Here is a 70,838-nt window from a genome sequence, read left to right on the forward strand (position 1 = left end):
CAATGCAATCCCTATCAAATTACCAATGGCATTTTTTTATAGAACTAGAACAAAAAAATCTTAAAATTTGTATGGAGACACAAAAGACCCCGAATAGCCAAAGCAGTCCTGAGGGGAAAAAATGGAGCTGGAGGAATCAGGCTCCCTGACTTCAGACTATACTACTAAGCTACAGTAATCAAGACAATATGGTACTGGCATAAAAACAGAAATATAGATCAATGGGACAGGATAGAAAGCCCAGAGATAAACTCACGCACCCATGGTCAACTAATCTATGACAAAGGAGGCAAGGATATACAATGGAGAAAAGATAGTCTCTTCAATAAGTGGTGCTGGGAAAACTGGACAGCTAAATGTAAAAGAATGAAATTAGAATACTCCCTAACACCATAAACAAAAATAAACTCAAAATGCATTAGAGACCTAAATGTAAGACTGAACACTATAAAACTCTTAGAGGAAAACACAGAAAGAACACTCTTTTACATAAACCACAGCAAGATCTTTTTTGATCCACCTCCTAGAGTAATGGAAATAAAAACAAAAGTAAACAAAGGGGACCTAATGAAACTTAAAAGCTTTTGCAAAGCAAAGGAAACTACAATCAAGATGAAAAGAAAACCCTCAGAATGGAGAAAATATTTGCAAACAAATCAAAGGACAAAGGATTAATCTCCAAAATATATAAACAGCTCATGCAGCTCAACATTAAAAAAACAAACAACCCAATCAAAAACTGGGCAGAAGACCTAAATAGACATTTCTCCAAAGAAGACATACTGGTGGCCAAGAAGCACATGAAAAGCTGCTCAATGTCACTAATTATTAGAGAAATGCAAATCATAGCTACAATGAGGTGTCACACCAGTTAGAATGGGCATCATCAGAAAATCTACAAACAAATGCTGGAGAGGGTGTGGAGAAAAGGGAACCCTCTTGCACTGTTGGTGGGAATGTAAATTGATACAGCTACTATGGAGAACAGTATGGAGGTTCCTTAAAAAACTAAAAATAGAATTACCATATGACCCAGAAATCCCACCACTAGGCATATACCCAGAGAAAACCATAATTCAAAGAGACACATGCACCCCAATGTTCATTGCAACACTATTTACAATAGCCAGGACATGGAAGCAACCTAAATGCCCATTGACAGACGAATGGATAAAGAAGATGTGGTACATATATACAATGGAATATTACTCAGCCATAAAAAGGAACAAAATTGGGTCATTTGTAGAGACATGCATGGACCTAGAGACTGTCATACAGAGTGAAGTAAGTTAGAAAGAGAAAAACAAATATTGTATATTAACGCATATATGTGGCAACTAGAAAAATGGTACAGATGAACCGGTTTGCAGGGCAGAAATAGAGACACAGATGTAGAGAACAAACATATGGACACCAACGGGGTGGTGGTGGTGGTGGGATGAATTGGGAGATAGGGACTGATATATATACACTAATATGTATTAAATTGATAACTAATAAGAACCTGCTGTATAAAAAATAAAGAAAATAAAATTCAAAAAAATAAATAAAAGGACGTGGGTTCAATTCCCAGTATGGGTTTGGCCCTGGCACGTGGGTTCCAATTTGAGTTGCATGGTTTCCCTATCACTCCCAGCAGCATACAAACATGCTGTCATTCCTCCCATCTCAAAAACGGCCCACAGGAACTTTAAGCACTTTACATCCTCCACTATGTATTCTCCAAACTGCAAAACATCCCGAATTCAAATTCAGAGTCTTTATTTTACACATTGTAAAATAACCTGTATGTGGAAATCCTTTAAAAGTAAGTTCTTATAGAACAAACTCCTGATACATTCAACAGCAGCAAAGACTCACAGACCAAAGAGCTAAAGAAGGAAGACAACACAGAAGACCTGCTGTAAGATTTCATTTATATCAAGTTCAAAAGAGCAGACACAACTCACGTATAGTAACCAGAATTAGATCAGTGGCTGCTTCTGGAGTGGGGGAGCTGACAGGGAAAGGGTCCAAGAGAAATTTCTGGGGTGTTGGAAATGTTCTCTACCTTGACCTGGTTAGTGGTTACACGATTATATATATTTGTAAAAATTCATTGACCAATACTCTTAAGATCTGTGTCTTCTCTGCACTTCGCCACGTCTAAGTTACACCTCAACAACAAAAAAGATAAAGAAAAGTAAGTACCTGTAAACTTTTCCTTATAGATTCCATATTACGATATTGAGACGTTTCCATGACATAGTGAGACTGAGACAGGAGGGAAGGGGGCAGGACACAACCTTTAAAAGAATGACACAGGACTTCCCTGGTGGTCCAGTGGTTAAGACTCCATGCTCCCAATGCAGGGGTCCTGGGTTTGATCCCTGGTCAGGGAACTAGATCCTGCATGCATGCCACAGCTAAAGACCCAGCGCAGCCAAATAAATAAATAAGTATTTAAAAAAAAAAAAAAAAAAGAATGACACAGCCCCTCGAGGATACGACTAAAACTGTTTAGAACCTACTAGGCCCAAGATGGCAGAAGATTTGACTTCCCTAGACCTTGAGCCTCATTATACGTTTGTTGCAATACATCAGCATATGCTAAGTGACACACCCACAGGCACCATAACAGTTCTGAGGCTGACCATAAAAAGCCGAAGAGTGGGTGGTGGCCCAATTCCTGGAAATCCCCGCCCCCTCCCCAAAATATTTGGAATAATCTTCTCACTTGTTAGCCTATGAAATTATCCAGCCCATAAAAACTAACCACCCCCGCACCCCAGTGCCACTCTTGCCTTCTGAGATGGTCTGCATTCTGCCGATGGAATGTGTATCTCTCTAAATAAACTTACTTTCACTTTACTGTGGCTCGCTCTTGAATTTTCCTGAGTGAAACCAAGGACCCTCACTTGATGGCCCGTCCCTGGGACTCGCCTGGGACATGACCATCTTCTTGCACCCCCTTCTCCTGCAACAAGACTGGGGGATGAGACAGCCATGTTTTCTCCATGGTGGACCCCATGTCCACCTCCAGCTACTGCTCTGTATCTCTGCTCCCTAGTCGATCACCATCTTTTTGGAACTCTGTTTCCTCGGCCCCAGTTTATCACCTCTCCTGATATTCCTGCTCCATCTCTAGGATGATGGTCCTTTCCCCGATTCCTAAATGTGGGAGGCCCAGGGCCCAGTCCCTGCTCAACCTACTCCCTCAGGCTGGATGGTTTCAGCAAATTCCGGGGCTTTAAATGTCATCTATATATTAACGGCTTCAAAATTTAGCACACTTGTATAGTTATTGATAAAATGACAGGACATCTGAGGTTTGCTTAAAAGCTTAAAAAATAATACAGAAACTCCAGGAAAAAGTGTGCTTATATGTGGGAGAAGAAAATAGAAGAAATAAGGTAAGTAAAATGTGATGGCTCTCCACACTGGGTGGTGGGTATGTGGGAGTTCTTTATACCAGAAAACTTGTGTGCGTGTTTTTAAATTTTCATAGTGAAAAGTCAGTAAAAATTCTGTATCTACAAACCCTGGCTTCACCCTAGTGCGACCACTTACTTGGACCACTTGAGATGTCCAATGTGCATCTCAAAGTTAAGCAGTTCAAAGCTTGTCAATTTCCCGTCAAGTCTACTCCTCCCCATCTTGGTAAAAAGCATCACTCTTCACCCAGTGGGTCAGGCCCAAACCTTCAGGATAACTTTTAAGTCATTCCTGATTCATGCTTCCTCTCACATAACCCTCTTCCTGAGTCATCGTCATCTCTTGCCCAGGGAAGAGACAGCAGCTTCCTCATCTCCTGCTTCCACTGCTGCCCAGCTGCAGCCCATTCTCCTCATGGCGGCCAGTGCTGGTTTAACTTTTTTGTGCATAGATAAGAGTCACATAGTTCAAAAACATGAAAGTCTTAAGACGTTTTCCTCCACATCTACCTATAACCTTCACCCCCACAGGGAACCACTGTTACTACTTTTTGAGAATAACACTAGAGAAATCTTTATAAAACATACCTCACAACATGCTTGTCCTTGCTCACGGCCCTCCAAAGGCTTCCTGTTACACTTGTAAGTAAATTCAAAAGCTCTTACCATAGCCCACAAGACCCCATGTAACCTGGACCTCTCTACAGCTATATCCCTAAATAATTCTACCCCTTTTCCACTCTGCTCCAGTCACTCTGGTCATCTTGATAATCCTTGAACACCCAGGTCCATTCTCACTTCGGGATCTTTCCACTTACTGTTTTTTAGCATCTTCCTATGGTTCATTCCCTTACCATCTTTCAGGCTTCTGCTCAAATGTCACCTCAGAGCAGCCTTCCCTGACCACCTGTCACTCTCTGTGACCTCTGTCACTCTCACTTCCCTTATCCTGATTTTTCCAAGCATCTTTTACCTGACATCATCTGCCCCTACTAGAAGATCCATTCCTGAAGGGCAGGTGCTCTGTCCTGGCAGATGACTAGAGTTCCATAATTCGTTCAGTAGATACAAACGAATGAATGAAGTGAACGGAGAAGTGACTTGAGAAATGAATAGATCATTTGGCAAAGGGCTCTTAAAATTCCCTGTGCAGGTACCCTTTGACTCAGCAATTCTACTTCAAACGAGATATTCTATTGATAATACTATCATCTACATGCAGTCAGATGTACAGGATATTCATTGTGGCAAACGTTTGTAAGAGCAGAAGTTCAGAAACAACCTAAATGTTTATCAATAGGGTAATGGTTAGGTATGGTACATCCACACAACAGCACGCCATCCCATTTATATAAAAGGCAGCTCTCTGGGTGCTTGATTGCACCACTGACTCACCGCTAGGCAGGCTGCCCAATGCCAGGGAAAAAATGTGGGCTCGCCCTAGAGTGAGACAGGGTTGGGTTTGAATCCAGGCCCTGATGCCTCCTGGCCCTGGGTACTTCAGTAAGGCCCTTCTTCTCTCTCAGACTCATTTTCTGCATCTGTTAAATGAGGAGGGGAGAAGGTTACAGTGATGTATATAGTATACAGTGGGCCCATGGTCCAATGCCAAGCCCCTTCTTTTCCCTTAAGTCAAATCTCCACCTCTGAGGGTTGCCCAGAGGTGAAACTGGCATTTGTGAGGCTACTCTGGGGTTGAGAAATTCAGGTAAGAAAAACAGATTCGACCTAACAGATGAAGATGCTAAAGGGGATAATGTCAGACATAACACAAAGATGGCCTGTCATGTGTATCTATTCCAGACACCCACAATCTTCTGGAGAATCCATAAACAACAGGACTCTCAACTCAGTCTGTGTGATGGTTGTTTTCACCCAGCCTGTGACAGCCTGGAGAAATGGTTCCACCTGCCACCCGTGCTGAGAAAATGGCAGCAGGGATGAGGCCTGGACGGGATGGGGGCAGTTCAGACTCAGTCACTATCACTGTCATCGTAAACCACAAAATAATGACAACAGGGCTTCCCTGGTGGCACAGTGGTTGAGAGTCCGCCTGCTGATGCAGGGGACACGGGTTCGTGCCCCGGTCCGGGAAGATCCCACATGCAACGGAGCGGCTGGGCCCGTGAGCCATGACAGCTGAGCCTGTGCGTCCGGAGCCTGTGCTCTGCAACGGGAGAGGCCACAACAGTGAGAGGCCCGAGTACCGCAAAAAAAAAAATAAATAAAAAAAATAATGACAACACACAGTGCTACTATGCACCAGGCACTATTCTAGGCACTGTCACCCATTTAACTCTGCCAGTATCATCATTCAGTGCCCTCATCTCCATTGTAGAAACAGGACACAGACGCAGAAAGGTTAAGGAACTTGGCCAGGCTCAAGCTCTCAACCCCAATGCTTTGCTCTAACAGTAGCTCCAGAAGGAAACTGAGAAGCGGTGCTCTAGGAATGGAATATGGGAACCAGAGAGGAGACGGACTTTTCTTGTCTACCCCATGGACTGCTCGACTTTTGTCAGAATGTACATGTATTCCCTGTCCAAATATAATTTTGTTGTTTGGCCACGCCACGCGGCATGTGGGATCTTAGTTCCCCGACCAGGGACCACCTGTGTCCCCAAGCAATGGAAGCCGAATCTTAACCACTGGACCTCCGGGGAGGTACCCAAATGTAATTTTAAATGAAAAATGGTAAATTCCTCACTCACCTATATATCTATGAATATATGTATATGTATATATACCCTTCTCTCTTCTCTTGAAGCATCTATCGTTCCCATTGGCAACCACCCGCTTCAGCTAAGTCGCGGAGGCCTTTGGGCTAACAGCGCATGCGGTCTCTGCGGGCCTCACTCTCCGCCCGGTATTCATCTTAGGCGCGCACAGGGTTCCCACCGCAGGCGTTTGAATTGTCGACTCTTAGCACTGTATCCCTCCTCCACCGCAGCCCCCGAAGGGTTTATACGTGCTCTTCTTCCCACCAGTCCACGTCTCACATCTCTTCAGGATCTGACCTGCCCATGTCTGCTGCCTCACCTCCCACCCCAGTGGAACTCCATGAGTCCAAGCCAGTTTGGACCTTTCTCCCGGGGTTCCCTCGCCTGGAGTGTCCTTGCCTGCCCTTCAAGGTCCAATCGTATCCGCACCCTTTCCTAAGTGATTTGATTCCCAAGCCGTCTCCCTCCACAGACCGGGATCCCTTCTAGGGCCTACGCCAGTTCTGATTCATGCCTGTGTTCTCAGCACTCACTCAGCCCGGGACACTTAAAATTCTTTCCTGCCGTCCCACCCCACCGCGTCCTGCCAACACCACAGCTGAAGCGGTACTCGAACCCAAAGCCTCCGGCGTCCCTGCCCCGCCCCGCTTCCCCAGCTTCTCTGCAAGCCCACGTACGCCCCCTGCGATGAGCACGCGTACTGAAGCGGAGTCGCCGCGCACTCCCAACTGCCCTCTGCAACGCGCCGGCTTGCTGAAGCCAACCACCTACATCAACGCATGCTCAGCCCGGCGCTCACGCTCGATTCTCGCGCGCCCAGCCTGCAGCGCATGCGCAGGGCCGGCAGCCCGCGAGACGTGATCTCGGTTCGGCCCCGCGAGATCTTCTCGACTTCTTCCTCCCTCGGACCGGCCTACCTTCGGTGCCGCTTCCGGGATGCCCCCACCGGTTGTGGATTGACCGGTACTCGTTCTCTCCCGCCACGCTCCCGGGTTCCCAGACACCATTTACAGGCCGGTGGCTTGCAGTGGAACCTCCCCGTCCCCACCCCACCCCCATCTCGGAGAGCGCGCGCCCCCCCTTACGCCCCGGGAACCAATCAGCAGCCGCCTTAGGTAAGTGGCCCGCGTGCCTGCGCTAGGCTGGCGCCTCGGCGGGGGGCGGGGCACGGGGCGTGTTTCGGGGCCCGGCTCCTCCTTGACCGCTAACTGGTCGTTCGGACGCCTGGCGGTTGTGCGTAACTAAGTTAGGAGTCAAAGCAACGCGTTAAAAAGCGCGTTGCCGGGAGTGGGGTGGGCAGGAGACAGATAATATGTATATTGGAAAAATTTCAGTTCTGGGAGACCATTTATGATGAGGGCCTGTAAACTGGCGGTAAAGTACTGCGAAATCCCTCCAATAACGTGCAGAGCCCTGGGGACACTCGTAGAGGGCCTGCAAACGGATTTTTAAACAGTGGGGAGGTCCTCCAAATTCCTCTAAATACAGTGTAAATAGAAACTTAAGTTCTGGGGTTCCCTATAGGAGGCCTGTAAACAGGTGCCTAATTATGCTGAAGTCCCCTGAATAAAACAGGCTCAAGTTCCAGGGGAGACCCCATATGAGAGGCTGTACATATACATGTAATTGCTGGAGAGTCTTGTAGAAAAATAGTGTGAATAGACCCAGGTTCTGGGGTGGGAGTGCTCCATTAGACCATAAATACGGAGTTAGGAATTGGGAGTCTCCCCAAATAACTTGCAAATAGATTCTGGGTGATCCCCCAAAAGGAGCATGTTAAGAGATGCTTAAGTACTGAGGAAGCCCCCCAAAGAATTTGTAATAGGGGAATTTGTAATTTGTAGTTCTGGGAGGTCACCTTAAGAGTCCTGTAAATAAACACAAATAGACTGGCTTTATACTTTTGTGTGTGGGGGGGATCCCCAGAGGAGCCTGGAAACTATTGGGAGTCCCCAAAATGCTTGTAGGTGAACTCTTAAATTCTGGGGAGCTTGCCATAGGGGCTGTAGAATAAACTCAGGTACTGTGGAAGTTCCCAGAATAACATGCATGGGAAGAAGGTCCTCATGGGTTATGTAAACAGATGCTTTAGTGGTGGAGCAGAATCCCTGTTGAGGCAAGAAAACAGACAATTAAGTGCATGGGAGGCCTCCAGGATAAAGTGTAAACAGAACCTTAATTGCAAGGCGGGGAAGAGTCTCGATTTCTGAGGAGGCTGTCCTTCAGGAGACTGTAAACAGTCACTTAAGTGCTGAATCAGTTTGCATAAGCATCTGTAAACTGGCCTTGCCCTCCTTTGTCTCAGAAGGCAGTCTTCCACCTAGTTTGTGGCTAGGGGAGAGGTCACGTAGAGCAGTGCGAGAGGAGCTAGACAAGCCCCTACCTGGCTAGCAAAATTACTCCTGCATCCTGTAAACAGATACTTCCGTTCTGGGGAAAGAGTCTTACACAAGGACCTCTTAATGTCACTGTACTGGGGTGGGAGGTGGAGGGATTCATAGAATGATTTGAAGGCACTTCAGAGCTAAGCAAAGGTCAGCAAACTTTTTCTGTAAAGGTCCAGAGAATAATTACTTTAGACTCTGCAGCCCATAGTATCTCTGTCTCAGCTACTCACCTCTGCCATTGTATCAAGAAGGCAGCCATAGACAACTTGTAAAATTGATGGATGTGGCTGTATTCCAATAAAACTTTATTTCCGAAAACAGAAGGCAGACCAGATATGGACCCGTGAGCTATAGCAGTTGGCCTCGGAGTCCTGCAAACAGACATACTCAAGAGACTTCCCTGGAATGAAGTGTAAACAGCTGGGGAAACTCCCTAGGGGCCTATAAGCAGCTAGTTAAATGGTAGAGAGTGGGTTATATAGGTAACCATACATTTTATAATGTCTTAGATGTGAGACATATAATGACATATAATGACCCTGGTGAGGGACATATAATGTTCCTGGTGAGGCCTTGGAGGGTGAGGGATGGCAGACCGTCAGTAATGGAAGGTGAACACACTGAAAGTAGAGGGACACCCGGTGAAAACAGGTCCTTGAATACAGGTGCCCCACCCCCACATGTGCCAGTATTGGGTAATCAAAAGGGTAGTTGTCGGACTGGGGGTCATGTTACAGATTTGTATGGAAATGCTTTGCTGCACTTTGGGAAAGAGTATGTCCCATTTTTATGTGACCTTCCCCCATGTGTTAGTATTTATGTTGAGAAAAGTGATTAACAGTTGGGAATAGTTTTGGCTACAAGAGATAGAAGGGGATTTGTTTGTCACTGCATCCAGAGATAGGCAATTTAAGGTTAGTAGGGAGTCCCCGAACCTTGTGTTTTGTCTCTTATGCTTTCCTTCCATTAAGCTGCCTCACAGACCTTAATGGCTGCTTGAGCTCCAGCCTCCACACCCGCATTCCTTTCAGCTAGTAGGAGGAAGGGACAAAAGGCAGGTGCCAGTGTCTGTGAAGAAAAGTTTCTGAACGCTGCCAAAACACGCTTCTGGTGTCATACCGTTGGCCAGAAAGAGCTTAGTCACATGGCCGCAGCTAACTGCAGACTAGGCTGAGAAGTGTATTCTGGATAGCCAGGTGTCCAGCTCAGAACTGAGGGTTTTATTTCTTTGGAAGTAGTGAAGAATGGCTATTGAGATCCTGCTGGCAGTCACTGCCACAGCCACAGAGCTCTCTTGAAAGGAAGTGCCTTATAGTCCAGGGTAAGCCAGATAGAGTGGGGAGAGACTTCTTTCATCCTGGAATCAACCTCTTTCTACCCATAGGTGACCATGTCTGAGTCTGGGCACAGTCAGCCTGGGCTCTATGGGATAGACAGGCGGCGGCGGTGGAAGGAGCCCGGCCCTGGCGGCCCCCAGAATCTCTCTGGGCCTGGTGGTCGGGAGAGGGACTACACTGCACCTTGGGACAGAGAGAGACGGGTGAGTGTCTGGGCCCAAGGGCAGCATTCATGTGTCCACTCATTCCACCAATGTTTATTGAGCACCAGCTAGGCACTGGGCCCTCATCTAGATGCTGGGGATATAACTGTGGACAAAACGGACTGCGCTCAGAGTGATAAAGGGGCTGTCTTAGATGAAGCAGTCAGAGAAGGCTTCTCTGAACAGCTGACTTTTGAGCAGAGACCTGAAGGAGGCAAGGGGACAAGTCCTGACAGAATCTGAGTGAAGAGCATTCAAAACAGAAAGAACAGCAAATGCGAAGGCCCTGAGGCCTTATATCTGGTGTGTTCAAGGAGTAGCCAGGAGGCCAGCGTGGCTGCAGTGGATGAAGAAGGGGAAGTGATAGAAGATGAGATCAGAGAGGAAACTGGGGCCAGATCATGTGGGACCTGATAGGCCTTGGAAAGAACTTTGGATGTCACTGACTGGAATTGGCATGGGAGTTTGAGCTGAGAGGTGCCAGAAGCCCCTGTTTTCCAGAGTTGTGTCATAATAGCAGCCTTTTTTGTTTATTGAGCAGTGTGCAGTGTGCTGGTGCTCTGCAGAGTGCTTTCCATCCTTTGGGTCTTGCTGAGCTCCTGCAGCTGTCCCATGAAGTAGAGCCTATGATAGATGCAGTTTTCACTAATGAGGAAATGAGTCTTAGAGGGGAAGGGACCTACCCAAAGTCACAAGTCAATAAGCTTTGGGGCCAGGCCTTGAACCCGAATCCAAGTGAGCCTCAGGCGCAGCACCACTGTGTCTGCTGTAGAGTGTCCTGGACCGGGAATCGGGAGTCGGGAGCGTCGTTGTGGGCCCGGTCCAGCCTTGCTCCTCTCCTGTGTGTAGGTGACTCACTGCCACAGCCTGCCCCCCGGGTTCTTTCTCCAGGGCCCTGCCCGCCTCTAAGGGCTGTTTATTTGGGGGGGGGGAGTGGAAGAAGATAATGGTTGGGACAGTTTCTGAGCCATAAAACTGCAAAAATCATGAAGGAAATTTATTCACAGTGAGCTTGGCTCTTGCTTACTCCTTCCCTTGGGCCACAGCATAAGTGACAACACGCAGTCTCTCCTCCTTCCACACACATCTTTCTGGGGAATGTTACCATCCTCCTGCCCCTTCAGCTTCAGTCCCTGAACAAGCAGCTCCCAGATGTCTTGTCTTTGAGACCCTGGCAGCCTCCTAACTGGCCAATGGACTCCTCACGTCCTCCATGTCTCCTGCTGACCTCAGCGTCTTCCTGCCAATTCTCTTCCTCCCGCTACTAGTGACGGCCCATCAGGTCTCATCCTGGTCACCCCCACGCCCATCGGGCACCAGTGCTGTACATGGTGCCTCCTGACTGTATCTCCTATCCATCCTCATCTCTTCACCCTCACCTGTTCTTTGCAAAGCACGTTCATATCCTTTGGTTTGTCCTTCGTCATAGGCCAGTGAGTGAGCAGGATTCAAATAAGTATCCTCAATATGTAGGTGAAGAAACAGACCTACTGAAGGGTCAGGACTCTCCCAGGGTTACTCAGGGTATCACAGAAGGAACAGGATTCAAACTCAGGTCTTCCCCTTTCTTAGGCAGGTGGGGGTGAGACAGAAGAGGCATGAAGAGGGTAAGGCATGGGAATCAGTCCGCTGACTTGGCGAGCCCAAGTCTTAGGCAGGTGGGGCTGAGGAGCGGAGGTTGGGACAGCAGGGCTGTCAGGAGAGCAGCTCTAGATACTGTGCACCTGCCATGTGCCCAGTGCTCCGTGGACGGTTTGTGAGTCCTGTCTACTTTCAGCCTCTTAACAGTCCTGTGAGGAAGGAATTCCTATCCCCATTCGCCAGATGAGCAAACGGGCCTAAGTGAGGGTGGTTCCTTATCCGTGTTCACACAACCAACAAAAGCCAAGGCCAAGTTCAAATGCAGATGTCTCTCGCTCCAAAGCCCCAGCGCCTTCTGCCTGGGCTTGTCTAGCAAAGGCAGCTGAGTGGAGCGGCTGGCAGCGTGGTTCTGGAACCCGGCTGTCTGGCTTCAAGGCCTGGCTCCACTGCTTAATTGGCTGTGTGGCCTTGGGCAAGCCAGTTAACCTCTCTGGATCTCAGTTTTTTCATTTGAAAAATGGGGATAAAGGTATCTCTCACAGGGCTGTTGGTAGGATTGGAGGAGTTTATGTCTGAAGGCGTTTAGAATGATACTTGACACTTAGAGGGGTGTCCAGGGAGCTAGGGGAGTCACTCCTGAGTAACTGCCCTCCCTCACCACAGGATGGCAGCGAAGAGACAAGCACGGCGGTCATGCAGAAAACCCCCATCATCCTCTCAAAGCCTCCAGCAGAGCGGGTGAGTGGGGAAGACGCTTTGGAAGGGGAGGCTGGGAGCAGTTAGGGCAAGGATCTCTCCACTGACCGGAACCTTCTCACGCCCGTAGTCAAAGCAGCCACCGACTCCAACGGCCCCTGCCGCCCCGCCTGCCCCAGCCCCTCTTGAGAAGCCCATTGTCCTCATGAAGCCACGGGAGGAGGGGAAAGGGCCTGCGGCCACAGCGAATGCCTCCACCCCCGAGGGCACTGCCCCACCACCCCCTGCAGCCCCTGCGCCACCCAAGGGGGAGAAGGAGGGGCAGAGACCCACACAGCCTGTGTACCAGATCCAGAACCGGGGCATGGGGACTGCCGCGCCGGCAGCCATGGACCGTGAGTTGGGGCCGGGCGGGATCTGGTTGGGAGCCCGAACCCCCTCGCACAGACCGTCAGCACGTCCTTGTCTGCAGCTGTCGTGGGCCAGGCCAAACTGCTGCCCCCAGAGCGCATGAAGCACAGCATCAAGTTGGTGGATGACCAGATGAATTGGTGCGACAGTGCCATTGAGGTACTGGGGGGTCAGGGCTCTCTCCCTGCTCGACCTTCTCCGGGCCCCACACCCTCACCTCCTCCCCGCCCCCCAGCTCCTTGGCAGGCAGCACCAGACTAGACAGCTTTCGGGCAATGGCAGCAGTGAGAGAATGGATCAGAACGTTCTCACCTAGCCGGGCCGAATTTCAGTGGCTTACACTAGCTCAGCTGTGCTGGTTGCTAAAATGCTGAAATACTTTGATACTGGTTGGCGGAGAGGGACCCATTACCACCGCAGAGGCCCTGGGATCTCCTGCCCGCTCTCGCACGCAGCAGGGCAGCCTCCTGGGCCTGCTCCAGTCCTCCTCCTGATTGGTCAAGACCCATGCAGTACCAGTGTGAACTGGTTTGAATGTTAGCCCCCGGAGGTTCCGCCTCCATCCCAACAGCCCTCACTGTAGTCCACACCTCACACCTCTGGACCATCATATCTACTTCCAGTGTTCCAGTCTTCATTTCCCCCCGTCCTGTTTTTTCCCTCCCAGGCTTGTCACATTACTCAGATTCTCCCAGGTATGCTCCCTCTCCTTCTCCAACAGCTTGGATTTACTAACAACATACCAGGCCCATCTGTTACCACTCTCATGTTGATATCAACTGGGAAGCTTTAAAAAAAAAAAAGAGCCGCTGTCCAGGCCCTGCTATAGAGCACTTACCAACAAATCCCCAAACGTGGATCGTGTAACTGAGGAACTCATTTGTAGTTTTGTTTAATTTTAATTAATTTAAATTTAAGTAGCCACGTGTGGTCAGTGTCTACCATATTGAACTGGGCGAGCCCTCGATATTCTGCTTTAGTGGGTCTAGGGTTCAGCCCAGGATTAGAGGGGTTAGAGCTCTCCAGATGATTCTAGGGTGCAGCAGACACATTGAGGGCATGACTCTTTTCCTTGAGGAGTGTCTCTTATGCCCCCTGGTGGTGAAAATCAGCAGAGCTGGCAGCCCAGAGGTGAAGGTCTCAGGATTCTGTAGGACTCTTAAATCCCACAGACAGAGCCAGGACGGGCTGGTCTCCCCTTCCTGCTTACTGCTGCCTTTATCACGCTTTCCCATGTTTTCCCAACCTGCCTGAAGCCCAAAGCCTCCCAGGAGTCTGCTCCAGTGGCCCTCAGTTACCCAGTCCTGGCTTCTTCCACCCATCCTTTTGTTCCTATGCCTCTCCCCTTCTCCCCAAAGTCAGGCGCCCCTTTTCCTCTGTGTTCCAGCCACTCTGACTTCCTAGTACCTTCTTGACCAGGGAGGCTCTTTTCTGCGTTGGAGCTCTCACAAATGCTGTTCTTTGTGCCCAGAACGTTCCATATACCCCCCTTCCCCCGCCCTTTGCCCAGTTGAGGGGATTTGGAGCACAAACGTTTTTCTTTATATCTGAGAAGGTAGGTGGGCGAGCCATGGAAGTCTTTAGGGCCCCTTCCTCACTCCCACTCCATCAACCGACAGATTTTTGAGGGTCTCATTCATGCCTCTTCCCGCAGTACCTGTTGGATCAGACTGATGTCTTGGTGGTTGGTGTCCTGGGCCTCCAGGGGACAGGCAAGTCCATGGTTATGTCGTTGTTGTCAGCCAACACTCCTGAGGAGGACCAGAGGTGAGGGGGACGTTGGGTCTGCAAGGGAGGTGGCACCCACCTAGGTCAGGGGAGGGTGGGCCTGGATATTGCAAGTGGTGTTTGGTGTTCCCCTATCTTGACCTCAATGTCTCTGTCAGATGAGGATGATGACCAGTCTGGACCAAACTTCCGTGTAGCTCCAAGGACACCAATCCTGTACCTCCCTCCCTCCCTCCCTTCCTCGTTCCAGCAAATGGTACAGGACCAGCCAGGAGCTGGCATGGCGTATCCGTTAAGTCTTTGGATTTAGGTTCACCCCAGTCTCAGCCCTGCCACTCACCAGCTGGCTGGTCTTGGACAGGTCCCTTCACCTCCTGGTATCTCACTTTCTCATCTGTAAAGTGCATTTTTGGAGGATGAGACAAGATCGGGAAGGCAAAAGTTAACAAGAACTTGGCACAGAGCGAGTGCTCACAGGATGTGGCTGATGTGGCCTGGGAAACACTGGGACAGGAGACCTGGGTGAAGGGCGTGGGTTCTAGACCAGCCTCAGTCCTGCCTTGCTGAATAAGGACAGGGTATGATTGTGAAGGTAAAGGAGGGAGTCCTTTGGGGGAGGAGGGAGCTTGAGCACTAGAGCCCCAAACTGAGGGCAGGGAAGGAAAGAGGGAAAGGCAGGGATTGGGGAGTCAGGTAGGGAACACAGACAGTCTAATTAGGGAAGAATCAAGATGGGGGGTGAGCAGGGGTTGTGGCCACTTAGGGTTATCTTAAAGTGTAGGAGTTTGGTTTTTGTAAAGTCGGTGATGTCACCCTGGATACCATGGATGGGCCTCAGGGGTCCATGAACCCCCGAACGGTATATGCAGGATTCTACACACATTTACAGTCAGGCTTCTCTTCTAGGGAAAGTGTCCATAGTTCCCACCAGCTCTCAGAGGGGCCTGAGGGAAACCCGGAACAGGTTAAGAACCCCTGTGGTGAGAACGTACATCACCAGGCCCCAAGCTGCAGTGCCCCGCCTCCCAGGTCGGCTCCGTCCCCACTCTTCTCTGCTCACATGGCCTCAGCTCAACTGGGCTGCGCTGTGGCACAGCTGCAGCTCTCTAGGCTGCATCCTTTCCATCTCAGCTTCCACCCCCAACTAGCAGAACTTCCCTGTGGCCGTCGGCTCAGATACTTGAGCTAGAATCCTGTCGGCCTAATGGGTCCTTCTGAGGCAAGTCCGCCTGTGACATGGCAGACGTTGGTACCAACGCTTGTCATCAGGTCTCATAAGTTTTACCTCCTAATTATCTTGAGAATTCATCTGCTCCTCTCCTCCACGCCCATCTCCTGGTCCAGGCCACTGCCATCTCCCCTGGAGGAGGCCAGGAGCCTCCTAACTGGTCTCCCTGCTTCAGTTCAACAAATATTTATTGGGTGTTTACCACGGGCCAGGCCCTGTCCTGGGTGCTGGGGCTACAACAGTAAACAGAAGTGGCGAAAATCTCTGTCCCCGTGGGGCTTGCATTTTAATGGGGAACTAGTAAACAAGCACATTAGAAGATGATAATCAAACAGGAAGGGGTTATAGGGAGGTGGCTGGGGCCAGGTTACTGTATAAATCAGCTGGTCAAGGGGCCATTTGAGAACAAGCAGACGCTGAGGAGGGGGAGCAGGGAAAGCGCTCCAGTCAGGGCAAGAACTGGGAGCCTGGATGCCCCACACCCTCTCACCATGGGGTGGAGAGTATTCAGTGCTGTGTGTCCCATACCTGGCACATGGCAGGTACACTTGATAATTAATAGCTAGCAATTTTATATCGCCGTGTATCAGGCACTCTTTTAAGGGCTTTATGTATATTAACCTCACAGTCACTCTGAGAGATTGAGACTATTGTTGTCCCCGTTTTACAGACGAGGAAACCGAGAAGAAAGAGATTAAGGAACTTATTCAAAGCCACACAGCCAGGAAGAGGCAGAGCTGGGGTTTGAATCCCAGCAGTGCAGCAAAGTCCTTGCTCTTAAACACCTCAGTCTATTGATTTTGTTAAGACTTAACAGGTCTACCTATGGGTAGGAATGAAGTCATGTGATATAAAACACAGCCCCCTAGGCAGCAGGGGCCATGAATGGAAGGCTTTGCGGGCAGGCGGGGAATCACATCTCATGGTCTCACTCACAGGGCCACACTCTGGAGGCAGCAAAGGCCAAGAACCTGACCTCTAATGCCCCCACCTGCTCCTTTCCACAGGGCCTATGTCTTCCGGGCCCAGAGCGCCGAAATGAAGGAACGAGGGGGCAACCAGACCAGTGGCATTGACTTCTTTATTACCCAGGAGCGGATCGTTTTCCTGGACACGCAGGTGCTGACCCCCACTCACCCCACCCTGCTGCGTGCAGCGCTCAGCTTCATCCCCAAATGTGTTTAAGCCAGAACCTTGCTTGGATTCCATGGGGCTTCGGCCAAGCCACAGACATGCTAGTGCCTTTGGGCAAGTTGTGTCTCTTTTTGGCCCTTAGTCTCTTCTTGTCAGATTTCACCCCCTCTCCACTCCCATCCATCGTGTACACAGGAGCCTAAAGAATCTTATAGCATAGCAGTTGGAAGTGTGGGCCCTGGAGTCAGTCTACAGCCAGAGCTGGCCTTTAAGTAAGTTTTAACCCCCCCACCTCCATTTTTTCATCTGTAAATGGGGGTGATAGTTTTCTCAGCTTCATAGGAGGGTTGCAGGGAGTCAGTGGAACAGTCCAGGCAGAGTGCTAGGCACGGGATGGTGCGTGGCGAGCCTTCAGGCGCCTCACTGTCACAAGAGCTGGCCTGTCCTGCGTTACCCGGCAGCTTTCCTCAACTTCTCCAAGATCCCTGTTCCTTAGCTAGGCAGCCGGGGCCTGTGCAGCTCGCCTGTCAGACTCCGTGGACTCCCCTCTCTGATATAGACACCGGCCCCACCACACACACACATCCAGGCCTTGCCGTAGTCTCGCTCCTGAGCTCTGCGACCTTGGCCAAGTTGTTTAACGTTTCCACTTCTCGGTTTTCTTAAGTGGGAAAAACAACATTACCTCCCTCGTGGGGTTTCTGTGAGGTGTCAGTGAATTAACACAGGTAAAGTCCTGGCATGAAGTGGGTTCTCAGTACTCTTGGCTGTCAGCATCGTCACCATTAGAACATTCTCTCTCCCCTTGCTTTGTTGCTTGGCTATTGCCTTCTCCTCCCTGAAGATTCCGCAGGGGCATTGCCTCCTCCCGGAAGCCTCCCCCTCCTCTGAGCGCCCACCGGTGCCCATGTGCACCTCCCAGCGCAGCACGTGGCTTACCACAATCTGGTTCTTGCATTCTGTGCCCGCTCCTATCCGGTCTGCAGCTCCTCAGGGAGAGGCCTGGCCCACAGCTGATGCTCAATGAATGTTAGTGGAACAAAGTTCTGGCCACGGTACACATTGATGGGTGGAAAACCTTCCACAAATGTGGTGTGAGACCTGTGTGCCAGGCCCTGTGACAGGACCACCGAGACCTTGTGCCGAGCTGAACCAGCTGCGGGCTGGTCTGGGGCCCCCATGGGGCAGAGCAGAAGTTAGAACAAGACAGAATGGAAGGGACTTCCCTGGTGGTGCAGTGGTTAAGAATCCGCCTGCCAGTGCAGGGGACAGAGGTTCGAGCCCCAGTCCAGGAAGATCCCACATGCCGTGGAGCAACTAAGCCTGTGCGCCACAACTACTGAGCCTGTACTCTATAGCCCTCGAGCCACAACTACTGAGCCCATGTGCCACAACTACTGAACCTGTGCTCTAGAGCCCGCGAGCCACAACTACTGAAGCCTGTGCACCTAGAGCCCGTGCTTCACAAGGAAGCCACCACAACGAGAAGCCCGCGCACCACAAGGAAGAGTAGCCCCCGCTCGCCGCAACTAGAGAAAGCCCACGAGCAGCAATGAAGACCCAATGCAGCAAGCAAACAAGCAAGCAATAAATGAATGAATGAATGAAAAAAGACAGAATGGAACACTGCAGTGTTTGGGGTTTTAGAAAGTGAGCCATTGGATTGACGAAAGAGGAAAGAGGAAAGCCTCTTCTTTTTTTTTTTTTTTTTTTTTTGCGGTACGCGGGCCTCTCACTGCCATGGCCTCATGGCCTCTCCCATTGCAGAGCAACAGGCTCCGGACGCGCAGGCTCAGCGGCCATGGCTCAGGGGCCCAGCCGCTCCGCAGCATGTGGGATCTTCCCGGACCGGGGCACGAACCCGTGTCCCCTGCATCGGCAGGCGGACTCCCAACCACTGCGCCACCAGGGAAGCCCCACGCCTCTTTCTTAAAGTTAATTCCATCCAGGGCAGGAAGAAGTGGATAGATGATCCACTAATTTAGCCTCTTGTATTTTTAGTGGGATGTTCCTTTAAGAAAAGGTGATGAGCTCACAGATGACTCTTTTACACTCACTGATGCAGTTCTTTGTTTGTTTGTTTTGGCTGTGTTGGGTCTTAGTTGCTTCGTGCTGGGTTTCTCTAGTTGCAGCGAGCGGGGGCTACTCTTCATTGCGGTGCGTGGGCTTCTCATTGCGGTGGCTTCTCGTGGAGCACGGGCCCTAGGCGTGCAGGCTTCAGTAGTTGCAGCACTCAGGCTCAGTAGTTGTGGCACACGGGCTTAGTGGCTCCACGGTATGTGGGATCTTCCCAGACCAGGGCTCGAATCCATGTCCGCTGTACTGGCAGGCGGATTCTTAACAACTGTGCCACCAGGGAAGCCCTGATGCAGCCTTTTAAATCCTCACTAGTCTTCACATTAACCATTGTTATTTGACCTGAGTGATTATCCTAGTGAAGTTTGGAAAGCATTTGATACTTTTTTTTTTTTTTTTTGCGGTACGCGGGCCTCTCACTGTTGTGGCCTCTCCCGTTGCGGAGCACAGGCTCCAGACGCGCAGACTCAGCTGCCGTGGCTCACGGGCCCAGCCGCTCCGTGGCATATGGGATCCTCCCAGACCAGGGCACGAACCCCTGTCCCCTGCATCGGCAGGCAGACTCTCAACCACTGCGCCACCAGGGAAGGTCTGACAGTATTTGAAACAACAAAATAAGGGTGTCGCAGGGACATGACTCATTCAAGTGGATGTTCGATTTTCCAGCACTAGGAGCGCTCTTCTGGGGCACGCAGCACTTGGGAGCAGTGGGGACTTGTGAGAGGGCTGGGGAAAGTGTGTCGGCTTTGAAACTCTTTTTCTGTCACCTCCTCTCACTGACTAGTTCTTTCCTAATTAGAAACTGCCCGTGTATCTGACATTATTTTGTCCTGAGAGGTGATGTATCTGCAGTCATCGGGTGGAACTTGGGTGGCCGTGTCCCCTGGGATCCTGACCCGCGGCCCTTCCCTGACACCTTGCTGTCTTCCTGCTCCAGCCCATCCTGAGCCCCTCCATCTTGGATCACCTCATCAACAACGACCGCAAGCTGCCTCCAGAGTACAGCCTGCCCCACACCTACGTGGAGATGCAGGTGAGGGGGCCGAGCCAGGCCTGGTGGTCCAGGATGGAGCGCTAGTGGATACGGGTTAGGCTAGTTTCTGCTTCATAGGAGCCCTGGGTACCCCAGAGCTGGAGGGAGAGGACGGCACCAAGAGTCAGACCTGACTCAGCCCCTGGCTCTGCCTCTCGGCAAAATCATCCCCTCTTCAAGCCTCCGTATCCGCCTGTGTAAAAAGGGGCTGATCATTGCCACCTGGCCCGACTTAGGGAGGGCCTGGAAGGGAGGTGCCAGTGCAATCTGGGCGCATAGCAGGTGCTTATAGGCTCAGAGGCGCTTTGCCCTGCGGCCCCCTCAGCTGAGTCCTGAGATCAGGGACCCCGGGCTGGGCTGAGCGGACCTTCAACTCTGTCGTCCCTTCCTGCCCCCCTCAGTCACTCCAGATCGCTGCCTTCCTCTTCACGGTCTGCCACGTGGTGATTGTCGTCCAGGACTGGTTCACGGACCTCAGCCTGTACAGGTGAGGCGCTGTCGGGAGCGGAGCCAGGCTAGGGACGGGGGCCCCGAGACTCAGCCACTTGCCCAGCTCTCACCACTTCCACACGGCAGCCACAGGGACCCTTTGAAAACGTGAGTTGGAGAGGATCACTGCCACCTAATCCTCTCTCAGCACACATACACACTTACCACCCTCCACGGACTGTGCACATCACTCAGAGTAAAATTCAGAGTCCTCCCCATGCATGGCTAACAGGGTTCTACGTGATGTGGTCCCGGTCACCGCCCCGACCTCCCCCAGCACTTGCCTCACTCCTTCCATCAGAGGTGTGGTGGCCCCACGGCTGTCCCTCGTGGCGCTTAGGACCTCTGCACGCCTCACCTCTCGGCTGGAAACACTCTCCCCGCGGCTGCCAGGCCCCCTCCTTCATGCCCTTCACGTCCCCCTGAGGCCTCCCCAACCTGCTAACTGCCTCTCCTGTGACTCTCCTGCTCTTACCCTGCTGTGTTCTCCTTCACTGCACGTATCACTCCCTGACAGGATGGTGTGGACCTTTTTATGGTCTCGTCTCCCTCGTTAGAATGTAAGCCCCAGTGGCTCACACAGTGCCTGGCACAAGGTGGATATTTAACAAGTTTGTTGAATAAATAGCACGCTGAGGAACTGCTCCTTAGAGCCTCGTGGTCCATCTCCAGGCGTAGGTGCCATTCCCGCGGGTCCCTGGTGGGCAGGGAAGGGAGGGAGTCAGGATCTGGCAGGAGTACTGCCTGAAGCAGCTGGAGGTTCCAGAAATGCCCCCAGATAGGACTGGCTCCGATCCTCTTGGCCTCAGGCCCCAGGAGGTAGCTGTGGGGAGGCCAGCAGCCCTGGGCACGGGGCCCAGACAGACAGATGGAAGGAACGGGAGCTTGTGGGGAGGGGAGAGCCGAGCTGAAGGAAGCAGATGTCTCCGGAGTCAGGCAGCCCTGTGTTTGAATCCCAGTACTTGTTAGGCGAGCGGTTGCTTTTTCCACACTTCCTCATAGGCAAACGGTGTCCTGCAGATGAAGTGAGTTAAAGAATGTAAAGCATTCAGCACAGCACCTGGTGCCTAGTAAGCAGTAGATTAAGTGGGAGCTTAAGGTTTGTGTTAGTAACTCTGGGGATGGTGGGAGCTGAGGGTCTGGCCAACAGTAAAAAAACAAGCTGCTGGGGGAGCCGGCTGTTGTGACCAGATCTAAGTGACTTAATTCTGAAACACCCCCTCCTACCACCATCGTCTGTTGGAATTCATTCAAAAGACAAATATATTGGGCATTTACATAGGCTGGTCTCTGTCCTGGGCTCTGGGGATACAGGTGTGAACAAACAGGTAACACAGGCTGCCCTGTGGAGTTCACATTGTGGTGGGGTGTGGCCTCAGGCTGGCCCTTGCAGAGCCTCGGTTTTAAGCCAGTCTACAGGTGGCCTCCCCAGAGCAGGTGAATCCCTGGAAATTGTGGATGCCATATTCGTGGCCGACTTAGGGAGGGCCTGGAAGGGAGGTGCCAGTGCAATCTGGGCGCATAGCAGGTGCTTATAGGCTCAGAGGCGCTTTGCCCTGCGGCCCCCTCAGCTGAGTCCTGAGATCAGGGACCCCGGGCTGGGCTGAGGGAAGCTTCCACTCTGTCGTCCCTTCCTGCCCCCCTCAGTCACTCCAGACTGCTTTGTGTACGTGTCCGTACGAGGAGAAGGGCCATAGTTTATCAGATCCCGTTAGCCCTTATCTCAGGTTTATTTTATTTACCTTTATATATACTTCTATATATTTGGAAGAACTACTTTAAAATAGCATAAACTGGAAACTTATATCCATACAAAAACCTGCACAGCTTTATTCATAATTGCCAAAACCAGGGGCAGCCAACATGTCCTTTGGTAGATAAACGGATAAATAAGTTGTGGTATATCCACACGATGGAATATTATTCGGTGTTAAAAAGAGATGCGCTGTCCTGCCATGGAAGACAATGGAGGAGCCTCAAATGGAGATTATTAAGTGAAAGAAGCCAATTTGAAAAGGCTTCATACTGTATGATTCCAACTCTGTGACGTTCTGGAAAAGGCAAAACTATGGAGACCAGTAAAAATATCAGTGGCTGCCAGGGTTGGGAGGGGGAGGGAGGGGTGAATAGGTGGAGCAGAGAGGATTTTTAGGGCCCCGAAACTACTCGTGTGATACAAGTGGTGGATTTATGTGGTTTTTGTCAAAACCCATAGAGCATACACCACCAGGAGGGAGCCCTAATGTAAGCCGTGGACGTCGGGTGGCAACAGTGTGTCACTGGAGGATCATGGGAATGTTGCCAAGCGGGAAGGCTGTGTGTTGGGGGTGGGGGTGGGTCCGTGGGAATTCTCTTTGCTTTCCACTCAGTTTTGCTATGAACTTAAAACTCCTCTAAAAAGTAAAGTACTTTTCTTGATGGCATAAACTCGTTAAAAAAATACATACATGTTGACATGGGTCCCTGGATCAGTGTCTGAGAGGGTTGTCTCTGGGTTCCCTAAAACTGTGTGAGGAATACGGTATGTATGTGGCATTTTTCTGAGTGTGGCTGTAGCTTTAATCAGATCCGTGAAGGGAGCCCCCTCCTTCCCCAGGCTGTGGGATATGGGGGGGCTGGCGGCAGAGCACCAACCTGTCACCCCAAACCCCAAGGTTCCTCCAGACAGCAGAGATGGTGAAGCCCTCCACCCCGTCCCCCAGCCATGAGTCCAGCAGCTCGTCAGGCTCCGATGAAGGCACTGAGTACTACCCCCACCTGGGTGAGAGGCATTCCGGGGGCTGCACTGGTGGGCAGGGGAGAGTGGGGGGCGGAAACCGGGAGTACTCTGGGGAGGGGGCGCTGGGAGGAGCACCTGTGGGGCTTGTGAGGAGAGTCACAAAGGATTAGCTGCCACTTCCTCTGAGGGTCCCCCTGGCCACAGGGCGTGACCCCTGAGTCCAGCTCTGGCCCCTCGATCAGAATGGGAGCCCCTTGGGGGCAGGACCCTAGTCTGCCTGTTTCTGGGTCCATGGCACGGGGCTCAGGGAGTGAGTGTGGCGTCGGCCCCAGTGGCGCCACGCACCCTGTTCACCCTGCTTGGGCCCCTACTCGTGCATCCTTGGTCCGCTCTGTCCTTGCCCTGTGCTCTGACGCACTGCTCCTCTGCAAAGATCCGGCTCGTTTATGACACCCCAGGCAGGGTCTTCCCTGCTTCCTCCACCTGGCCCAGCCCCTGGTCTTTCTGCCAGGCTCCTGAGCAGGTGGCCGTCAGACTGGGGACTTCCTGAGGGCAGAAACCAGCTCTGACTCATTTCTCTGGGTCCCCAGCGCTGCCCAGCACAGGGCCTGGTACTAAAGGGAAGTTACTTATCATGTAAATACAAGTGATCTGAACTCAGGGGCAGGGCCGGTCTTTGGTGTGAGAAGGGGAGTCCGAGTGGCGAGTGGCGAGTGGCGAGTGGCAGTGGCGAGCGCGAGCTCCCCGTCTCCTCCCACCCGCAGTCTTCCTGCAGAACAAAGCTCGCCGGGAGGACTTCTGCCCTCGGAAGCTGCGGCAGATGCACCTGATGATTGACCAGCTCATGGCCCACTCCCACCTGCGGTACAAGGGTGAGGGTCCCCCAGCCACCCCCCAAGCTGGCCAGTGGCCTTCTGGCTCCCAATCCAGTCCCAAAGCCCCGGCCCCCAGACCCATCCCCTGACCCCAGCTTGACCACCCTGCGCATGCCTCCCCCGGCCCTGCAGCACTGTGCCTACAGCCTCACGGGTTCCCTCCGCCAGGTACGCTGTCCATGTTACAGTGCAACGTCTTCCCTGGGCTCCCACCCGACTTCCTGGACTCCGAGGTCAATCTGTTCCTGATGCCCTTCATGGACAGCGAGGCAGAGAGTGAAACCCCCCCAAGAGCAGGTACGGTTCCGCCTCGAGGGGATCTGGTCCGTAGGGAGACACGGCCCACCTGGTTAGAGGGAGACACAGGCTGCCCCGGTCTGGGGGTGACAGGGACCCGCCCTGGTCTGAGGGGAGACTCAAGCCTGTCCCTAAGGTGCTCAGACCCTTCCTTCCGTGGGAGCACGTTTCCGAGTCACGGAAGGACGGGGGGACCTGGGCCGGGGCTGAACTCAGAGGCGCTCCTGGCAGGCCAGGATGCTGTTGACGGGGAGGAAGGGCCTCTCTCGGCGGGCTGTCCCCCTTCCCCTCCCCTCCTAACTTCTGACTTTCCAGGACCCAGTTCCAGCCCCCTCTTCTCCCTGCTCCCTGGGTACCGAGGCCACCCCAGCTTCCAGTCCTTGGTGAGCAAGCTCCGGAGCCAAGTGATGTCCATGGCCCGGCCGCAGCTGTCACACACGATCCTCACCGAGAAGAACTGGTGAGAGCGCTCGGCAGAGGAGTCAGTGTGAGGGCCCCACCTCCACCGCGTTGAGGGTCTCGGAGGTCTCTCCACACCTCAGCTTCCCTTCCTGGAGCACTGATGAGTGCTACCATCTTGTTGCCGTTCCATGGGATTTTGAATCCCAATCAGCCGGGAGGGTGTAGAGCTTGTCACCAGTTTTACTAGTGGGGAGGTTCAGCCTCAGAGAAGGAAGTGTCACGTGGCAAGGTCATGCACTGTGGTTGGGTGTCCCTTGACTGCAAGGAGTAGGGCCAGTGAGCCCAGTCAAGTTTAAAGATTTATTCTGAGGCCCTGAGTGCAGAGAGCATAGCTGCACCGGAGAGGAAAGCGGAAAGCTGTCGGGAACCACGGGAGCCGCGTTCTCCAGGCCCCCCCTCCCCCCACTAGCCCCCTCCACTGGGAGCTTCTGCCTCTGGCTTTCTCCACCTTCCTTCACAAAGCCCTGCGCTGCCTCCCCAGCCCCGACTCTACGTGGCTCTCTATGCCCAGAGCCCACAGCAGTGCTGCCACAGACCCGGGGCTGCCTCATCTCATTTTCCAGAGAAACAGAAACTTGAGAAGTAGCTGCAGCTTGGCTCCCCTGGGTCTGTCTGCAGTCGGCTGTGGGCAGAAGGGGCAGGGAGTGCAGACACAGCAGGAAGCCACTCTGGAGCTCTGTTTCTCTCTTTGGTCTAAACCAGGGCCCAGCGGGGAGGGGAGAATTTGGGAGGTGGGGGGTTATGCAGCTGCTAGACGTTTCTGATCATCACAAGACTCTGGAGGGATATAGAGATAGACCCCTACCCACAAAGGCCAGCACTGAGTGGAGCGGGAAGCAGTTTGGGCCCAGAGGTGGGCGCTCGAGGACTTCACCTTCGCTTCCTCTGGGGGAGGTGAGGGGATCAGGCCACCTAGCATCGGCGTTGGCATCGTCCCTGTATCCCAGGCGTTAGGGTCATGCGGGGGCCACAGCCAGGGCAGCTCTGACTGTTGGCCTCCTCTCACAGGTTCCACTACGCCGCCCGGATCTGGGACGGGGTGAAAAAGTCCTCCGCCCTGGCCGAGTACAGCCGCCTGCTGGCCTGAGGCCAAGGGGAGAAATGGCTCGCAGAGAACCCCCTTCCGGGCCCCCAGCGGATGGCGAGGGGCACCCACGTCCTCTCCCCGCGGGGCGGAGAGCGGCAGCAGGCCTGATGGACAAGGGACCGTGACTTCCTCACCCGGAGACACGAGGTGTCCAGGGCCGGTCCCCCATCCTCAAGGGAGCGTTGTTCAGGGGGTGACTTTGAGATCCCGCCCCCAGCCTGGTTGAGGTAGCCCATCATCAGCCCCCACAGGGACAGGCGGCGGGAGGAGCCTGAGTGGTCACCAGGAAGCCCAGGCTCCGTGTCGGCCTCCTTCTGCAGGGACAGGAGCAGCAGGTCCCTCTGCCCTGACTCCAGGCCCCTGCCTGGAAGGTGAGGCAGGGTCTGGGAGCTCTTTATTGGGGCAGATCTGGTGGCTGGAATAAAAACAGTCACGCAAGCCTGTTCTGGCGCTCGTCTTCTTCCCCCTCCCCAGCGTGCTGTCCTGGGAATCCCCCCAGTTCTGGGTCCCAGCCCTTGGGGGCAGGTTAGCCATGGCTTCCCATTGGAGCCTGAATGAACTTCCCGTGGGCACATCCACTGTAGGTCAGAGAGTTGCCGGGGGTGGTTAAAGACCAGTCTTTGCTACAGAGGAAGCCTCTAGAAAGGGGTATTCTATTTCCTTGGGTGATATCAAGCCTCCCGTCTCTGTGTGCCATGGAGAGGAAGGTACAGGGCCCTCGTTTTCTGCTCACTTGAAGACGGTGCCTTCCCTTTGGTGAAATGCCTAGTTAAATGCAATGCCTAACTCAGTTCGTTAAAAAATAGAACACGTCCCTAGTTAAATACAATTAGTCAATATAGTATACTGTCACTCGGTATCCACAAGGGATTGGTTCCAGGACCCCCTGTAGATACCAAAATCCTTAGATGCTCAAGTCCCGTATATTAAACAGCACAGTATTTGCATGTAACCTACGCACATCCTTCCATCTACTGTAAGTCATCTTCTAGACTAGTTAAAAAACCTAATCCATGGGCTTCCCTGGTGGCGCAGGGGTTGAGAGTCCGCCTGCCGATGCAGGGGATGCGGGTTCGTGCCCTGGTCCGGGAAGATCCCACATGCCGCGGAGCGGCTGGGCCCGTGAGCCATGGCCACTGAGCCTGCGCGTCTGGAGCCTGTGTTCCACAACAGGAGAGGCCACGACACTGAGAGGCCCGTGTACTGCAAAAACAAACAAACAAACAAAAAAGCCTAATCCACCAGTCAGTGCTGTGTAAATAGTTGTAAATACAACGTAAATGGTATGTAGATAGTTACCAGCACTTGGAAAAGTCAAGTTTTACTTTTTGGAACTTTGTGGAATTTTTTTTTCAAATATTTTCAATCCAAGGTTGGTTGAATCGACGGATGTGGAACCCTCGGATACAGAGGGCCAACTATACTTCCCCTTAGTCAAAACAGGTTCTACCCTTGTTCAAATACTCATATGTTAACCTTACACATGATGTTACCCTTACATATGGTGGCTTCCTTCCTCTCTAAACCTCAACTGCTCTTGCTGAGAAATGGTCCCTCCCTTTAATCCAGAACCTACCCTCAATTAAATACACCATACAGTTCAATGTAGTACCTATCCTCACCTGCTCAGTTAAATATGGTACATCATCCTAGTTTAGTGTTTCCCAAAGTATGTCTCCAGATTGGTCTGTTCACCACATCCTAATCCCAAACTAGTCCTGGCCCTCAAATCATACCACTCCACCCTTCAGTAAAGCAGTTGGTTCCAGTCCAACCAGCTGATCTGGTCTGTCCACCACCCCCCATGCCACTTTGGTCTCCCTGGCTTCCCCCTGCCCTCTGACATACCCTGTATACAGTCCTGGTGTCCAGGTCATGGGAATCCCGGGGTCTTTTGAGAAAAAAAGCACAGCTGAAGAGGGTAGAGTAGGGGTCAGTAAAGAAAGCAGTCAGGCCAGAGAAGGTCTGGCCAGAAGTGGGGAGTCTGCAGACCCCAGGTCTGGGAGGTACGAGGCCCAGGGCAGGCTCTGGCCCTGCCACCACTGGCTGAGACCTTAGGCGGGAACCTCCCTTCATGACCCCCCAGGCCCTTGAGAGCTGTTCACTGCCCTCTTATGGAAATGCTTCTGCATCCTTTGCCGCCGTGCCCGATCTGCGGGGACCCCTTTCTGGCCACTCTCTCCAGCCTGACAGCTGGCTCTTCTCTGCCTTATCAGAACTTAGGACTCCCGTGTGCCGTTCCCTCCCCTTGCTTCCCAGGGCAGTGCTGGTTGGTGTGTGGGTTCACCAGAGTAGGGAAGGTGGGGGCAATGCCAGCGAGAGTGTGAGACCCAGAGCACAGAAGCACGAGAGCACACAGGCGCAGCCAGGAGAGTTGCTGCTGAGTTTCTTCCTTCCCGTCCCCCAGTGCCACCCAGCCTGGGCACAGATGGAGCCTGCGTGCTCCCAGCCCCTCACTGCCACCTCCAGCTGGCCCAGGCTCAGGGCTGGGATCCTTGACTGGATTTATCTGGGAGCTTGTGTTCGGGGTTGTCGAGGGAGGCCTCAACCAGCACGCTCTAGGTGTCCACATCCAGGGAGGTGCGGAGCATCGGTAAACAGTGGCGAAGGAGAGTCCGCAGGCGGCCAGGGAGCCCAGGATGGGCACGTTGAGGGGCTCCTGGCTGAACGCCGAGGCATCCCCGGAGGCCTGGCCCAGCAGTGCCGCCACCAGTGCCTCGGTGGTCTTGGTCTTTGGGCCCTGTAGCGCCTCCAGGATCTTGTGCACGGGCCAGCCCATCTGCTCCGCCAGCCTGACGAGGGAGTCCTCGTCCAAGCTGAAGCTGCGGCGGTAGCCCTCCAGGGAGTGGCTGAGCGTGTGTGTACAGGTCACAGGCCACTTCCGGCACGCCCGGCACGGGACTCGGGTTGGCCCCGCAGGCCACCATGGCCACCAGCCAGATGTGCTGCCGTAGCGAGGCCGCCTTCCGCTCCAGCATGGGCTTGGGGACGTTCGTTGGGCAGGGCCACCAAGAACGTGTGCCGCTTGTGGCGCTCTAGGCCCCTCACCGTCGACTCCTCCAGCAGGCGGAAGGCGTACTTGCCCAGTTCAAACATGGACAGCAGGAAGACTTTGGGGTCCTTGAGGCCCTCCGCTGCAGGAGACAAAAGCACTTTCAGTGGGTCCCCGCGCCAAGCCGACCCAGCTGTCCTGAGAGCTGCCTGGGTGCAGGCTGGGTCTACACAGCATGTGGCTTAAGACCGTCAGCCCTGGAGCTAGGCTGCCTGAGTTCAGATCCCAGCCTCGCTCCCTACGCCCTGTGTGGCATCAGGCTAGTTACCAGACCTCTCTGGGCTTTCCTGTACTTACCTGTAAAACCAAGGGATGCTTGTAACCTACCTCCTAGGGATGGCATGGTGGTGAACTGAGCTGCTGAAGGTGGTCCGTGGCCGCTGGTGAGCCCTCAAGAAACAGCTGCCGGCCGCGACGCGTTACCAGCAACCACATGGGCACGGGCGGATAGCATTTGCACTGCTCTAACTTGGCCAATACATAAGCCAGTACCTACCCTTTTTTTTTCCTTAATGCAAGTGACTGGTCTCCATCACAGGTGACTGAAATGGCAGCTGTAAGCAGCATTTCACCATGGGGGCCATGTGACCATGGGCGACCCCCCACCCCACTGTGGGCCTTGGTGGGAAGATGAAGGGGAAGGGGGAGGCAAGCCCTCAAGAATCCAGCCCCCCCCAAAATAAATAAAAATTTAAAAAATAAATAAGGAAATAGATAGATAGGAATTTCCTGGCAGTCCTGCGGTTAGGACTCTGTGCTTTCACTGCCAAGGGCCCGGGTTCAATCCCTGGTTGGGGAATTAAGATCCCGCAAGACGCTCGACCAAAAAAACACAGAGCAAATCCAGCCCTCCAGAGCCTGCCCCTCACCCTCCAGCCTCCGCACACAGTCGTCCCGAGGCTGGATGAGCACCCTCTCCTCCGAGAAGGAGCTGAGGCGGCGGCTGCACGAGGCGGCGACGTCCACATCCACCTTGGAGTGGATGCAGTAGAAGCGCTTGCCCCGCCGCCCCGGATCTCAAGGGCCAGCTGGGCATGGTCAGCGGCGAAGCTCTCCAACGTAACGATGAGGAAGAAGTCGTACCGGCCCAGCAGCGCCCGCTGGAGGTATCTGTCAGCCCGGAAGGCGTGTGTGCCTATGCCCAGCAGGTCCCAGATGACGATGTTGGGGTACTTGGGATGCGGGTATGGCGTGGGGTCCACGGTCATTTCCACCACGCCCGTGCAGGCCTCTTCGCCCCCCCAGCCCCTGGATGGCGTTGACAAAGGTCGACTTGCCTGAGTCCGTTCCCCCGGTAACACCAATGTCCAGCCCGACGTTCTCCAGAGGATGAAGCGTAGATTGTAACGTGGCAGCTACTGCTGGCGGGTCCCCCGCCTCCTTCAGAGCCCTGGTGCCCTGCGAGAGCTCCAGTATCTTGGACTGGCTGAGGCATGATTGGAAGACTTTGCTTGCCGTGGGCTGCCTGACCCCCAGCTCTCCGTCTTCAGGACTTGATGACCTTGCACAGGACCGGTAAGGGAGTATTTTCACTCTGAGTTGCCCTCCCTTCTCTACATCCCTCAGCTTGCCTGAAGTATTTGCGGCATCACCAGTAATAGCACTGAGAGTGTTACAAGATGCCAGGCCCGGTGCTAAGTGCTTTATTTAAGTTCGCATTTATTCATCACCACCAGCTTCTCCTCCTGGAGTATCTCATCAAATCCTCAAAACAGCCAGAAAAGATTCCCTCCCTTCCTCTCCACATTTGGCACTGAGACGATAGATCACTTGCCCAAGGCCTCCAGCTGATTCCTGGGGATATCGGGAATGGGGCTGAAATCTTTTGGTCCTGGAATTCAAAGTCTTAAATTTGGGGGGCATTTACCATGCACCAGGCACTGGGATCAACCATAAAGGGCAGTGATTAAGAGCTGGAATCTTCGTCATTGCTGGTAATCATAGATCAGGTTTATTTGATGTTTACTCTGGGCCAGCCACTGTTCTAACCATATACATGATTTCATCAAGTGCCCATTCTACAGAGCAGAAAACTGAGGCTCAGGGAGATAAAGGTCCCTTGCTAAATGTCTTACTGCCTGCACCAGAACCAGGATATGGGCCAGCTCCCTCTGATCCTTTAGCCATACAACCTCCCCCCACAAATCTTTGCACAGCTAAGCCCTCAGTACGTGCCAAGAGTGCTGCATTTCCAGCACTAGCAAAACAGACGGGTCTAGTGCATTTGTGGAAACATTACTCATCCTCGTTGCCTGGCTCCTGAGTACGTGCATGTGCTCGGGAGCCACAGGGCACACCTAGGCAAGCCCCGTCCTGCCTCTAGGCCTCCGAGGCCTCACTGGTGTGATGGACGGGGCAGCCACGTTCACATCCTGGGATTGCGTGACGGCGTCTAATCCCAGCCGTGCCAGGGACTTGTGGGGTGACATGGGGCAAGCCATATCCCCTCTGGAGCCTTCATTTTCCCCTCTGTGACGGGGGGTGGTGCCAGTTTCCTCACCTGTGGAGTGGAGAGATGACTCCTCCGAGCCCTCCCAGCTCTGCTGTTCTAGGAAGACTCGGGGTCTTACTGCTGGCAAGGTTCAGGAAGAGGCCAGCTTGGGAAGGGCTTGGAACATCGGGCTGGGCTTGATCTTTATCTGTGGGTAGCCATGGAAGGGTTCTGAGCAGGGAAGGGAGGGGTCCGAGATGGACCTTAGAAAGAGCCCTCCTGGGAATACCCTGACGGTCCAGTGGTTAGGACTCCGCGCTTTCACTGCCGAGGGCCTGGGTTCGATCCCTGGTTGGGGAACTAAGATCCTGCAAGCCACGTGGCGTGGCCAATAAATAAATAATAAAAATAATTTTAAAACGAACCCTCCGTGGCCTTACGGTGCATGAGACTGGAGCCTGGGAGACAAGGTGAGGGGCTGGGGCAGGACCTAGGTGTGGAGGGGGAGGCCTCAGCTGGAACAGGGGCTGGGGGTTGAGATGGGAGGTGGGAAAGGGAAAGATGGAGGCAGAAGACATAGGACGAGGCCACCAGTTGGAAGCAGGAGACAAAAGCCACCCAGGCTGTCTCTCTTAACCTTAGGCCCAGCGTAGTGAGAGCAGGCCTGACCTTTCCATCTCAGCCACTTGGGGTCGGTGAGTCCTGTGCTTAGGATGATGTCTGAGGGTCCACAGGTATAGGGATGTGGGCTGTGTTTTTGAGAATGGATTTGGAAGGGACCTTCTTTCTTGTGCATCTAAGGGAACCTACATGGTCCCTCGCACCTCCTTTGGTGCCAAAAGGTCCACATGAACCCCAAGTAGTCCTTGCAGAGCCAATGGGAGGCCTTCTGGGAAGAGGGGAATCTTTTGCAAAGCACAGAGCTCTTCAGCAAAGAAAATTGGCACCGCCATTAACCCTCCAGGTAAAAGTGGACCCTGTTAGTCTGTTTCCCAGAGTCAGGGGTAGTTTGAGGCCCCCAGATGAGGCTAGAACCATCACCAGGTCCTGGAACACCCTCAGGGAGTATTAGTGAGGCCACCTTCACAGCACCAGGGCTGCCTTCTGAATTCCTGGAAACTCGCCCTTCTCTGCACCTAAATCCCACCTTTCCCTGACCCTCATCCAAGCCCACAGATGCTCTTGGGGCAACCCCTGTCCTGTCCAAGGCCCCCAGTCTGGTGGTCCGTTTTTAAACATGCATGACCCTTGACTCGGCATGTGAGTTTTGGCTTGAGCAGATAAGGGTGTCAGATTCCCTTCTGCATCCAGCCAAAAAGCCAAGCACAGAGCCAGAGGATGTGCCAACCAGTTGGGTTCCCAGGGTCTCCTGGGCCAGGCTAATACTGTCACTCAGTGCGTTACACACCCTCTGTCGTTCAAAGCCTCGCACAGAAATCCCAACAGGCGCCCTCCCTGTCAGACCCGTGGCCTTTCAGCATCATCCCCAACATCTGCGCCCAGCCACGCAGCCACGCACACACAGACCCGGAACCCCAGTCTCAGCCAACTATTCACGATCTTAGACCACAGCATCCAAATCACGGAGACGTACCAAGATTCCTCCCAATCACAGATACACCGGCAAGCTCACCGCCACACACATCCACACGCGGACCCACTCACCATCTTTCTGAAACGAGACTCGTTCTAGGTGGCCGGTTGCGCCCCTGCCTCTTCCCTCTTTGCATGCTTACAGAATTGCCCACCTGCCCTCTCACCACCTCCGCTCTCATTCTGTTCCCCCAGGTTCCCCACGGTTCCCCGTGGCCACCTGGCCTCCCCTCTCCCTGCCACCCACACCCCACCATCACTCACAGCCAGCAGGGCTGGCCCAGGATGTCCCATCTCCCCCTCCTCTGTTTAACCCAGTTGCTAGGCACCATCGTGCCGATCCCGGGCACGCGTTGGCCGCCCCTCTCCCACCAGAGCAGGCCTTTGGGACTCTGGGGTTCTCAGAAAGGGACATGAGATTGCAGGCCCCAGTGCCCACTCAGCCACCCACCCAAGGTGACAGTGGGCTCCTGTCCTGGATCCAGGCCGGGCTGTCCTGTCGCCCCCAAATCCCTCATGGTCACTTGGGGACCAGGGAGAGAGAGACTATTAAAGAGCCCTGATCCCCCGCCCCCCGTCCATACCTTGATAGGTCAGTTCCTATCCCAGGTTCGGGACCTGGACTTGGGCCCACCTGCCACCCTCAGCCCTCCACACCCCGCCCCTCAGCAACTGCAGCTCTCATTTTCAGCCTTTTTTGTCTGGTTGGTAGGTTTCGATAAGGCTTGGTTTGTGGGTGAGGCAGGGGGTTGGGGGCCGCACTTTCATTTGTCTTCCGACAAATCTCGCTTCTTCCAGCTGCCGAGAATGTACTTGAGGAGGAGGCCGAGCTTCTGGCAGGTCGAGAGCTGGTCTGCCTCGCCGCTCCCCTCCCCGGATCCCCGCTTTTCCACGCCGTTGTCACCAGCCGCCTGCAGGCTGACCTCAGGCTGGGACCCCTCCTCCTCCAAGGCCTTGATGCGGACCTGCTGGGCATCCTCGGCCATCTCGTTGAGGCAGCCCCGGAGCATGGTGTAGACGGTGCTGAAGTTGATGCCCCCGGCCACCAGCGTTCCGAACAGGGAGACGCCCTTCTCAAAGGCCCCGGCCTCCCTCATGGCACCGTCGGACGACTGGGAGTAGAGCCGCAGGACAGTCTCGGGCGAGACCTCGTTGGCCAGCGGGGAGAGGATGTCCGAGCGCAGATCGCCTGCCTGTTTGCCCACCTGCTCGGCCAGCTTGGCTAGCGAGTCGTCGTCCAGGCCGAAGCTGCGGTGGTAGCCGCGCAGCGAGCGGACGAGCAGTGCATTGTTGTAGCGGCCGCCGGCCGGGCCCGGGCAGAGCCTGGATGACGCCCAACACCAGGGCCGTCTTGAGCACCTGCTCCTGGAGCATGTCCGTCTTCTTCCGCAGGGCCTCCAGCAAGATGTCGGGCAGCGACAGCAGGCCAGCCTGGCGACGGGGCGCGGGCAGATCGTGCTCCCAGGCGGACACGAGCAGCGGGAAGTCGTGGCGCGCGGGCGAGAGGTTGGACACGAGGAAGACGCGCAGGTCGTTCACGCCGGCCCCACGCAGCCGCTCGGCGCAGTGCTCGCGGACCTCCTGCAGGGCCGCCGCCTCGCTGAAGCCCGAGGGTCGCTGGGTGCGCGTGCGCACGAAGTAGTACTGTTTGCCCTGGCGCAGGATCTCGGAGGCCAGGCGGGACTCCACGGCGCCGCAGCGGCGGGGCGAGACCAGCAGGAAGAAATCATAGCGGCCGAAGTCCACCTGCTTCAGGTACTTGTCGGCCGGGCAGCCTGGAGAGCCGGCCCCCGGCAGGTCCCACAGGGTCACGTCTGGAAACTGCGGGTGCGGGTAGGGCGAGGGCTGCATTGTGGTCTCTATGACGCCAGTGAGGGCCGCGCCGGGGTCCTCGGCGCCCAGGCCACGGAGGGCGTTAATGAGGGACGACTTGCCTCCCCGGACTCGCCTGTGACGCCCACCTCCAGCCGGGTGCTCTCGAAAGAGGCCAGCAACTCCCGGAGGCAGGAGGCGGCCTGGGGGATGTCGCCCGACTCGAAGGCGGTGCGCAGGGCCTCCAGCTCTTCCTTGGCCATGAGGATGGTGTTCTCCTCCTCCCCGGGCACCGCTGGCAACTTCGCAGTAGCCATGGTGACCGGCGGTTCAGAGGGCGCGGGGGCTGGGGGAGAGTCTCGGACGGATGCGTGATCCTCAGCGTCTGCGGGGGAGCGGGGAGAAGGGAGCCGTTCACGCCTCCCGGGCCTTGGCGTGGGGCAGGGAGAGAGACACACCGAGGATATAAGGGGAGTCCCTCTGGAGCCCTGCAACCCTCTCCTTCTCAAAAACCCGGGGTACGTTTTGGACACGAGGTAGGGGGCTTTGGAGTTTGGTAGGCCCAGCCAGGTTCCCATCCCATCTCTGCCACTAACTTGCTGTGTGGCCTGGGGCAAAACGAGGCACCTCTCTGAGCCTGTTTGCTTCTCCGCTTAATGGGCGTAATGACTGACCTGCCTACTGAGGGGCTGAAGAGTCTTTGGGATAACCTGGGAACTCGGACCGTTTCATGGGCAGCTTGAGACCCATGCAGTCACACGGGGCTCCACGCTTAAAAGGCCCAGCTCTTTGCTTAATACTCTGATGACACTGATGAAAATTGTAACTCTTTGAAGCAGGGGCCCTGCATTTTCATTTTGCACTGAGCCCCGAAATTTACTTAGCCAGACCTGCAACGGAAGGGGCTTCAGCCCAGCTCCTGCCGACCAGGCAAAGAGAACAGCTGCTCTCCTGCTGCTTCTACTGTGATCGGAAGCAGTGTGAAGTGATGGCCAAGGGGACCCAGACCCTGGAGCCACACTGCCTGGGATCCAATCCGGGGCCAACCACATACTGGCTGAGAGATTTGGGGCAAGTTCCTTAGCTCTGCTTCACGTTCCTCATCTTACACATGAGGATCATAACGATCATAGTAGCAAACCACCTCCTAGGGCTGTTGAAAATGAAATGAGTTCGTACATATAAAGCACTTAAAATAGTGCCCGGGGAATTCCCTAGTGGTCCAGTGGTTAGGACTATGAGCGTCCAGTGCAGGGGGCCAGGGTTCGATCCCTGGTCGGGGATCTGAGATTCCAAAAGCCTCGAGGTATGGCCAAAAAATAAAATAAAATAAAATAGTGCCCGACCCAGAGCAGGTGGTCTGCATTATCAGCATCACCGTCATTGTTCTGATCATTATTAATATTCTGAGCTGTGTGACGTCCGTGCCCTCTCTGAGCCTCACCTGCAGCATCTGCACCATGGACGATAACCTTGCCCACCTCACAGGGCTGCTGTGACCATCGTGAGCCTCATCATCTGTCTTTCTCTAGGCCATCTTTGAAGACATTCTCGGGTGCAGCCGGGCACGGGAGGTGGTGCCCCCCACACCGGGCGTCTCATTAAACACCCAGCCCTGTTTGGCAGGCCTTGCTAGGCCAAGTCCCCTCCCACCTCGCAGAGCCCGTCATGATGGTCTCTCCTGTGACCCCATCCTCCTCACCCTGGAGCTTCCCTGGCCTCCCTCTTCCCAGTCACACGCTCTTCTTGTCCATCGCCTCTAAAATACACTTCCTCATTGACTAAGACTCTTCAGAGAACCCTGGGAGAGACGCTCAGGTCAGGGACCACTGTCTCCATCGGACGGAGACGGACTGAGGCTCAGACTAGACAAGGGATGTCCCCGCTCAGAGGCACAGCTGGGACTCAAACCCAGGTCCCTCTGAAGAGCTGCTCTCCCTTCAACCACACGTCTTTGCCTCCCCCTTCTCTCCTCGGCTTCCCCTGTCCCCAGCCGCACCCAACCTCCTACAGAAGACCGTCCTTATTCCACTGTTCCCTCCAGGTCTGATCCCCCAGCCCAGGTGGGGGCATTTCCCCCAGGCTATACCCAGTCCCTCCTGTGCCCTGTCCCCTTAACCCATTCCAGGGCATGGCCTGGGTAGAGGAGAGGGGGATCCTGGGACAGGTCCCAATGCAAGGGGCGGACAGGCCAGTGGCCCCTGGGGTGGGCTTAGGGTTAAGGGAGCTGGGACTGGGATTGGACAGGGCCCAGCTGGAGAGCCCTGCCCTTGGGGAACTCACCTGCCCTGCAGGCTCTCTCTCCCCTCTCACTCTCCCCGCTGCTGGGGCCTCCCCCTGCCCCCCGTTAGCACAAGGTCAGGACCCACCCATTATAATAGCAAACCGCAGCTTATTGGTCAGCCAGCCCTGATACAATAATGTGAGGGTGATGTCAGAGGGTGGGGTCCCATGGTGGGCCCGGGACCCCAACCCCCAGCTGCTCACGGGACCGCCACTCCACCACACAACAAACACAGAGACCAAGAGATGAAAAAATATTCTCAGAAATTCCCAGACAGCAAACACACAGACTAAGTTTCCTCCCCAGAATCCACAGCATGCAACCCTGGCCCGAAAGGGGAAGGAAAGACACAGACCCTCAAATACAGTCATTACAGAAAAGCCAAACGCAGGCAAACGTGCAGACATAACAGCCACGCAAGCAACACACATTCAGGCACACACAGACTTGCAGACCGGAAGAGACACAATTACACACGCAGACAACGTATACGGATGGCATCCCCTGAAACCCACCACATCCATTCATTCTGCTCCAGCTCCTAATCCGTGATCCGGGGCCCCGGAAGTACATCAGGCTAGGCTTGGCCCTTGGAGGCTCCAGGTTGGAGGAAAGGGGGATGGCAGCAGCCCAGGGTGACTGTGGGCCAAGACAGCTGCCGGGCACCTGCACAAATGCATCTAATGCAGGCTGGCACGCTGCCAGGGGCGCTTCTCCCAGCTCCTGAGAGCACCAGCCAGAGAGAGGCTGAACCCATGCCTGTCTGCCAAGTCTCCTCTTCTCTCTTCATCCATCAAACATTCAGCACCTCTCCAGGCCTCGTCCTGGGCTAGGTGCTGGGAACGCAGCCATGACCAAGACAGCCCCGGCCTCTGTCCCCACAGGACTCACAGTCCAGTGGCAGAGTCAGATCCATCCCCACACAGTGATGGCCCAGATGGGGCCAGACTGGGATGGGGGACCCCAGAGGACTGTGGGAGTACCAAGGGGCCACCTGACCCAGCTCAGGATTCAAGGAGGGCTTCCTGGAGGAACAGGCATCTGAGCTGAGATCTGAAGGATGAGTAGGAGTGAGCCAGATCGCCTGCTAGGGAGTTGCATCCAGGCTAAGGAACCAACCTATGCAAAGACGCTAAGCTGAGAGGAAGCTCTCATTTGCCCAGTAATTCACTCAGTTATTTGGCCATTCCACAAACATTTGTTTAGACCTGACCAGTCCCTGTGCTGGTCCAGAGATGTGACTCACACTCACCCCTGCTCTACACACCTCCTGGGCTGGTGGGTGCGCTGAGTCGCTCACACGCTAAGGCTGAGTGTTCACTTACTGGCATTTATGATGCGCCAGGTGTGTGTGAAGCCTGTCAGATGGAGTAACTCATTTAACCTGGTCTAGAATTCTGTTCTCCCACCTGAAAAAGAAAGAATATATATATATATATATATATATATATATATGTATGTATAACTGAACCACTTTGCTGTACAGCAGAAATTAATGCAACATTGTAAATCAACTATACTTCAATTAAAAATATTTTAAAAAACGAACAAAAATGAACAAAAAAACCTTTACTGCTAAAACTGCTAACCATCAAAAACAACAAAAAAAGAAAAGGCAGCTCCATGATGACACCCAGGCAGGGCCAGCTGCATCACAATGGCCGCCTGTCTGTAAAGCACCATTGACTGGGTGGGACTCTTCCTGATTTCAGAATTGCTAAAATGCAGGGGGGATGAAAGGGGTGCATCTGAGAATCGATGAAGGTGTTTCCTGAGTGCTCATGCTGCGTCTGCCAGTCCGGGAACACAGCAATGACGCAGACGGTATTTCCCGCAGGGAGGAAGTTTGTGCAATATACGTTTACTATGGGCCAAGGCCCATTGGTCAATGTTCGGGACCCAGCAGTGGCCAAGGCAGCCCCAGCCCTGTCCCCACAGGACTCAGAGTCCCGTGGGGAACACAGACCCACCCCCTGACCGTGACAACCCACAGCGGGTGAGGTGGGGATGGAATGGCCCACAGGGCTGCGAGAGCCAGGGGATGCTTGACCCAGCAGTGTGGTGAGGTGCCAGGTCAGCGAAGGGTTTTTGGAGAAAGTTACTCAGCACACGTTTTCTGAACACCTGCTGTGTGCCAGGCCCTGTGCTGGTCAAGGCTGGAGATACAGCCAGGACTAAGATGGTCCCTGGTCCTTCCTTCCTGAAGCTCCCGGTCCTCTGCCATCTCTTCCTCCTCCCATTCCTCCTTCCCGCTTCTCATCTTCCTTTCCTCTTTGTCCTTTCTCTGTGTGTCTCTGAAAAATCCTAAATCACCGCCTTAGAAATATCTACACATTATGACCTTCACCTTCCTGCCATTTGCCATCACCCTGGGGAAACCTGAAGCTTGTCCCCAGGGATTCATTCATTCATTCATTCATTCAAATATGTATTGGCTGCCTTCTGGATCTGGACACAGTTCTGGGCACTGACACACTGGTGAACAAGACACAGATGGCCTTTGCCCTCATGGACCTTATATTTTTGGAAAGATATAGGTGATAAACAAAAATAAGGTAGTGCCCGATAGTGATAAGAAAAAAGAACAAGATAGCAAGGGTACAGGATGGGGCGGTGGGTTGGTGGATCACCTGTAACTGTGGCTGCCAACAATTTCTCCCATCTCCTTAGACACATGCCACCCTTCCCATCAAGAGGGGGAGTCTCTGTCCTTTCCAGGATCTGAGCTGGCCTTATGACTTGCTTTGATCAACAGAATGTAGCAGAAATGACATTCTGGGATTTCTAGGCCCAGGCTTTAAGAGGGAAGCTTCTGCTTTCTCCTTCTCAGAGCCCTGAGCTACCATATAGAGGTCCTGCTACCCTGCTGTAGAGACCCCATGGAGAAACAGAGACCATGTGGAGATGGGCCTGAAGCCATCCAGGATGTTCCAGCCCCAGCTGAGCTCCAGCTGAACGCACAGGAGTGACCCACAGGAGTGACCCTAGCCGATACCATGTGGAAGTAAAAGAACCATCCAACTGAGCCCAGCCAACCCTCAGACTTGTGAGAAATATTAAATCATTGTTTTACGCCACTTAATAGCCAAATGATTTGGGAGAGGGAGTGTGCTGTTTTTGATAGAGTGGTCTGGGAAGTCCCGTCTAAAAAGGTAACATTCTTCTATCTTAATAAAGTAAGGAAACAAGCCTGGTGGACATTAGGAGGAAGAGCATTCCAGGCAGAGGGCATGGACGTGCAAAGGTCCTGAGGCAGAAGTGAGCCTGGTGTGTCTGGCGAGAATCATGGTGGCTGGCGTGGCTGGAGCAGAGTGACAAGGGAGGGAGTTCTGGGACATGAGGTCTGAGAGGTGGTCAGAGCCCAGATCTCATGCTAGGTGGTGAGGATCTATATACCTTTTACCTGTGGGGGAATCCAAGGCTTTTGGGGGGATGTCAAGAGGGGGCCAGAAATGAGGTGGGGGATCCTTCCACATTCAGTGACGCCGTTTGGTCAGAACTAGTCAGGACTAGGGTCAATAAGCTGGCATTGGGTGCAAAATTTAAGGGGGTGCCAAAAAACTCAGTTATCAAGATAAATGATGTTTTTACTGCAATATTTTTTTTAAAAATTTATTAATTTTTCATAAATTTATTTATTTATTTTTGGTTGCGTTGGGTCTTCATTGCTGTGCACAGGCTTTCTCTCATTGCAGCAAGCAGGGGCTAGTCTGTTGCGGTGCACGGGCTTCTCATTGCGGTGGTTTCTCTTGTTGCGGAGCACGGGCTCTAGGCGCGCGGGCTTCAGTGGTTGTGGCACGTGGGCTCAGTAGTTGTGGCTTGCGAGCTCTAGAGTGCAGGCTCAGTAGTTGTGGCTCACGGGCTTAGTTGCTCCGTGGCATATGGGATCTTCCCAAACCAGGGCTCGAACCCATGTCCCCTGCATTGGCAGGCAGATTCTTAACCGTTGTGCCGCCAGGGAATCCCTCTTCACAGCTTCTTGACTCCAATTTTGAGTGTTTCCTTAACACATTTTCACATGTCCTCCTTTTGATCAAGATCTTTCTCTGAAAGCACAGCTGATCAAAAGTTGGGTCATCTGTTCCTTATTAGAATAATTTTTGTCCTTTGGTACCAGGAAGGACCTTTCCTGGGTGTCATGTCCAACATCAGAGGGAAAGTGCATATTGATCAGAAACAATTTGAGGCCACATTTGAGTAACAAGGAAGATAGAAGGGGTGACTCTCAGGCATTCTCACTCTAAAAGATCATACCTAAGCTTATAAGCATTAAAATTCACTGCAAAGCACTGAGCCAACATTATTCTATCTGGTGCATTGTTTCTGCAGAGGTTTGACAGGCAACAGATGTAAAGTTTTAAAATAATTATGCAAAGCAGAATTTAAAGTAGTATGACAAATCCAGCTTGTATAATCATCCTGAACCATGAACCCAGACCTGAGGGTAGTCAACTGAACAAGTTAAAGGACCATGGACATTCACATGAAATTTGTTGTAACCAATGCACTTGTTCCCTGATCTTGTGTAATTGAGTTTCTACTTCTCCAGAGACATTTATCCATGTGAAAAAGGTACTTGCTATTGCACAGATGCCTCTTTCTTCAGCAGGTAGGTAACCAAGGGCTATGTGATTGTCCAAAACTATTTTAGTTAACAAGTCAAGTAATGGTTGTTGGGCTGCTATTGCTTTGGCTGTGGAATTGGCCAGTTTTCCTAATGTTAGAGAGAGATTGCTGATCATATGTTTATTGACGCTAAGTCCAACTCAAGGGAGAAAGGCTCTCCCTGTGGAGGCAACCCCAGAGGCATGTATGTCTCCAAGTTGTTCATGCCCGAATCTGTGGCTCAGGACTGGAAAGGTGACAGCCACGGAGGCCAGTAAAATTTTAATGGTCTCTAGACCAAACAGGGAGTTTTATTCTTGTTATTCTTTCCTTATGTCCATTTCTTTACACAGAGCCTGGACAAAAATTGACCCATGTTTGGGTTTAACAAGAGAAAGGGAAATGGACCAGGGGGTTCTCTAGAATCACGGACAGATCAGAGTTTTTGATGACAAATCCAGCGGTCCGAAAAGTTATCCTCCTTAACAATGGCCTGAGAGAAATGGAGAATGGCATTATCTTTCCAGACCAATGCCAGAGTAAAGGAAAGAAAGGGAAGAAGAATGGAAGAGTTTTATATTTAGCTAAAGTAAGAAGTCTTTATCCGGCATCTTGGGAGGAAGCAGTCTACCTCAATGTCAGCTATATCTGTTCCTAGTCAAGTTGATTTGGAGGTCTCTGGCATTTGTACAGGACTGGATGCCAGGCAGAGCCTTTTTCAGCTGTGAGATGTATATCCAAGTTTCAAGTCCCTGAAGTTTGGCTGCCATCCAGGTAATGAGGAAGATATGGTTAGTCTCTTCCTAGGAGACCCAAGGGCAGTCTTTGTTCTTACTGACTGAAACATTAGTGTGGAGATTCATAGCCAGATATTTGAGAATACTAGAAGACTTCAGGATCCAGTCCGGTTTACAGGTATATAACAAAATCTCAGAGACTATTAACAGGATTGAAATATAGACAGATTTCTCTCTCTACAACTGCCGCCATTTTAATCAAAGATACACAGTAAAACTAAATTTATTTGCATTCAATTTGCCCTGATTATAAATGCAGCAAGAACAGTGATTGACCATATAATCTCTTTTTAAGACTGCTTTGTTGGAACTTTTTATAAGGAATCTCAGATTAAATGCTAGAAACCCCTCGAGTCCAGGAAGTCAAGCCAAACTTAAGGCAGTTCCTTAAAGCTCTTTGGTCATATTTGATTCCATGCATATCTCTCCTGAATATAATATTCCAGTCAACACCTTGGTAATACAGCCAGTGTTTCTAATTGTCCTGTTACAAGGAGAACAGATTTTTATTGAACTTATGTAAATAAGTAACTATATTGCCATGAAAATAATATGCAAGAATTTCCAAATTTTGGAGGGATCAGGTAGGAGGAGAAAGTAAATGTTTCATTTTTGTTTACAAAGGTATACTTTGCCAAATTGCTATAAGTCATAGATAACTTAAGACAAAAGGTTTCAGACTTCCCTGGTGGTTCAGTGGCTAAGACTCTGTGCTCCCAATGCACGGGGCCCGGGTTTGATCCCTGGTTAGGGAATAAGGTCCCACATGCTGCAAATAAGAGTTCGCATGGCAACTAAAAGATCCCACGTGCCGCAACTAAGACCCGGGCACTCCCCTGGTGGCGCAGTTGTTAAGAATCAGCCTGCTAATGCAGGGGATATCGGTTCGATCCCTGGTCCGGGTGTATCCCACATGCCACGGAGCAACTAAGCCCGTGCGCCACAACTACTGAGCCTGCTCTCTAGAGCCCGCGAGCCACAACTGCTGAGCCTGTGTGCCACAACTATTGAAGCCCACGTGCTTAGAGCCCATGCTCTGCAACAAGAGAAGCCACCGCAGTGAGAAGCCCACACACCACAATGAAGAGTAGCCCCTGCTCTCCATAACTAGAAAAAAGCCCATGCGCAGCAACGAAGACCCAACACAGCCAAAATATACAATTAAAAAAAAAAAAAGACCCAGCGCAGACAAATAAATAAATAAAAATAAATATTTTTAAAAAGACAAAAGGTTTCCTTAAATATGAAAAAACAGGGACTTCCCTGGTGATCCAGGGATTAAGACTGTGCTCCCAGTGCGAGGGCCTGGGTTTCATCCCTGGTCAGGGAACTAGATCCCACGTGCCACAGCTAAGACCTGACGCAGCAAAATAAATAAATTAATTAATTAACAAAAACACACAAAATCTTTCCTTTCTAGGCATATTGCTTAAAAAGTAAGGAAAACCTTTTACAAGCTCCTCTCAGAAGCAGACCAATAGTAGAAGAAAACTTTGTCATTTTAGCAGGTGGAAGAAAGTAAAGTTCCAGTTTTATTCATAAGTACACTATTGATATTAAAGCTTATTTTTAAAAAAAACCTTTATAGCAATTTTTTTCAATCTTATCCAGCTTGATCACACCATAAAATCCCTTTCCCAAGATTCCTTTTCCACGAATCTTCTACAAATATCTATGTTCATTTTAGTTTCTTTCCCTTTCCAAAATAACCAGCTTTACTTTAGGGCAAAATCACTTTCATCTTCCTCAACAAAAATGCATCTCCATACCTCACACCCTTTCTAAAACAATAACAACAATTAAAAAAAAACAATAACAACAATTAAACATATCCTCGTTTTCTTGCATACTGAGTTATTTCTCTTATTATTTCCAGTAGCTTTAATTGCATATATTAATTAGAATTCTTAACCCTTAGAAACCTTAATTTTTAGTGAAAATAAAAGAGTAAACAATTCTGAACCGTTTCTTCTAATTAGCATTCTGTGGCTTGGCAAATTTACGAATACTTTTTATAATTTCTAGAAACAAACTTTCTCATAGAAAATTTTCTCAGTGTGGCATAAAACATGTTTACTAATAAACCCAAATGTCTAAAGGAAGCCCAAAATGGATAAACCTATGTTCAATATTTAATGTTTCACAGACTTCCCTGGTGGTACAGTGGTAAAGAATCGCCTTACAGTGCAGGGGACGTGGGTTCGATCCCTGGTCAGGGAACTAGGATCCCACATGCTGCGGGGCAACTAAGCCCGTGCGCCACAACTACTGAGCTCACGCGCCTCAACTAGAGAGACAGTGTGCCACAAACTACAGAGCCCACGCACTCTGGAGCCTGCGTGCCACAACTAGAGAGAAGCCTGCACACTGCAACGAAAGATCCCGCATGCCTCAACAAAGATCCTGCGTGCCGCAACTAAGACCTGACGGAGCCCAAAATAAATTAAATAAATAATAAATAAATCTTTTAAAAAAATATTTAATGTTTCAGTGTCTTATCTATTTGGAGATGATTTGGATATTCAGTGAATTCAACTTAACTCATTATTTAACTGAACTTAGCAACACTAAGTTTTCAGGTTCCAAAAGATTTGGGGAAACTATTTTTTAAATTCACCTAAACACTTTTTATCCTACTTACATCTACTTAATTTACTCATTTTTAACAACAATGTTTAGATTACTTATGAAAATTTCATCATACCAAGTTACTTTTCTTGCTGACAAATTTTGTAATATGAACTTATTTGACTAATAAGCCCAGGTTGAATAAAAGTTGTATGTTTGCATTACATTCCATGTTTATAACTCTAAGACATGTCCATTTTAATCAAATTATTTTAACCGAACAATATTTTCCCATATCACATGAACCTGAAAAGCATTTTGGTGGAGTTCTACTATATTTCTTGAAATTTTATGAATACTTAATTTATACAAGCTCTTTATTTTCTTTAAGCCAATTAAATCGAACTACACATTAATTTTATTGATTTATTTATTTTTATTTTTGGCTGCATTGGGTCTTTGTTGCTGCATGCGGGCTTTCTCTAGTTGTGACGAGAGGGGGGCTACTCTTCGTCGCGGTGCGCAGACTTCTCATTGCGGTGGCTTCTCTTGTTGCGGAGCATGGGCTCTAGGAGCTCGGGCTTCAGTAGTTGTGGCACTCGGGCTCAGTAGTTGTAGCTCATGGGCTCTAGAGTGCAGGCTCGAGAGCTGTGGTGCACAGGCTTAGTTGCTGTGCAGCATGTGGGATCTTCCTGGACCAGGGATCGAACCTGTGTCCCCTGCATTGGCAGGTGGATTCTTAACCACTGTGCACCATGGAAGTCCCTACACATTAATTTTTGTGATACCGTCCAAAGGTAGAAAATCCCACACATCTACAACACATTTATTGACACACATAAGCACAGAGACAGATGCAAACAGAGACCTTATAGTTTCATTTTAAAATTTATGCCATGAATCAGGTACAATCATACCAAGCACACTAGTTATAAAAGGACAGTTGGAACAAGTTAAGTTTATCTTCTCAGATGGCTAAAGCTCTCCTCCACCACCCAGGTATATTTTAGCTTAAAGGAAAGGGTCTAAAAGAAAATTCCTATCCGGATCTGTATATTAGCTTCCAGATTGGCCAAATTTCTGATCATGACGTTACTAAATCCTTTCAAATATCTTGTCAGGTTTCAGCTGGAACAAAGAGTAAATATTTCTGGCAGTATTAAATAACTCCATGGACCCAAGAGGTGTCCTCAAAGAAGGTGCAAAGGTTATTACCATCCCGAGATCCAGAGTCACTCCTACAGATAGCCAAAAGGAGGAACCAACAGCTGCTTGTCCCAGGCAGGTAGAAAGCCAAGCCAATGTCTTCAGATGCAAAACACGACAAGCAAGAAGGCAGTAGCTATCTCTAGGAGAGAAAGGATGGATAATGAATGGGTCTGGACCTGGAAAGAAGAGGCAACGTGAAATTTTATTTTGCTATCGCAACTGGCCACTACAGATGGAGATTTGGGAGAGCTGATCTTAGTAAGAATTTTCACCTTTTGTTGGCTTCTGCCAGATTTTTTAAGGATTGCATCTACAGGTTCTAAGTGGGGTTTAAAGTGGATAGTGTAGCTCCAATATTTACCAGAATTTGGCAAGGTTTTCTTATCAATTTTTAATTTTAGTTTTCCCTTAGCGGTTTAAGGGAATAATGTAGCAGTTTACCAGGAAATCCCTCGGAGTGTCGTCAACTTTAGGAGAACCTATAGGTCAAGAGAGGAAGTGACAGCCGGAGGTTCAGAGAAAAGGGGAAGTTCAGGGAGAGGATTAGAATGGGGAAGTGGAGGGTACAAAGGAGATGGGGCAGGTACAGTAGCCAAAGGGGAAGTTAGTGCAGTGGGGTAAAGGGGGTGAAGAGGCCTCTGATGCCTTTTTATTTTCTTTCAATTGTTTATTTACCTCAATTTAGAATAGTATTTTGTAAAGAGATGGGCGTCCCATTCCGTTTGTTTTATTTTAGATCCACAGTCTTCAAATTTAGTTTTGAGAAAAACAAGTTTGGGGAGATCAAAAAATGCCCCGTAATGGTCATTGAAGTTCTAAATTATCTTTGGTTAGGTTAATCCATGTAGTTAAAAATGCGCATGACGAGGGACCATAGTTTTTAAATATAAAGCTGGCCAGGATCCCAGAAGGAGGACCCTCCGGAGATAATTTAGAGGATTGGGATCCCATACTTCAAAATCAGAGGTTCAGAAAACAAATAAATACTCACCAAAAAGACGATGCCTTCGAGAAAAAGCATCCCGAATAAAGTTAGAGAGCTCAATCTAAAGGAGGGAGCGCGAATCCAAGAGAAGACTTACCACACCAAAAGGAAGGAGATGGTTCACAGAAGCAGAGAGCACAAGGGGCTTAAATGGGTACCGCACATGGTTCTGGGGGTTGCTAGTTCCTCAGGAGTTTGTTTCCTTCGGATCCCACTCATGACACTGATACCGAGCAGGGCCCTGTGGGGTTCCTGGGCACAAAGCCTTTCTGAGTCCCCCATTTCTTTGATTACAGGAAATAGCCTTCATTCAGCCTCTGTGACCTTCCCGGAGTTCCAACGGGCAGATTCAAGCAGCTGTTCATTAGGGAAGGGAGGGGATGCGAGAAAAGGGAGAAACAGTGGAGAGAAACAATAGTGCAGCCTTGGGGCAAGGTCCTGCTTCCCCACCAACAGATACACACAACATCTTAGAGCTGTTTTGCAGATACTGAAACCCCCTCCAGGTGGGAGAAGTTAACAATTAATGATGGTATGCCACAAGCACGTAGACACCAGACCAGTTGGAACCTGAAGGTTGATGATGCCGACTCCTACTTACTCTCCAAGGGGGGACCCATAGTTTTTCAAGGCAGGAGCCTGCTGTGTCCCCCTTTGCCTGGCAAAGTAATGAAGCTATTCTTTTCTACTTCACCCAAAACTCCGTCTCGGAGATACGATTTGGCGCCACGTACAGAGAAGCTGAGCTTTCGGCATCAACACCATGAAATGTCAACCTTAATCAGAACAAAGAGCAATTTTATATAAGCAAAAATTGAGGTTATTCAGGAATAGCTGAGGAAGTGCAATTCAGAACAAGCAAACCATGGAGAACCATATGTAAATCCAGAAAACGAAGGAGGAAAGTATCCTTTTACAGAAGAAAAGAGGAAGTTGGGGAGGGGTTGTTTTGAGCAAAAGTTCATTGAAGGAAAATGAGAGTTCGAAGTGGTGGTGGCTCCTCATTGACTGCAGACAAGGGCAGCTCGCTGTTGTCAGGCACCTGCAGCTTGCTGTTGCCAACCAAGAGAGGAAATCTTCCTTCTTCCTGTTGGACTATACAAGCTGCAACACGTGATGTGCACGAGAGCCCTCCCTTTGTGGCTTCCCAGCTCCAGTTTTGAGTTAGGTCTCCCTAACACATTCTCACAAAGGTATTTTCTCCACTTTTGTCTATGATGACACTTCCTTAATGTTTAAGGTAGAAAAAACTTTATCCTCTGGAGTCAGACAGATGTGGGTTCGAATCCCATTGCTGACACTCATTAGCAGTCCTTTATCCCGCCTGAGTCTCAGTTATGTCTTCTTCACAATGCAGATAAATAATAGTACCGTTATCATGATGATTAGCAACCACAGGAGATGACTACTTCCATCTGTTGAAAACTTAGACTGTGCCAATCCTTAAGCTTTACATGCCTTACAGTAATGGGAGGTCAAACTCTAAATCTCTCCCAATTACAAATGGGGACACAGAGCCTAGAGAGGTTATGAGACTTGTCCAAAGCCACACAACAGATAATCTGTGAATCTGCACTACAAACCCAGGTCAGGACCCCAGGTCTCCCAGGTCCAGAGATCTTAACCACTACCCTACCCAAGGCAACAATGTGAGATATTTGGTTCTACCCCCAACTCTGCCTTTAATTACCTTGTGACCTTTGTACTAGTCAGGATAGGCCAGGTGAAGCTACAGTAACAAACAGCCCCACAATGCTTTGGTGGCTTACAACAACAAGAGTTTATCTCTCACTCACATCACATGTGCATGGTGGTCAGCCTGATGGACTCTGCCTTGTGGTCATCCAGGTAGAGAGAGCAGGGATACGGCAAACCACTCTTAAGGCTCTTAAAACTTCTGTCCAGAATTGACTCCTGTTGCTTCTGCCCACATTTCAGAGGCCCTGCAAGGACATCCCCATTCTTTCAAACTAGGCCTGATGACACTTCAACCCACATGAATCAGTAATCGTAGATGAGTCCAGCTACTTGATGGCTGACCTTGAGACGGAGACTCAAGGACTCATCTCTCACTTGCAAAATGAGGGTCTATAATGCCTAACTCATAGGGCATTAAATAAGATTAATTATGTTTAACACCCACACAGTGCTAATCAGAAATACTACCTCCTTCCCTCTTTCCTTTAAGTAATGTTAGGGACTAAATGTTTGTGTTCCCTCAGAATTAATATATTGAAGCTCTAACCCTCCAATATGATGATATTTGGAAGCAAGTCCTCTGGGAGATAATTAGGTTTAGTGAGGCCATGAGGGTGGGACTCCCATGACGGGATTAGTGTCCTTATAAGAAGAGGAAGAGAGACCAGAGCTTGCTCTCTCTGCCATGTGAGGACACAATGAGAAAACAGCTGCCTTTAAGCCAGGAAGAGGGTCCTCACGGGAACCCAATCATGTTGGCACTCTGATCTCAGACTCCCAACTTCCAGAACTGTGAGAAAATAAATTTCTGTTGGCTAAGCCAGCCAGTCTATGGTTTTTTGTTTTGGGTTCTTTTTTCTTTTTTCTTTGGCTGCGCTTTGTGGCTTATGGGATCTTAGTTCCCTGACCAGGGATTGAACGCAGGCCCTCAGCAGTGAGAGTGCAGAGTCCTAACCACTGGATCACCAAGGAATTCTCCAGTCTATGGTATTTTGCTATGGCCGCCTGAGCCAACTAAGACAAGTAGCCTAACAACTGCCATCTAATGAATGCTTATTAACTACTAAGTAGTTAATACGAAGTAGTTAATACTAAGTACTTAAGTACTAAGTAGTTAATACTAAGTAGTTAAGTACTAAGTAGTTAATACTAAGTAGTTAATACTAAGTAGTTAAGTACTAAATACTAAGTAGTTAATACTAAGTAGTTAAGTACTAAGTAGTTAATACTAAGTAGTTAGTACTAAGTAGTTAAGTACTAAGTAGTTAATACTAAGTCGTTAAGTACTAAGTCATTAATACTAAGTAGTTAATACTAAGTAGTTAATACTAAGTAGTTAAGTACTAAGTACTTAATACTAAGTAGTTAAGTACTAAGTAGTTAAGTACTAAGTAGTTAATACTAAGTAGTTAATACTAAGTAGTTACTTATTAACTACTAAGCACTCTATATTCATTCGCCTTTTCAGGAACAGTTACTACTCCCATTTTACAGATGAAGAAACTGAGCAGGAAGGGACCTGTTTAATGTCATTGTTATTTACCTGTGGTCCCTCAGTTCCATATCTACCCTTCTCTGCCCTGTAATGCTGGGGCTGGGGGATTTTGAAAACTACATTTCCCAGGATCCCTTGCCACCTGACTCCTGCAAAGAGGAAGCACTCCAGGTCAGAGGGTAAAAAGAGCCTCCCCCGCCCCTGCTTGTAGCATTATCTATGGAACTGTGCCTGTGTGTGGTGCCTCCTCTGTGGCCCCAGCCCTTGCCACACAGCCCCCCACCCACGGTTCCAGCACAAGTTGCCCTGTATTACAGTAGCAAGGGGCTCTTAGGTGTGCTAACACCACCTCCTCCCTTTGGTTTGCCTGGCGTTAGCGGTGGGACCTGCTACCTGCAGTTGCTCATCAGTGGAATACTCCCTATGGCAGATTGTATTTTTCCAAAAGTATTTCTGATCCTACATGCTCACTCCCCATCAAGAGTGGAGTCCAGCTCCCCTTTCCTTGAGCCTGGATGAAGAGAATATGGCAGAAGTGATCCTACCTGTCTTCATAGGCTAGGTCTCTCTCTCTCTCTCTCTTTCTCTCGACGCTCACCCCTGGGACTGACTCTTGATTAGGCAAAGTCATTCAGAATAATCTATCATCGTGCCAGGGGTTGGCCCATGGGACATAAGAGATGTCTGCTAGGTGATGGGGTTTCTGACAAGACAAAGATGGGAAGCCACCTCTTCCAGCTTTGGATATGGTTGTAAGAGGGCTTGATGCTGGAGCTCTGGCCATCATCGTGCAAACACCAACATGCTGAGGACGGCAGGACAGCAAAGTATGTTCTCAATGACCCCTTGGAACGGCTGAATTAATGACCCATGGGTATGTCCATCTCCATTCTTTCTGTTATGCTGTATAATATTAGGTATTCCTTACTGCTCCTACCCCAAAGCCTTTGTGTTTGCCATTCCCTCCGCCTGGAATGCCCCCCACTCACTCCTCAGACATCTGCACTGCCCTCTCCCTCAGCCCCTTCAGGTCATTAGTCAGATGTCACTCTTAACCCACCCTGCATAAAAGTGCACCCCTTTGGAAGTATCCCCACTTCTCTTCCCTGAACTGTTTTCTCCAGAGTACTCATTACTATCTGGAATATCATATGAGAGGTTTATGATCTCCCCCACGAAAACATAACCTTCCTGAAAGCAGGGGATTTTGTTTACTCTGTATCCCTGGTGTCTAGAATTATGTTGGATGCATAGTATTGTGATCAATACATGCTTGTTAAATGAACGCTGAGTGAATTGCTTCAGTTCTCCTCCTTGGACTTTCTATTACTTTCAGCTGCAAGCAGATGTTCCTGGCATTCTGCCTCCTGTGGGTTCCTCGATGTTACCTCTCTACTCAGTCCTTTGGGTCCAGTGCTTGCTCTAAAATGACGCTCACTCCAGACTGAGGATTTGATCTTATGCCCACTCTGGCCCCCAGACATTGTCCTCTGCAGGTCCCCTCAGGTCCCAGAATCCCCAGAGGTGAGAGTAGACCCCATCCAGGCCCCACTTGAGGCTGCAATGTCAGAAAAAGGAAACTCAAACTTCTCGGCATGGTGCAAGGCGATTCATTCAGATGTGTGCAGCTGGGAGACTGAGCCCAGACAGAAGAGGGCCCATGGCGGGGGTGGAATGGGCTGCTCTAAAAGACTGGTGGGGGAGGTGGTATTTGGTCCTCAAGCCCCAGGTTGACTGCCCAGGACTTTGCTAGACCCTGAAGAGGGAGAGAGAAAGAGGAGTTGTTGCCCAATGTTCCTGAGAAGAGATGCAGCCCTAGTCTGAGGGAGTAGCCTGGTGATGGGGACCCCCTAGTTTGAATAAGGATGCTTAGTCTTTGGGGCCCCCAATCTGAAGGAGAATGTGTAACCATGGTGGCTTCTCTTATCTGAGGAAGAAAAACAGCCTAGCTTGAAGGAAGAGGTACAGCCTTTGGGGTCCTGGCGTGAAGAAAGAAGACCAGCCTTGGGGAAGCTCTTAGCCTGAGGGAGGAGGCCCACCCCTGGTTTTTGACTTTCTCAGCAGGAGCTTCCAGGCCCCTAGAGATGCCCTAGCAGAGGGGAGCCAGGGCGCCATCTAGCGGGACAAGCAGGCGGGCTCCGGGGAGGGGGTCGGCGGTCCGGGTCGGATGGCTCAGGAGCGGGCCACGGTGCCCAGGGCGACCATCAGCACAGGCAGGGCAAGGCGGGGGCCAGGCGCTGCGCCCGAGTGGCACTCGGAGTCCAGGACGGCGCGTTGGGTAGTGCTGCAGACCGGCCAGCGCGCCAGCCGGTGGCCGGGGAGCGTCGGGAGCCCCCCGATCTGGCACAGGTCGCGGGTGCCGCAGCCGCGCACGCTCAGGTTCCGGCCGCCTGCGGAGACGCGGGTGGGGAGGGGGACGTGAGGATGCGCGCTGGCAGGTGTCCCCCTGCGCGCGCGCGCGCCTGGCACACGCACGCCACCACTGGCACCAGCCCTGGGTCGCTGTCCCCAGATTCCGGGGGTTCCTCCAATCTAGCAGATTGCCCTGAAACTCCCTCCAACCCCGCGGGGTCGGCTTCCTAAAAGACTTCGACACATGGAAAAGGGAACATGGGAGCCAGCCAACCTCGGAGGGAATGGCCGGCCCTCAAATCCATGTCCTTGGGGAAAACTCACCAAGAATGTTCTGATCCTTGATCTGGGGCTGGTCACGGCCGTCCCTTTCGTCATTCTTTATACCTTACACGTGTGTTACAGGTGTTCTTTTACTTGTGTTCAATATTAATAAAAACTATGACACCTGGAGGCCACTCAGCTTCACACATCCCTCCAACCGGTTTCCCAACTATTTCCTATGCGTCCTCAGAGCCATCCATATACGATATAATATGATAGGATGGGATATATTTATATATAAATGTAAATATACCGATGTAACCAGTTTGTGGAGGACTTGATGGGAAATGCTAAAGTGAAATCGTGTTATTTTACCAACAGAAAAACACCTCACCACAACTCTTGGTTATTTTCAGGTCCTTAAGTTTCAGCCATATGTGGAAATACTTATTGTCAAGTGATAAGATATCTGTGTGTATTCAAAATAATATGGGGTCAAGGTGGAGATGAAACACGATCGGCCATGAGTGGATAATTCTCAGAATTGGGTGAAGGGTACCTGGGGCTTATTAAACTGTTCGCTCTTCTATTTATCTTTGAATTTTTCCATAATACAAAAGTTAAAAAGAAATGTAAGCCTCACAGCACTGTCTGTATTTGTCTCATCTTGACCTGGAGTATGCTGGAGTATGCTTCCTCCATAGAGCCATGTTTGTGAGTCATGGTCCCACACCCACTATCATGCACACCTACCACACATGTACACACACACACACATCTCAGTCACAAACAGCTCCCGTGATGCCCCAGAGACCAGAACGTGCCCAGCCTCCCTGCCCACTATCATATCACCCCTCCCCCAGAAACACACACACACACACACCCATTGTGCACACAAACACAAGTTCCCCAGCACATCCGTTCCCTGGACAGTGATTGATTGAAGGTCTGTCCAGTCCACATAAGCCTTATACACACATAACAATGATGACCACTAACACTGAAAGTCATCAGTTCCAAGACTCACATTCACATCCCCCAACACACACACACACACACACACACACACACACACACATTTTAACATTCCTGAATAGAGCTGTCTTCCTGTCTTCCCATCGGTAACATCTTAGATTTGCTGAAATGCCATACACAGTCCTAACTATGTTCAAGAATTAAACTGTTCAATGCAGTAGCCAGTAGCTGTATGTGGTTCCTGAGCAATTACCATGTGGCTGATTTGAACTGGAACGGGCTGTGAGTATAAAAGCCACACCAGGTTTCAAAGACTTAGCAGGCAAAAATGAATGTAAGATATCTCATTTACGAGGTCTTATATCATTTGCATGTTGCAATGATAACTGTTGGGTATATTGAGTTAAATAAAATATATTATTAAATTAATTTCACCTGTTACCTTTTACATAAGGCTAGTGGAAATTTTTAATTTACACCTGTGAACATTGTATTTCTTTTGGACAGCACTCATCTAGAAGCTTCATGGATTATCTTATTTAATTTTCACAGCAGTCTTGGGGATAAGAGACTATAATTATCCCCTTTCTCAGATGGGGAAATTGAGGTACAGAGAAAGAAAGTCCCCTGCTCAAGGTCACCCGGCTCATAAGAGTGAGGATTTGAACCCAGGCAGCCTGGCCCCAGAGTCCTGCTTTATGCCCTCCACTCCATCACCTCTCTCATGAACTAATTTCATCCTCACAAAACCCTGTGAGGTGTTCTTCCAGCATTCCCATTTATCATAAGGGAAAACTGAGGCTCAAAGAGATGAAGTGGCTTGGGTCACACAGAGTCAATGATGGAGATGGACCCCCAAACCCAGGCATGCCTGTATCCAAAACCAGTGCACCCAGGCTCACTTGTGCACACGTGCACACACACATACACACACCTTACCTTCTTCAGACACCAGGTTCATCTGGACACACTCTGTCTCCCCACTGGGACACTGCATGTAGAAGAAGTGGTTGCAGGGCCCTGAGTGGCCCCCAGGACATGTAGGACACAAGAACTTGCTCAAGGTGCCTGAGGCCGGCAGGGTGGCTATGTAGGGGAGAGTGATAGTCAGCCGGGAGGACTCTGAGGACCTCCCAGGGCCCTTCGTGCACTCCTAGGCTCTACTACAAGGGAATGACATTAACGGGCTTTCCCACTGAACTGGGGTCAGGGCGCCTTAGGATAGCCTGGCTGGAGAATGGGTGTTGAGTGCACGCCCTCTTCAACGCAGGACAAACTCTCCTCCAAAGTCACCCCACCCCCTCCTTGGCCACCCATCTGACTGTTTTCTGGTGGCAGCGTACCGAGAGGAGGGGGCTCTTGGCAGTTGCCTTGGCAACAGGTGGTGTTGACCCGGAAGCCAAAACCAATGCTGTAGGTCAAGGCAAAGATGGAGTTGTCAGATGTGCAGTCCTTGGAGGCCACACAGGAACCATTTCTCCAGGAAACAGAGTTACTTGCACCTAAGACTGGAAGGATATGGAGGGCAGGCTCATGAGGAGAAGCAATTACCAGCCACCACCCAACGGAGGCCCCCAAATCCCTCTGGGTGCCATTGTTGGCATGCACTCTGTCTGAGATTCCCCCTCATGGACTTGATGTCATTGAGCATGAGACATATAATCCTCTTGACACAGTGGGGGGGAAGACAGAGACAAAGTGAGAGAGTAGCACTGACATATAGACACTACCAAATGTAAAACAGACAGCTAGTGAGAAGCAGCCGCATAGCACAGGAAGATAAGCTCGGTGCTTTGTGACCACCTAGAGGGGTGGGATAGGAAGGGTGGGAGGAGACACAAGAGGGAGGGGATATGGGGATATATGTATACGTATAGCTGATTCACTTTGTTATACAGCAGCAACTAACACACCACTGTAAAGCAATTACACTCCAATAAAGATGTTTTAAAAAGAAAAAAGATGCAGAGTCCCCTGCCTTCTCCCCTTAGGGTTTCAATGAACAAGGTGACTCTGTACCTTGGCGATGAACAGATACACCTGTTGGCGATATCTCCCCAGCCTGTCCCTGAGTCTCACATAGGCTTAGCCAGAAACTTCTCTAGGACCCCAGAAACGCCCAGCACTTGGTCTGGTACATTATTCTTACTATTCCTAATTATATTGCTGGAATTCCTATCTCAGCTACTCATGTGCATCTTGGAATTCATCCCAGAGAAGAGCTGGTTTCTAATTTAATCCCTCTTCCCATTTACAGAAGAGTCCAGTTTTTCCCTTTATGATGCAGATCGACAGGGAACTTTGGGGGCTCCCTGCCCAGAATGTTGCAGTAGATGCCAAGATGGCTACAACTGTTTCTCCCATCCCACGTGCTTTTTTGCAACATGACTTTTTACCACTCCCCCATCAAGAGGTGGAATCAATTTCTTCACTTCTTAAATCTGAACTGGCCTTGTGACTATTGTGATCAATAGACTGTGGCAGAAGTGACAGCATGCCAGTTCTGGCCTTATCTCTTAAGAAGCCAGTGGTTTCCACTTTTCCCTGCTCAGAAGCCAGCCGCCATACCGTAAGGAAGCTCAACTAGGCTACAGACTATGAGAGACCACATGGAGAGAGGCCTCAGAAGGTGAGAGGCTGTATTGAACATTGCAGCCTCAGTTGAGTTCCCAGCTGAGTGCAGCCACACCCCTTGGACCTCAGCCTTCACCCCTGGAGCAGAAGAACAGCCCAGCTGAGCCTGGTCAACCCACTGAGTGGTGAGAAATAATAAATCATTGTTTTTGGTTTGGGTTTTGGTTTTTTTGGCCTTGCCGTGTGGCTTGTGGGCTCTTAGTTCCCCAACCGGGGATTGAACCCAGGTCATGGCAGTGAAAGCGCTGAGTCCTAACCCCTGGACTGCCAGGGAATTCCCAAAATCATCGCTGTTTTAAGTCACAAAGTTTTTTTTTTATCACTGTAGTAAAAAAATACATAATATAACATTTACTTTCTTAACCACTTTTAAGCGTACAGTTCAGTGCTGTTAACAATATCCACATTGTGGTATGATAGATCTCTAGAAATCTTTCATTTTGCAAAACTGAAACTACCACCATTCTACTTTCTTTTTGCATGATTCTGGCTACTGTAGCTACCTCCTATAGATGGAATTATACACTATTTGTCCTTTGTGCCTGGTTCAGCCTCTACGTCTTGAGCTGCTTGGTTACTCAGGAATAACTATGACAAACGTGACATCGGATTTTAAGCTCACATCCTCCACTGCCACCAGCTTCTGTCCTCCATGGCCAGAAAAGGGCTACCATGGCTGGAGTCAAGGCAGCAAACACAGGAGGGCAAGGAGAGGTCTTGGGTGTCTCAGGTCCCATTTCTTCCTCTCCTGCCCAATCCTGTCCACAGGGGCACCCACCTGTGATGCCCGCTATCTGAAGGCAGTAGTTCCTGTCTTCCGTGCAGGGGAGAGGGTTGCAATGGTGGAGGTCTGAGCAGGTGAAACAGACGGTGACCTTAGCCTTGGTATGGGTCACAGGTACATGGGGACCTGGGGAGAGAGGAAGATGAAGTGGCTGGAGGACAACATGTGTGTGTGTGTGTGTGTGTGTGTGTGTACATTTCTGGGCACACAGCTATATGCCTGTTGGGCTGCTTGGATATATATGTTGGCGCACAGATATGGATGTTAGTAAAGTGTTTCAGTATGTCTGTGTATATTTTGTACTTTTGTATGTTTGTGTGTTTGTACCTGTCTCTTTCCCTGTCCACGTGTCTGGATCTGACAACCGATGTGTCCCTGCACAGATATGTTATATGCCCGCAGGGACTGTATACACGAAAATTCCAAGTCCCATCTTCCAGTGGTTAGTAATCCTATTTTGCCCTTTTTCCCTTTCCACGTCGTAAATTTTAGCTCCCAAGTCTTCCTTTTTTTTTTTCTTCATCGTGATCATTCATTTAATCCTCTGCTTAGTTTTGAAAAGTAAACCGCCTAGCAGCTGGTAATCCGAGAAAGTGAAGGTGAGAATGTTCCTGCTTTGCCTGCAGATTCAGCAAACAGATCCCCTTCATCACAGAACTTGTCCTTGCTGTGCGGGTTTCTAACAAGAGCATCTTCTACATCCCCGGAGCTGAGGGGATACTGCTCTATCCACGTTTGAAAATTTTCTCTGCTGGTCTGAAATGGCTGTAATTCTGGTCAGTTGTCTCACTTAAAAAGCTGTTGCCCTGGTAAATACTATCTCAATTAACATCTCTCTTTTCTGGAAGACGAAAATTACTGTCAATGTTCTTTGTTAAGCTGAAAGAAGACTATTGGCAAATCTGGCTTCTTTCACAAGCAAGGAAGTGAAGAAAAGGGAAAGACAGCCAGATTTCTTATCTAAATCGAGTCTAGATATCTAATCTCACTTACACAACAGGATGTTCGTGTTTTGAAGTACATGCTCTTCTGTAGGTGTGTTTTGGGTGCTGGGATGTAAATGTAGATGTCTGTGGAGGTGTGGATATATGCCAATGGGATTTTCTGCTTCCAGGTGTCAAGTGGTATGAGTCTGTACGTGTGTGTGTGCGCGCGCGCGCGTGCACGCGCATATGGGTAATTGCACTCCCTGGGAGCATGATGGTAGTGGGAGGGGATACCCTGGGAACACATAGGATTGGGAAGGGCATTTGGGATCCAGAGAGGGCAGAAAGGGTAGGGTCTCAGGAAGTCAGGGTTCAAAGCACCTGGGTGGGTGGTAGGAGCCACGTAATTGCATTCAGGCTTGGTGGTGAGATGAAATCCAGACGCTTCCGGGCCCAGGGTGGTGTTCGCTTGCAGGTGGCAGACCTCTGGTGTAGCACAGCCCTTCAGGATTTGGGGGCCCCCTGCAGAAACAGGGGGAAGCTTGAGGGGGGAGACTCAGAGCTTGAGCCTTCCCAACTTGATGTCTGTCTTTCTCTGTCTGAAAGTTCCCAGCTCACTTGATCGTTCTGTAGGATTCATTTTCACATCTATCTGGTCATTTCTTATAACCGCGTGTTGCCTGCTCAGTTGGAGGATTCTAACTTCATTCCTTCATGTATGTCACATATAGCTGTGCTATGTTCTGTAGCTGCTCATGATAATAACTGAGTTCCTCGTGGACCTCTATCTGTTGTTTGTGGCTTCTGCTATCGCTCTTGGTGGCTTGTTTCCTTACGCATGTCATGGTCTCCGGATTGTCAGCTCCCATTTGGTTGATGTCAATCTGTGGGAGTCCTGGAGGCTTTTCCCTGGAGACGATTTGCCTTTGTTTATACTGAGAGCCAGGAGGTGCTACCAACTTGGGATCATTTCAGCCTCCTTCCACAGTCCCTGGCTTATGTGGGGATTAAAGAGTCAGCTACCCAACCGTGCTGTGGACCCAAGACCTAGTCACTTAAACCAGACTGTTATCAGCATTCATTCTTACTGCGCCTTTCATTTTCACTCACTGATTTCTGCTCACATATTAGTTTAATTTGGGGAGCCGTGGAAATTTCCCTAACTTCCCATAAGCCCCCAAAATCATGGAAAAACGTTTTTGACAGCATCTAGTTCATCTGTAAACGGTACCAAGGGGGATGGGTGGTGGGAGCAATCCGTCCTGGAAGCAGGCTATAAGAGGGTGTATTGTCTGCAGAGCAGTTAAAAACAGTAATAAAACGAACTGAAAGTCAATCTGCTTTTTATTGTCACCATATACCCGCATTTCTAAACACTGGTGGTGATAAAATACCTCTCTCCACTGGAGTGGACCACTCCCCCCATTCTTGTTCCTCCCACCTCCACCTTTCCAGCATGCCACTGTTTGTAGAAGAAAGACCCTTCCGAGAATCTAGTCTGCCAGGCTAGACTACGAGGAACAGAAGCCCAGGCCATTTGTCTCTTTAACTTTGCTGCCTTCATAGTTAGTCTATTCTCTGATCAGTTTGGTTCTATTCTAAGACTTTTGTTCAAAAAACCTCTGCTCCAGGGCTTCCCTAGCGGCGCAGTGGTTGAGAGTCCGCCTGCCGATGCAGGGGACACGGGTTCGTGCCCTGGTCCGGGAAGATCCCACATGCCGCGGAGCAGCCCAAGCTGCTGCCTTGTTTCTGTATTATTCAGTGTATTGGAGTCTCCGCCACCATACAAAAAGCCCCAAGGCAGCCGTGCTGTGAGGAAGCCCAATCTAACCAATGTGGAGAGAACACATGGAAAAGCCTGGATTCTACAGGTATGAGATGCTCATCTAGCCCCTAGTTGCCCTCAGCCCTGCAGTTCTAGCTCCAGCAACCCTCTGACTGTAACTATATGAGAGACCCAGAACTGTCCAGCTGAACTTTTCCTGAATTCCCAGCCTAGAGAAACTGTAAGAGTTCGTAAAATGATTCTTGTTGTTTTAAGCCACTACGGGTGAGAGTGATTTGTTAAGTAGCAAGAGGTAACCAGAACACACATGCAAATAAACCTCAACACTGATTTGTGCAGGTGGGAGGGAGGCCAGCCATGCAACTGACCTCCTGAAGGGAACCCTTACCTCCACGCCACGTCCCATTGAGAGTGAAACACACAGTCTCGTTCCCAGTGCAGTTCATGACCGGAAGGGAGTCACATGGGGCCAACTTATTCACAGAAGAGTAGGAACACTTCACCCCGTTGGGCTGAGCTTCGGGTCTCGCTTCTGGAGGGAGCGGTTGTGGTGAGGGTAGGATGGGGCTGAGGGAGACCCCCCTCTCAGCCCTCTTTTCCCCCTCCAGCCCTCTGTTCTTGCTGTTTCCACTCACAACAACCCAGAGCAGGACTTCCCTGGTGGCGCAGTGGTTCAGAATCCGCCTGCCAACGCAGGGCACGTGGGTTCGATCCCTGGTCCAGGAAGATCCCACATGCCGCGGAGCAACTAAGCCCGTGCGCCACAACTACTGAGCCTGTGCTCTAGAGCCTGAAAGCCACAGCTACTGAGCCTACAAGCCGCAACCGCTGAAGCCCGCGCACCTAGAGCTCGTGCACCGCAACAAGGGAAGCCACCACAATGAGAAGCCCACGCACTGGAACAAAGAGTAGCCCCCGCTCACCGCAGCTAGAAAAAGCCCGCGCACAGCAATGAAGACCCAGTGCAGCCAAAAATTAAAAAAAAAAACAAAAATAAAAAAACCCAGAGCATTTTTCTCCAAAGTGGGACCAGCCTGGTCTCAGACACCCTTCTGGCCCTTGAAGATTTATTCCGAGGAGCAGAGTGAACAGAGCCAAAGGTGGAGCTGGCCCCACTCTCTTCATTTGTCCTGCACAAACCTTCAGGCTGAATCCCAAGGCTTCTTGCATTCATTCCACAAACATTTCTTGAGCACCTACTGTGTGCCAGGCCCTGTTTTCAGGACACAGCACTGACCACACAGACAGAAGGCCTCCCTCAAAGACCCCAAGTTCCACATGTGATGAAAAGGTGATCCTGTTATTTTAGGTTTTAAGATATTTTGGTGTTCTACAAAAGAGTGGTACTCCACCACCTGATTAGTTTTCAGAGTTTTCTTAGAGATCTGAAACATTTACGAGGAAGCCATTTAAGCATGTTTTTCCCGAGTCAAAACTAAGCCACATGGGCTTCCCTGGTGGCGCAGTGGTTGAGAGTCCGCCTGCCGATGCAGGGGACACGGGTTCGTGCCCCGGTCCGGGAAGATCCCACATGCCGCGGAGCGGCTGGGCCCGTGAGCCATGGTCGCTAAGCCTGCGCGTCCGGAGCCTGTGCTCCGCAACGGGAGAGGCCACAATGGTGAGGGGCCCGCGCACCGCAAAAAAAAAAAAAAAAAAAAAAAGGGAGAAAAACAAACAAACAAAAAAAACCCCAAAACTAAGCCACATATCGTTTTAACATGGGTTTATACTGAAACATTGGCAGATATAGAAAAGTAGAGAACTGTGCTGATTAATACGTGGCTGCTGTCTACACATGGCTATTAAGTAGTTAAACTGTGGCTGGTTCCCTTGGGGATGCGTTGTGAGTATAAACACACTCTAGATTTCAGAGGCTTAGTTTGGGGAAAGAAAGTAAAATATCTCATTAATAATTTTATATTGATTATCTCCATATTGAAGTAATAGTTTAGATATGGTACCTTAAATAAGGTCGATTCTTAAATTAATTTCACCTGTTTCTTTGTGCTTTTGAATGTGGCTACTAGAAAGACTTTCATTCCCTAATATGGCTCACATTGTATTTCTACAGACAGCACTGCTCTCAGCATCTACCAAGAGACAATTACTCTAGTACACCTGAAACTAACACAATATTGTAAATCAACTATAGTCCAATATAAAATAAAAATTTAATACAAATTTAAAACTTCCTGGTAAATTGGTCTTGTTGATATGAAGTGTCCTTGTTTATTTCTAGTAACACTTCTGCTTTCAAGCCTACTGTATCTGTTATTATATAATTTCCTTTTGGTTTATATTTGCACAGTATATCTTTTCCAACTTTTTTACTTTCAACCTTTTTGTACCATTATGTTTTGTTTTTTTAATAAATTTTTAAAAATTAAAACAAAAACATCATGCTAAGAATTTTTCATACTAAAAAAAAACTTAAAACAGAACAAAAAATAAAATAAAAATGATCAGTAGAAGAATCTGAAAAAGAATGGATATACATATACATTTATTTTAAAATAAAAAAAATTAATAATAATAAAAGAGTATTCCGAGGTAGTCCCTTCAACCTTTCTTTACACATAGGAGTTTTGTTTGATGCAGTTATGCTCATAATTGGCATTTTATATGCTGAAAAGCATGCCCACCTCTCAGCTTGGACTTGGCTATTTTATTTGGTTGACGTGCACAGTTTAGGAGGACGGAAATTCCACGTGTCTGGAAGGATGGCTAGTAGCCCTGAATGTGGAGCTGTCTCAAGTCTCCCCACCGCTAGACCTGCCAAATACAAAATTCCTTCTCTGGAAAAAATAACCAGGCAACCAAAAGTGATCTTTATCACCACTCAGAGACAGGTCTGGAGTGAGCCAGCAAGGAGATGTTCATTGTCAAGGTCGAACAAGTGCAAAGTCAGCACCTGAAAATGAGCACCTCCCCTTACCCTAGACCAGAGCCCATCACCACCCATGACATTTCTCGTTCTGCTTGACTATCCTTCAGGGCAGCCCCTCTCCTAAGGAGAAATAAGAGTCTGGGGCTTCTCTCCAGCCCCACCGCCAATAACTGGATAAGCACAGCTACAATTTATAGAGTGCCTACTATATGCCAGCCCTGTGCTGGACGCACCCCCTGCCAAAGTTATTTCACACCCATTTTCCAGATGAGAAAACTGAGGTTCTTCCTGTCCCAGGCAGAGCCAGAAACCAAGGCCAAGTTCCCATGTCACCCCACCCGGGTGTGTGACCCCCAGGTCCCGCTGACCAACCTTGTCGGGTAAACCCGCTACAGCTGTTTTCACAACAGGCTGTGCTGATCCAGAGACTCAAGTCAGGGCCGTAGGTCAGGGAGTAAACATCTCTTCGGCATTCCCCAGGGGCCACGCAGGACCCATTCTTGACGAGAGTCCCATTTGCTGGCGACAGAAGTTGAGGAGGGGAAGTTAGAGACCACCCCCCAAGCCCTCCCAGACCTCTGCCCCTCTGCAGCAATGCCCAGAGGTCAATCTGGGGCCTCAGCTGGTGTTGAGAGCACCCCATCCCCCAACCCCCCGCGGCAGTGAGCTGAGCTACCGGGCAAAGTTTGGAACCTTCAGTCCCAGGACGGCAGGTCCAGGCCTCTCCCCTCTGACCCCTGCCCACCCACTTTGGGTACTTTGTCCATCCTCCCTGCCCACCCCCTGGCCGATCCCCCACCCAGCTGCAACTGGCTTAACAAGCAGGCGTCCCGGGCTGAAGGACAGGTTATCTCCGTGCAGTTTCCTGGTAGAGAGCAGACTGGACACATCTTGGAGGTCCCTGTGGAGAGAGAGAGGTGATCAGAACTTGTGATTTGAGAAGGAAAAAAAGGGGAACAAACACACACACTCTCACGCACAATTCAAGAACAGAACCAAGGGGGAATATTCCCTGGTGGTCCTGTGGTTAGGATTCGGCCCATTCACTGCCAAGGGCCTGGGTTCAATCCCTGGCTGGGGAACTAAGATCCCGCAAGCCGCTTGGCACGGCCAAAAAAGGATAATAATAAAAATAAAGAATAGAACTAAGGGCTGGGGGTGGGAGGACTGTTGGGAGAAGATCCAGGAACATTTTCCTGGTGCTGAGTAAATGGCATTCCAGGTGTGCGAAACAGTGTGGGCAAACCTTGGGAGCCGGAATCGCAGCACCTCCAAGCTGGGGCTGAGGAGAGTCTCCGTGTAATCTATCAGTTCTCACTGTGGAACTCTTTCTCGCAACGTTTCCCCCCTCCAAGTCCAGAAGTGAACAGTTAAGAGTGTCATTTCCCTTCATCATTTCTCTTTATCAGCTGGGCTGAGGACAATGTCTAGTGAGTCTTCATCTTAACCCCCAAGAAGCCCCTGAGGCTCTTCCAAGAAACCTCAAGGCTCTAAGACACGGAGTCTGAAAAGTTCTGACCTTGACTCATACCTTCCTCTTACAGATGAGGAAAGTGAAGCCGGGGAGGTGGGGGGCGGTACTTAGAGTCTCACGCGGCAAGGTCCTGGCTAGGTTTTGACCACTTAATTCCCAGCCAAAGCGGGTAGAACTAGAACCAGGGGGGAGATAGGCAGACGAGGTAAAGGAATAATAATAAGTTATGAATAATAACTCACCTTCAGGCAGGCCCACTTATGACCTGACACTGTTCTAAGCTCTTAAAAAGCTCCTCAAACAAAAGAATTTTTTTTTTAAGTTGAGGATTATGTTTTATTTCAGGCATTCCTGAGGACTTAAGCCTGGGATACACCCTCTCAGATAGTTCTGAGGGACTGTTCCAAAAAGGTAGGGGAGGAGCCAGGGTATATAGGAGTTTCTGCAAAGACAAACAAAAAACCCCACAGGTCGTCGAACATCAAAAGACTACTGCTAATTAAAGAAAACCCAGGGACTTCCCTGGTGGCGTAGTGCTTAAGAATCTGCGTGCCAATGCAGGAGACACGGGTTCGAGCCCTGGTCTAGGAAGATCCCACATGCTGTGGAGCAACTAAGCCCGTGCACCACAACTACTGAACCACCCTCTAGAGCCTGCAAGCCACAAGTACTGGGCCCACGTGCCACAACTACTGAAGCCCATGCACCTAGAGCCCGTGCTCCGCAACGAAGAGTAGCCCCAGCTTGCCGCAACTAGAGAAAGCCCGCGCTCAGCAACGAAGACCCAACGCAGCCAAAAATAAATAAATTTATTAACCCCCCCCAAAACCCAGACATCTCAAGTTAATGAATTTAACGCTTTTCTATCTCTTCAAACATAGTAATTCAGTGAATGCCCCCAAGAGCCCCCTGAGGCAGAGTCATTATCACCCTCATTTCACAGATGGGGAAACTGAGGCACAGAGAGGTTAAGTGGCTTGCTCAAGGTCACACAGCGAAGAAATGGCAGAGCCAGGATTTGAACCCAGGTAGCCTGGCTCCAGAACTACGTTCTCAAACACTCCCTGCAGCTGCTTCCATTAGACAAAAAGCCAATATACAAGAAGCTGGCACTCAGACTCTCACCACCCATGTGGCCTTGGGGCCCACCCTCTCCCTCTCTGAGGGACCACACACAATGCGCCTACCTTGTGAGGCTGCCAGCGCTCCCAGGAGCGCCAGAGGAGAGAGAAGCCAGAGCATGATCCAGGCCAGAGAGGAGGAAGCAGAACCCAGGTGCCCTGCCCTTTTATTCAAGGGCATTGGCTAGGGTGGCAGCCCCGGAAGAGGGAGAGCAAATAGGCTGGGGAGATAGCAGGCCCACCCGCCATCCTGGCCACTGGGAGTGGGGGAAAGGGCTTAGGGAATGTGGAGATGGGGAAACTGAGTCCTGAGGGGCATGTAGGACAAGCTGGAGGCTACTCAGCGAAGCCAAAGAAGAATGATGAGCATGTTCTTGTTGTTATTATTATTATTATTACTAATAGGTTTGCTGGTCATTCCATAGAGATGTTAACTCACTAGATCCTTACAATAATCCTACAGGCTATCACCATTAACCCCAGGAGGCATATTCAAAATATTTTGAGCATCAGTCAGTATAGGCCTGGCTATGCAGCAGTAACAATTCGGCCCCATCACTAGAGCAATGTCCTGGTGCCCTCCACTGACCTGGTGTTTCCCTTTTAGTTAGTAGAACCTGGGGATGTCTGGGAGGACCCAGACATGCCATAGGTTAGGGGGCAACCAGGGTCTTGGGGGAGCGGATTTTTACCAACCAAATCTGGAGGTATCTCAATATTTTTACAACTGGTACAGTTGAAATCAGCCCTGAGTTTCCGCATCTAACAGAGAAGGAAACTAAGGCTCGGAGCAGTCCAGGGCCTTGTCCAAGGCCACAAAGTGAGGACATTGGCACAATCAGGATTTGAACGCAGGCCCCACTGAATTGACATTGGGTTTCACCAAGAGGGGAGAGGGAAGACAGCTCCCTTCCTCTGGATGAGGCCTGCATTGCTCTCTTGCCCCGCCTCTGCTGGGCAGCCTTGATTTGCACATCTGTTCAATGGGAATAAGGTCCATCTCAACCACCCACGAAGGACCTTCCAGCCCCCACGCTTGGAATGTCTCTTCACAAGCTTTGAGTCCCCACCGGCCTCTCCTTTGTGGAGTAACCCTGGGGCTATCCCTTGCCTTGTTTGGGGCCTTGTGTTGAACACTGAGATCCTTTTCTTTCGATTCTGGATTTTTTTCTTTTTAATTTTTGGCTGTGTTGGGTCTTCATTGTTGCACGCGGGCTTTCTCTAGTTGCAATGAGTAGGGGCTACTCTTCGTTGTGGTGCGCGGGCTTCTCATTGCAGTGGCTTCTCTTGTTGCAGAGCAGGGGCTCTAGGTGCACAGGTTTCAGTAGCTGCAGCACGTGGGCTCAGTAGTTGTGGCGCATGGGCTTAGTTGCTCCACGGCATGTGGGATCTTCCCGGACCAGGGCTCGAACCCGTGTCTCCTGCATTGGTAGGCGGATTCTTAACCACTGCGCCACCAGGGAAGTCCCAAGCCCTATGATTTTAAATCAGAATTGTTAATCCTCAATGGACAGTTTCATTCTTCTGCAAACTCAGGCTCTGACCTCAGAGGTTACGTCAGGGATCCCTGCCCCGCCCGCAGGATCCATATTAGATCTTAGGAGACCACAGCTTGGCTAGCACTTCCCAGGAAGGAAACACGTTAGGTCATCAGGCCTCCACCAGTCCCTAAGCAGATAAGATGAGTGATATGTCACTGCCCTGGTGACATTAACTGGCATCAAGCCAGGGCGTTCAGTAAACGCTCCGTAAATGTCGGCTACTCGACGGTTGAGGTGACTCAGACTAGTGACGTTCAGGCTGCAAGGAAACCTCACACCCATGCAGAGGCGGATGAGCACCGCGGAACCAGAAGGCCTGGATTCAAGTTCCAGTTCTGTTGCTTCAGGCTGGGTGGTCTTGGACCTTTCACCCCCCTGAATCTCAGTTTCCTCATTTGTCAAAGAGGGCAAATGGGAAGACCTACATCCCAGGGCTGCTGTGAGGATAAAATGAACGGATGCATCGGAGAAGAGCACTGAGAACAATAGATGCTCTGTATCACCATCATCATCTTATCGTCATCTCATCATCATCCTCTCATCGTCATTACCTCATCATTCTCATCGTCATCATCTTATCATCATCTCATCATCATCCTCTCATCGTCATTACCTCATCATTATCATCATCATCATCTTCATTGTCTCTCATCATCATCATCATCCTCTCATCGTCATTACCTCATCATTCTCATCGTCATCATCATCATCATTTAGCTGCGGGCATGGCAAGGCTGGGATGGGCCTACCCCCTTGGCTGAGACAAGAGAGCCCAACTGAGAGAAACGACCAATCCAAGGTCACTCCACAGGACTGTCAGGCTTCCCAGACTCTGGGGAAGGGCCCTCAATCAGGGCGTACAGTCAAGGAGCTCTCTCTGGAAGGTGCCAGTCCTAAGGGGGAGAAACAGGAGGCTGGAGGTGGCTCTTCCCGATAGGGTGCTTAGCAGGGACAAGTTTGCGGAGGAGGCCCACCTCCTTCCCAGGTGGGTCTTGAGCCCCTTGGTCCAGGAGCAGTGGGCAGAAGGGAGAACAGTCCCCAGGGAGCCTGGAGTCCAGGAGGAGGGAGCGGCTCCTGGGGCTTCGTGACTAGCAGCTGCTCTCGTCAAAGGTTAACTGATAACTCAGGCTGGGTAAACAGGCCATGAGCTGCACAAACATGAGGCTTTCAGGGTAAAGAGTGTGAAGGGCAGGGAGGCAGGGGTGGACGTTTCCCTGCCCTTAATTTGAAACCTGGAGGTGAGGGGACATCAGAGCAGTTCGCTAATGCATGTCCAAGCAAATATGGGCATATGCATACCCCCCTTTTATGTACAAACAACAGGATATGATACACACTGTTCTGCCCCTAGATTTTTCCACCTGACAATCATGTAACCTGAATTACATAGTTCCCTCTTTCTTTTTTCCATTGGATAATTGTACCTCTTGTACAATTCGGTGTGTTCCCATCACTCGGTATTGCAAACGATGCTGTCGTGAAAGAAGAACACAGATACTGAGTTCCCAGAAGTGGTTAAGTGGTTTTGCAACATCAAAAAAGTTTTCTACATTTGTAATTTTGAGAGCAATTGCAAAATGACCATCCATGGGGTTGTACCAATTTACACTCCCACCAGCAGTGGGGGAGTGTCCGTTTCCCCACAGACTGGCCAATTCTGTGTATCATCCAACTGTTTTATTTTTGCCAATCCGTAGGTGAAGGCATGTGGTAGGACACTGGTGGCCATCAATTCTGTGCGGCTCCTTCCATCAAGAGGCGGTCCTTGCTTCCCTGGAGGTCCAGTGGTTACGACTCCATGCTTCCACTGCAGAGGGCGCGAGTTCGATCCCTGGTTGGGGAACTACGATCCCGCATACCACACAGGGCGGTGTGGCCAAAAAAAAATAAAGAGAGAGAGAGAGAGAGAGATGGAGTCTATTTCCCTCTCCTCAACTCTGAGCCAGTCCTGGAACTTGCTTTGACCATAGAATGTGGCAGAATTAACATTGCATGAGTTCTGAGCCTCTGCCTAAGGGGAAATTGCTGCTTCTGTCATCACCTTGTTGCTGCTGAGAACCCTTTTGCCACTGTGCGAACCAGCTTGCCTCCTGAAGGATGGCAGAGGCTCTGGGCATCCCAGCCATTCCAGTTGACAACCTACAAGTGAAGCCATCCAAGATCAACCAGGCCCGGCTGAGCCAGCCTAGACCAAGATGGGCCCAGCCAAGCCACAGAATCTCAAGGCTTAATGTTTGTTGTTTCAGGCCACTCAAATTTGGGGTGGTGTAATCTAGCAAAAGCCAGCTGACACAAATGGTATTTCAGTGTCATTTTTACAAGAGTCATTGTGTTTCTTCTTCCATCCTTTCCTAATTTTTCTATTGATTCATAGGTGCTGTTTCAGTGTCCTGTGGTTGCCACAGCAAAGTACCACAAACTGGGTGGCCTGAAACAACAGAAATGTATTGCCTCACAATCTGGAGGCTGGAAGTCCAAAATTCAGGTGTTGGCAGGACTGTGCTGTCTCTGAAACCCATCAGGGGATCCTTTCTTGCCTCTTGGCGCCTTCTTGTGACTGGCTGGCAGTCTTTGGCTGGCAACCCATAACTCCAATCTCTGCTTTTAGCATAACGTGGCCTTCTCCCTGTGTCTCTGTCTTCACATGGCTATCTTCTTATAAAGACACCAATTACATTGGATGAGGGGAACACCCTACTCCACTGTGACCTCAGCTTAACTAATTATATCAGCAACAACCCTGTTTCCAAATAAGGTCACATTGTGAGTAGGTGAGTTAGGACTTCAACATATCTTTTTCTCTTTCTTTCCTTTTGTTTTGGAGGTGGGGCACACCCTTCAATCCCTGATACGAGCTTTTTATCTATTAGCAACATTAGCCCTTGGATTGCAATGGTTATTTCTGCTATTGCAGCTAAGTGGGGAAACTTGAGCTGCTAAGTGCTAGAGGCAGGAAAACCTTTCTTTGCACAAACTCAGCACATTTTTTTCCTCTGGCTCCCCTATTCTCCCCAGGTCACCCCAGCATCATGAAACCAGAAGGAGGCATGGCAAAGAGGACTGGTGGAGGACGGGATGGAAAAAGGCTGCGGGCTTCCAGTTCCTGGTTCTTGTCCCCCGAAGGCAGAGACATTCAGTATGGTAGTTATGAGAGCAGGTGGTAGAGACAGACTGCCTGGGTCCAAACCTGACTCTGTACTTACAAGTCATCACAGGCAAGTGATTTAACCTCTTGGATTCATTTGCTATTGTTGCTGTAATATATTACCACCGACTTAGTACCTTAAAGCAACAGAAATGTATTCTCTTACAGCACTGGAGGTTGGAAATCTGAAATGAGTCTTTTTTTTAATATAAATTTATTTATTTTTATTTATTTTTATTTTTGGCTGCCTTGGGTCCTCGCTGTGCGCGGGCTTTCTCTAGTTGCGGCAATCGGGGGCTTCTCTTCATTGCGGTGTGCGGGCTTCTCATTGTGGTTGCTTGTCTTGTTGCGGAGCACGGGCTCTAGGCACATGGGCTTCAGTAGTTGTGGCTCACAGGCTCCAGAGCGCAGGCTCAGTAGTTGTGGCACACGGGCTTAGTTGCTCCATGGCATGTGGGATCTTCCCAGACCAGGGTTCGAACCCGTGTCCCCTGCATTGGCAGGCAGATTCTTAACCACTGCGCCACCAGGGAAGTCCAGGTCT

General features: G+C 50.5%; 2 protein-coding genes and 1 pseudogene across 3 annotated transcripts; 1 reads left to right on the forward strand and 2 right to left on the reverse strand.

Annotated features, from left to right (window-relative positions):
* The first annotated feature begins 7,018 nt into the window (after window positions 1-7,018).
* On the forward strand, window positions 7,019-26,791 carry SMG9 (SMG9 nonsense mediated mRNA decay factor). Of its 2 annotated transcripts, XM_060131567.1 has the most exons (14): window positions 7,019-7,248; window positions 9,905-10,060; window positions 12,305-12,379; window positions 12,468-12,732; window positions 12,810-12,907; window positions 14,403-14,515; window positions 16,712-16,823; window positions 19,852-19,947; window positions 20,349-20,434; window positions 23,091-23,197; window positions 23,920-24,027; window positions 24,199-24,327; window positions 24,643-24,787; window positions 25,798-26,791. In XM_060131567.1, exons 2-14 carry the CDS (start codon window positions 9,911-9,913, stop codon window positions 25,874-25,876), a joined length of 1,563 nt encoding a protein of 520 aa, XP_059987550.1. In that variant the 5' UTR covers window positions 7,019-7,248; window positions 9,905-9,910; the 3' UTR covers window positions 25,877-26,791. The 2 variants fall into 2 exon arrangements, with proteins under 2 accessions (XP_059987550.1, XP_059987551.1); XM_060131568.1 differs by lacking the exons at window positions 7,019-7,248; window positions 9,905-10,060 and adding an exon at window positions 11,632-11,667.
* A 1,565-nt stretch (window positions 26,792-28,356) lies between these two features.
* LOC132510256 (interferon-inducible GTPase 5-like) lies at window positions 28,357-31,369 on the reverse strand (annotated as a pseudogene).
* A 2,347-nt stretch (window positions 31,370-33,716) lies between these two features.
* On the reverse strand, window positions 33,717-35,081 carry LOC132509991 (interferon-inducible GTPase 5-like). Its single transcript, XM_060131645.1, is given in 3 exon segments — window positions 33,717-34,257; window positions 34,259-34,889; window positions 34,892-35,081. Coding segments are annotated over 3 exon segments (1,362 nt in total).
* Window positions 35,082-70,838: the final 35,757 nt, after the last annotated feature.

Source organism: Lagenorhynchus albirostris, chromosome 19 (assembly GCF_949774975.1).
Source record: "Lagenorhynchus albirostris chromosome 19, mLagAlb1.1, whole genome shotgun sequence".
NCBI classification, from domain to species: domain Eukaryota; kingdom Metazoa; phylum Chordata; class Mammalia; order Artiodactyla; family Delphinidae; genus Lagenorhynchus; species Lagenorhynchus albirostris.

Bases quoted from the DNA above. Each gene is read 5' to 3' on its own strand.
- SMG9 (XM_060131567.1), top strand. From the start codon at position 9,911: ATGTCTGAGTCTGGGCACAGTCAGCCTGGGCTCTATGGGATAGACAGG. The intron at 10,061-12,304 runs GTGAGTGTCTGG...CCCTCACCACAG, and splicing joins CTTGGGACAGAGAGAGACGG to GATGGCAGCGAAGAGACAAG. The intron at 12,380-12,467 runs GTGAGTGGGGAA...TCACGCCCGTAG, and splicing joins CAAAGCCTCCAGCAGAGCGG to TCAAAGCAGCCACCGACTCC.